This window comes from Argentina anserina, chromosome 7 (genome assembly GCF_933775445.1).
Source record: "Argentina anserina chromosome 7, drPotAnse1.1, whole genome shotgun sequence".
NCBI lineage: Eukaryota > Viridiplantae > Streptophyta > Magnoliopsida > Rosales > Rosaceae > Argentina > Argentina anserina.
The window spans coordinates 297,331-369,419 of NC_065878.1; the positions used below are offsets into that span (position 1 = coordinate 297,331).

At 38.0% G+C, this 72,089-nt stretch overlaps 5 protein-coding genes and 1 long non-coding RNA gene across 6 annotated transcripts; 3 read left to right on the plus strand and 3 right to left on the minus strand.

Annotated features, from left to right (window-relative positions):
• The first annotated feature begins 25,922 nt into the window (after window positions 1-25,922).
• On the plus strand, window positions 25,923-26,505 carry LOC126802556 (uncharacterized). The gene is made up of 2 exons (XM_050530199.1): window positions 25,923-26,169; window positions 26,360-26,505. Exons 1-2 carry the CDS (start codon window positions 25,923-25,925, stop codon window positions 26,503-26,505), a joined length of 393 nt encoding a protein of 130 aa, XP_050386156.1.
• A 2,719-nt stretch (window positions 26,506-29,224) lies between these two features.
• LOC126802861 (non-specific lipid transfer protein GPI-anchored 14-like) lies at window positions 29,225-30,166 on the minus strand. Its single transcript, XM_050530571.1, is given in 4 exon segments — window positions 29,225-29,293; window positions 29,296-29,421; window positions 29,576-29,680; window positions 29,771-30,166. Coding segments are annotated over 4 exon segments (651 nt in total). The 5' UTR covers window positions 30,144-30,166; the 3' UTR covers window positions 29,225-29,246.
• A 625-nt stretch (window positions 30,167-30,791) lies between these two features.
• On the minus strand, window positions 30,792-32,385 carry LOC126803191 (uncharacterized). The gene is made up of 3 exons (XR_007673069.1): window positions 32,234-32,385; window positions 31,075-31,184; window positions 30,792-30,984 (listed from the first exon to the last, which is right to left on the minus strand). It is a non-coding gene; the product is annotated as an uncharacterized LOC126803191 (long non-coding RNA).
• A 5,134-nt stretch (window positions 32,386-37,519) lies between these two features.
• On the plus strand, window positions 37,520-39,841 carry LOC126802482 (ATP-dependent Clp protease ATP-binding subunit CLPT1, chloroplastic). The gene is made up of 6 exons (XM_050530120.1): window positions 37,520-37,834; window positions 37,931-37,966; window positions 38,048-38,157; window positions 38,645-38,824; window positions 39,069-39,196; window positions 39,271-39,841. Exons 1-6 carry the CDS (start codon window positions 37,626-37,628, stop codon window positions 39,301-39,303), a joined length of 696 nt encoding a protein of 231 aa, XP_050386077.1. The 5' UTR covers window positions 37,520-37,625; the 3' UTR covers window positions 39,304-39,841.
• A 9,834-nt stretch (window positions 39,842-49,675) lies between these two features.
• On the plus strand, window positions 49,676-50,447 carry LOC126802789 (uncharacterized). Its single transcript, XM_050530493.1, has one exon. It carries the CDS (start codon window positions 49,781-49,783, stop codon window positions 50,195-50,197), a length of 417 nt encoding a protein of 138 aa, XP_050386450.1. The 5' UTR covers window positions 49,676-49,780; the 3' UTR covers window positions 50,198-50,447.
• Window positions 50,448-61,950: 11,503 nt separating this feature from the next.
• LOC126802790 (GTP 3',8-cyclase, mitochondrial) lies at window positions 61,951-63,250 on the minus strand. Its single transcript, XM_050530494.1, has 3 exons — window positions 62,938-63,250; window positions 62,275-62,850; window positions 61,951-62,162 (listed from the first exon to the last, which is right to left on the minus strand). Exons 1-3 carry the CDS (start codon window positions 62,995-62,997, stop codon window positions 61,986-61,988), a joined length of 813 nt encoding a protein of 270 aa, XP_050386451.1. The 5' UTR covers window positions 62,998-63,250; the 3' UTR covers window positions 61,951-61,985.
• Between the last annotated feature and the right edge of the window lie 8,839 nt (window positions 63,251-72,089).

The following is a 72,089-nucleotide window of genomic DNA, read 5'->3' on the forward strand; positions in this document are numbered from 1 at the left end:
TGTGTATTATTGAATGATATGGGGGCATATATATAGGCATTACAAAACCACAATCCCGTAGGATTCGGAGTCCTAATCTATTACGGAGATACTAATCTATCTCCTAACAGGAAACCTATTAGGCTAAGACACATACAAGGGTAGAATAGTAATTCTCCCGGAACAACTTCCTATTAATACAAATTATAAACATGTCAACTTATCTAATACAAAATTATAAAAGGTCTGTTTCAGGATGAAATAATTGTGTATTATTGAATGATATGGGGGCCTATATATAGGCATTACAAAACCACAATCCCGTAGGATTCGGAGTCCTAATCTATTACGGAGATGCTAATCTATCTCCTAACATGAAACCTATTAGGCTAAGACACACACAAGGGTATAATAGTAATTATCCCGGAACAAGGTCAAATTTGTTATAGAATAATATAATACGCATTAAAATATGAAGAACATCATCTTTATTCATCGATAAATGAGCCTTTATATAGGCATTACATTGAGTATCTCGTAAATTCAGGAACTATATATCATTATTTATCTAGACTAACATATATTAATCATGACAAGATACACCGAAATATTAGGAAAAATAATTCTCCTATAACACTCTCCCTTGTATCACGATCTTAATGTGTCATTATGCATAAATGTTGCCTTAGTAAAAACTTTGTCAAGCAAAATAAAAACCTCTTGGGTAAAATAAAAAGTTTGGTCGAAAGGAAAAAGAGCACAACACACCAACTACAGTTGAAGATAACATGTGGTATAGACTCCCCTTGAAGTCTGTAAAACAACTTCCCTTGATCGGTAACTCAATCTCGGAGTTTAGATAGATAGCGTATACGAACGCTCTTCAAATTCTTCAAAAGTAGCAATAGTCAATAACTTGAATATCAAATCTCGCTAAACATTCTTAAATCAAACATGTACACTTATCTGTACATGGATCAAAAGAAAATACGATCCAAATATCAATTCTGACGTTATCACACTAGTAGCCACACCAACAGTCATATTAGTGGTCACACCAATAGCCACACTAGGAGTCACACCGGTAGTCACACTAGTGGTCATATTAGTAATCACACCCATTAGACATGACATCGATAGTCACCGTACTTTTGTGACTAGAAAAATAGTCAACTACACTAACAGTCACACTACCAGTCATACTAACATTGTTTTATGATAGGTAGTGTGACTAGTAGTGTTATGGTACTGTGACGGGTAGTGTGACATGTATAAAAAATGTTGTATAAAAAAATATGGCTATTTTGTCGGAAACCTTCTATAGCAATATACAAAAGCTATTGTGTTAGTAAAAGAGTCTCCTACACCAATAATGAATCTACTACACCAATGACAAAAAACTACTACGTTGGTTAAAATTACTACGCTTATTTACATTAGGCTAAAATTACTACATTGGTCTTTCTCAATGAAGTATGGTTCGATATTAAGACTCAATATCCTATGTCCTCATGTAGTATGTATGAGAAAATATGAAATGCACATACTTTTACCTTGGGTCATGGGCCATGAGTTCATGCTGGGTCTTCAATCTTGATCGGGTGAATTAACTTAAATAAACACACGGTTTGGGCTGATAGCCTAGCCCAAGATACATAAAGGAAAGTTGTGTTTTGTTCATGATTAAGAAAGATTGCCAATAAACGTATACTTACAACTTGCTTGCTTTAAAGTTGAATGGCATGTGGTGAAACATGAAATTAATTGAAGGTGTTTGTTAGTAGTGGACTTGTCAAAGTTTATGCAAGTTGTGTGAGTATTAGTCATGCCCATAAGGTGTTTGATAAAATGTTTCAATGACATGTTGTATCTTTGGATGTACTAAAGTTCTAGCTAAAAGAAATCACCTATAATTGATGATAAGAGTCCGTCATAGATGTTGTGTAGTTAGTTTTAAATGTAATGAGTTCAATTCGGAAGCTTGACAATTGTGTGTTCATTAATTTTGTAACTGTTATTGTGACTAACATGATGTTAAGTAGATTGTGATTGTTGTTGTAATTGTAGTTGTAACTATGCATGTGATCCACGACCTTTCTTTTAAAGAATGTGATTGGTGTTGTGACGGATTTGTGACTACTACTGTGACTGTTGCTCTATGTACATGATCCAAAGGATAAGAATAAGTCGGTGGTATAGAGTGACCACATGTTTTTATGCCTACCCCTAGTCGCGGTGGATTAACCGGGAAAAGATCTAGATCGATGCGTGCAGTTGAATCCGGAAGGACAAGCGGCGGCTTCTTCACGTCATTTTTTTCTCGTGGGAAGACTGCTTTGCCCCAAAGCTAGCTAGGTTTCCTGGTTTCAAAGGAACCATCTCAACAATTTGGCGTCTTCAACATGGTCTGGCTGTCTACCATGCTGGTGAGCGTTTCTTATTCCAATTTGACAACGCGGCCGATCGAGATCGTATCTTCTTGGGTGGCTCATAGTACTACCACAATACTTTGTTGTATTGAATAAATACAGGGGGAACTCACCAGTGCAGGAGGTTCCTCTATTTGAATTGGTGACATGGGTGCCTATTCATGGTTTACCAGTGAACTTATGCTACAAGGAACAAGGAAGCTTTGCTCTACATCGGCGATTCATTGGGTTGTGTGGAAAACAGTGACTATTCGGCATTATATCGGAAGGAAAAGGAACATAGAATAAAATTTCGGTTTAATGTTAAGGACCGAGTGCATTCCTGGATGCTATTTGAGGCTTATGAATCTCTCAAGCCGAAGCTATCTCTAATTTTTTAGAAGATTAAGGGTTGTTGTAGGGCATGTGGTCTTTTCCCGCATGATGAACTTGGGTGTGATGAGTTATTGACCAATGAAATGGCTGAATTATTGTAGGGGCTTTCCCTCAACATTGTCGATCATTCTCTTAATTATGGAAACTTGTCGACCAAATTTTGGGTTAATGGAGAAGTCGGTAGTCGATGTCTCCACTTCTGTTGACGGCAGCAACAAATGCTATGGAGACTTGTTTTCCAGAGGTGCAACTAGATCCGAATCTAGTGCAGACCATCTCTAGTCTAACTTTGGAGGAGATGCTTGCTCCGGAATAGGCGTTGGGTATGGAGCTATAGCCAATCCACTCTCTGGGATTGCTAGAGGATAGGCGTATTGAATCATAAGTTGTTTTGGGAGCTATGTAGGCCTACATCATTCACGTCTATGGCGCTGCCTCCGTTGGTGAATCGCCTAAAGCGACTTGTGTTGTTCTTTCTTATTTTAATACTCGCAAGTGCACAAATCAATTATAGAATAGAAGTGCAAGCACGAGGCCATTCTCTCAGGGACTGATTTAACCAACTTTAATTAAGACAAATGTACTATACTTAAATGATTCAAACTGATTTTTTTGAGTTGTTGTTTATGATAGAAAACTACAAAAAAAGAAGAAAACAGAAATTAAAGATAAGAGATTATGAAATTTAAGAACTAAAAACAGATTATGCAGATGCTAAAGCATTGAATCCACCACCTAATACTTCTACCATTCTCTCTAGATGACAACCATTGAATTTCATAAATAAAATGCTAACGATTCCATTACATAATCCTTCTTGATCTCGGACAAATGCCTATGTTCTTCTAACATATGAATTTCAACTTATTGATCCAGTACAAAACTCAAGTAGTCAAACTATGATTACTTCACATAATGATCAGGCAAAAGCAACATGCTCAACTCCATTAAACTCACAAGAACAATGAAATCATGCAAACAAGAATATCAACTATGATCAAGCTACTGTATTTTTATTCCCAACTCTGTAATCATAAGATAAAATATCTTTTGGCACCCTAGAAAACATCTACTCATTGATCAAGCATCATGTTTTCAAACCAAATAACTCACAAACAAAACCTAGGTCTTATTGATCCCAAACAAAGATTCTGAATGAAAGCTTAATTGAAACAATGGTTAAGAGTTTAGCATAAAATCCTGGAAATCCAATGATAAATCAACTAGAAAACGAGGTAGTCATACTAGGGGCTTCATCTCAGCCCTAGCTTGAGAGTTTAGCAATCCATAACAATGGAAAACATAACTAGAATGAAAGAAATCATGAAACAGACAATGGAAGATGAGTAAAATTCTGGTTCACCGATGGTGGGAGCTCCTCTCTTGTTTCCTCTATGTCAAAAGGATGCCTCCTGGTGTCCCCTGCGATTTAGGTTTTTCTTGTTTTTATTCCTCATGCAATTCCTCCTTGTTTGGGCCTGTTTTAAGTCTCCTTGTCCAACTTCGAATTATCTTTCTTTTCTCTTAATAACTCAAGGTTATTGTAGTCAGCTAAAAGAGAAACTTACAATACGTTCAGTCCAATCCCAAATGTGCTGAGAATAATGGACTTGGGCTTCACAAGTTGGATTATTGAGAAGATATGCAAAATTCGTCAGAATCAGCGTTCCCGAACCAGTTCCACTCAAACCTTCATAATTTTCTCTAGGAGGATGCGAATCCACTTCCGTAAAATTCCTTAGAAAGCTAACATATGTAGCTTTCCAATGATATATAGCTTGCCTTCTAATTCCTTATAAGCAGGTACAGTTTAATCTGTGAAGTCAGTGCACATCAGAGACAATTTTCTGGAAATTCAGGATAGCAAGCACAATAGCAATCCTTTGTTGACTTTAAGCTCAAATTCCTTCTTTTCTCCCATTTAACCTATAAAATACAAAAACTAGGTAAATGACTCTTAATTTACAAGAACTTAGCATATAATCATGTGTTTAAGGGTACAAATATACATAATTATGAACCTATCAACTTGCCATTACTGAGCTTCGACATCCTAGGAAAAGATATTTGCAGTCGAATGTTGATTATGTTAAGGAAAATATGTTGATTGTGGTGCAACATAAAAATAGAAAGATTTGGGTCACTCCTAAAGCTAAGCGCAAGCCAAATCGTCCTAAAGGGAGCACGAACTATCCTAAAGTTGCTTGATAGTTAGTTTTGGATGATCCAGGGAACACTGCAACCAAGGGTTTGAGTAGGAAGTTGTGTTCTCTACTACACCAAAGAAACTTGATTCTGAGGCTGAGCCGATGGTTCATATGGATCGAGGTCTACTTCATGCATGCGGAGGCATAGAATCCACTTTTACCACCATAGATGAGTGTTTGGGGACGCTGCCCTCTAGACGGCGAGTGGCAGGTGTAGAGGGAGAAGGTTGCTACCCTAGTTTTGATAGATTGTTTTTACAACCATCAATAAAAAATCTTGATGTAGATAGTAAAGTGTAAGAAATTGTATCTATAAACTAGAGATTGTGGGTACTCTGCAAATTAAGCGTTAGTCAAAAATAAATATTCACAAGTATTTACATATTTACAAGAGGTATAAGTATAATATAATTAATGTTTGGTTTTCATGGATATATCATACCTCAAATATGAAATGAAGATACGAAACTATACACATACAAGTTATTAGCTTGCATTTATCAGCTGCCCTTCTCAAATAATTCATGCTCACATATTACTCAACTTAGCTCATTACCATGTCATGTATTTGATATAAAAGTGAATATAAATGAAACGTTGGATGTAGTCTAGTTTCACTTATCTATTCTCTCTATGATGTCTAGGGTTATGTTCCTACACCCTAAACAATTCCAATCTAGTTAAGTAAAATAACCACTATCATGAACTTCCGTGCAATTACTTAATAGTTTATCAAAACTATAACATATTAACAATGTTATATTCACAACTAACAATTCAAGGCTACTTATCGTGAACCTTTTCTACTGGGATAGAATTCTTCAGCAACTAGTGATGCTTAGAACTCGATTGAGGAATTTATTCATGTTTATATAAAAATTTAACATGACTCTCAATCAAGGAGAGTACTTCAGGATTCCATTAATGTTTATATAACATAATTGACAACCTTCGAATATAAAGAACATAATCATGGAACGAAAGCTAGAATCATAAATAATAGTAAACACTTAATTATTAGAAAAATATGAAAAGTAAAAATAATAAGCCGCTAAATTTAATCATCTGATACATGAATTCAAATGTCGAAAAACGATAACGAATAACATAAAACCAATCAATCAAAGTACAAGACATAGGATTACACTTTCAAAATCAAATGTAAAGTGGTTTGAACTATAAAACCATGGCTGGTTTTTAGCTTCTTGGCTTGGAGATATGAGAAAGGTTATAAGCAGAGCTTTGGCAAAACTAACACAGAGAAGTGATCCTTTTTTAATTGCCACTCATCTCTTATTTATAGTGTAACAACACAGAGAAAGGTTCTTAGTATAGGTGAGGATACTGTCCGTTTTGGGCCCACTAACCCACACGGTTTTGTTCTTGAGGTAACAACCCAAAACGCGTCCTCACTATGAGAAACTGACTCTACTCATACAAACACAGCTTCCACTCTCCCTCGAGTGGTGATGTGGGATTTTTGACTTACATATTTGCTAGCTTCCTAGCAGGCATCACAATCCACCCCCTTAAAGTGCCGACGTCCTCGTCACACACTTTCGGCCGGGACAAGCTCCGATACCATATGTAATAGTCCAATCCGCATAGCTAAGAATATTGTCTACATTGGGCCTACTGGCCCACATGGTTTTATTCTTGAGGTAACACCTCAAAATGAGTCCTCACTATGAGAAGCTAACTCAGCTCATATAAGCACAACTTCCACTCTCTCCCGGACGATGTGTGATAGATTCATAATTCCATATATATTTGTACGCTTAAACACATGATTATATGCTAAGTTCTTGGCAATTATGAGTCATCACTTAGTTTTTGTATTTTATAGATTAAATGGAAGAAAAGAAGGAATTTGAGCTTAAAGTCAACAAAGGATTGTTGATGTGCTTGATGTCCTGAATTTCCAGAAAATTATCTCTGCTGTGCACTGACTTCACGGATTAAAATGTACCTGCTCACAAGGAATTAGAAGGTAATCCTTACATCATTGGAAAGCTACAAATGTCAGTTGGCTAAGGAATTTTAGGGAAGTGGATTCGCATTCTCCTAGTGAAAGTTATGAAGGTTTGAGTGGAACTGGTTTAGGAATGCTGGTTCTAACGAATTTTGTATATCCTCTCAATAATCCAACTTGTGAAGCCCAAGTACATTATGCTTATCACATTTGGGATTAGACTGGACGTATTGTAAGTTTCTCCTTCAGCTGACTACAATAACCTTGAGTTATTAGGAGAAAATAAATATAATTCCAAATTGGACAAGGAGACTTTAAAAAAGGCCCGAACAAGGAGGAATAAGATGAAGAATAAAAAGGAGAAAAACTTAATTCGCAGGAGATGAGAAGACAACCTTTCCAAGTAGTGGAAAGAGCATAGGAGCTCTCACCATTGGTGAACCAGATTCTACTACTCTTCCATTGTCTGTTTCATGATTTCTTTCATTCTAGTTTGTTTTCCATTGATATGGATTGCTAAAGTCTTGGGCTAGGGCTGAGATGAAGCCCCTAGTATGACTACCTCATTTTCTAGTTGATTTATCATTGGATTTCTAGAATTTTATGTTAAACTCGTAATCGTTGTTTCAATTGAACTTTCATTTCGAATCTTTGTTTGGGATGAATAAGACCTAGGTTTTGTTTGTGAGTTATTTGGTTTGAGAACATGATGCTTGAATAATGAGTGGATGTTTTCTAGGTTGCCAAAAGATTCATCATCTCTTATCTTTAATTTATGTTTTCTTCTTTGTAGTTTTCTATCATAAACAACAACTAAAAAATCAGTTTGAATTTTATAAGTATAGCACATTTGTCTCAATTAAGTTGGTTAAATCAGTCCTTGAGGGAATGACATTGTGCTTGCACTTCTATTCTATAGTTGGTTAGTGCACTTGCGAGTATTAAAATAAAATCAACAATAATGTGGGATCTGTGACCTACCTACGAGGGCTACGACTATGCCAATACTGTCTAATATGACACATATCAGGTGACATATGTCGGGTTAAGTGTTGTTCGGAGGTTTGGAGTGACATATATATCTGTATATGTCGTCTGAATATAGTCATAAATTCAAAATTCTTTAGGTTGAAAAAAGGGTAATATTTAGGCGACTTATATATGTCGTGTGAGGTTTTGCCTTTCTAGAGAGGTTTTAAAATTGACCAAAAATTGAAGCAACAATAAGACAACATATTTATGTTGTCTGATTTTGGAGCATAATTTGAAGGGATATCAAAATTTTACTTCTTCAACTCCCTCTCAAACACTCAAAATTGACTAAATTAGTGGTGTTAATCAGACGACATATAAATGTCATATGAAACAACCCATAGTTAATTGAAATGATGATGACAATCAGATAACATATATGTGACGTCTAATGGTGTTAGACACACGACATATAAATGACGTTTGAAACACCCAATATATAGTGACATTAAGACTACATATATATATCGCCTGATATTTAAGCTTTATGGCCTAAGTTTTCAAGGAATACATCGTTGAAATTTACTTTATCTGCCTCCCAAATTTTGCCTCAGTTACCCATATACTTGACTAGATAAGACGACATTAATATGTCATCTAATATTTGACCTCATTGTTTTAAATCAATTTCCTGAACTCTTTATCAATTTCCTTATATAGTGAAATGAGACTTGATCTCCCTCCCAAAACACCCACCTTAGATAGTTTTATAGTTGACTAGATAGGACGACATTTATATGTCGTCTAAACGTTAATTAAAAATGTATGAAAATGCTTCCAACTTGTGCAACCTTGTATATTAAGTGCGTTATTAAAAATATTTGGTGTCGGAAGTGAGTTGGAGGTTAGTGAGACGTTAGAACCTTGCACGAGTCGAGGAATCAACTAAGTGCGCTGTCGAGGGCAAAATAAATTTGCGTTTACACCATAAATGGAAAAGGTTGTTTTTTATCGATGAGAATGTATAACAGAAAATTATAAAGTTATTATGAAATTTAGTCGAAGGGCAAGATCATATTTTACAATAACTATTTAAAAGGAAGAGAGAAAACCCTAGTCTTCATTTTCTTCTCTCTCTTTCTCTCAGCCGCTCTCCTCTTATCTATCCTCGAGCTCTCTTTCTCTCTCTTCACAGACACCCTAGACTTTAAATTTTTTCATCTCAGCCGCACCCCCGATTAATCTTTTCTTTCCTTTCTTTTTCTTCCTCCTTCTTTCTTCCCCGAGCTCTCTCTGTCTCCTTCCCTCTGCCGACGCCGGTAGGACCAACTCCGGCCACCGATTAGTCAGACCACCAGCACAAATCGATTTAGCACCTTGCTCCGATCAAACCCCCAAAACCTGAAATCTAGTGGCAGCCTCTTTCTACTCCGCCATCACCAGCTGCTGCCATTATGTTCCGGCTATTCCTCACTGTACTGTCATCGTCGCTAGTCTCTAGAGACATAAGATGATGTAACCCGGAAGTCTAGAGCTCGGAGGTAGTGTGTGTGACACCGGCTAGGGTTCCAAGAACAAATCCGAAAGGTAATTATCATATCTTCTCTCATTTGGAGCATTTATTTTGTGATGGATTAAATTCTAATACAATCCTTTGAATTTCTGGATAAATGGTGAGAATTAATTTGAGTTGGAAGAACGGAAGAGAGCTAGGAGAGTTCTTGAATCGGGATGTTGTGTTCTGATGAGGGAGGAGCTGCAGAGCTATGTTCCATTAAATTTGGATTGAGGTAAGAACAATCAGTGTTCTGTTTTGGAAATGCCGAATTGGTTAATGGATGGTTAACGACATTATAATGTTATTTAGGTGCCCTAGAGGCATCTACAGCCTTGGCAAGGACTCATGTGAAATAGCCCTTTCCAAATTCTCTCTAATTCTCTCTTGCTTTTATTCCATGGTATTTCGGCAATTTATAGTTGATACTTTGTAACTGATCAATATTTACTATGTTGATTGGATTGTTGTTTATGTGAATGCTTGGGAATTGGATTTCACTTCCTCACACGAAATCTCTTATTGGAATCACTAAATGTAATGTTGGTAATGTAATTGACTTCCAATTTGTGGAGATGTGGATATACTGGAACCTAATAAATGCAGGGAATTCAGGAGCAGGTGGGTGAAAAGTGGTGGGATTTTTGTTATGTTTTACATGAAGGAGATTGTGGAGGACAAAAACCAAGACTGGCCTGATAAGGTAATATAGTGTGGGCAGATATTACACTATGGAGGATAATTGGCCTAGTGGGGGTTGTGCCTTTTGCGAGCTATTTTAATTTGATGCATGTGCAAGTTTTTTAGTTGGTTACCTTTTATGTACAACTCCTACTTGTAGTACTTTATGACGTTTTTGTGTTGCAAGGATAATATATATCATGGAATATAAACTACTATTAGAAAGAATTTTATGATGATTGATTCTCAGGTTTTTATGAAACTGCATGCAAGCAATACTCTATTTGGAATGTGTTATCTTAAAGAGGCAGGAACAACATATATGTGTAATTTCAGCTGCATAAAAGCAATACAAACCTTTTGATATACATTGGCTTTTTGATACTAAGATAACACAAAAGAACAAAACATATGATGTCTCAAGGGTGCAACAACAACACATATGAAAACAAGTAAGACGTTAAATGATGCTATACTAACACTCAGACGACATATATATGGAAAACGTGTTACATGAGAGGTTATATGTCGCCTCATATCAAATCTCGCGACTAGTATTTGTTTTTTCAGACGAATTACAACCAATTTTTATATGTCATAAGAAAACTAAACAGCCAAAAGAGGGTTTCAAATATGTCGCCTCATAGAGAAAATTCAAATATGTCGCCTACTAGCATGTCGCCGTTAAAGCTATCAGGCTATATAGGCATTATTGTGGTACATGTATCTCTATATATAGGCATTACAAAACCATAATCTCGTAGGATTCAGAGTCCTAATCTATTATAGAGATGCTAATATATCTCTAATATGAAACCTAATAAGGATAAGACATACACGGGTATAATAGTAGTTCTCCCAGAACATTGTAGAAGAACTTGGGCGAAATATGCTTGGTGTTGTCTCCCTTGATGAAACCTAACTTAGTCTGCTCTATGCAAGCATCATTATCTTCATAAATACATAGAGGTTGATCAGTTATAAAGACTAATCCACAAGATTTAGGAATATGACGAATGAGTGACCGTAGCCAAATACATTCTTTAACTGCTTCATGGAGAGCTATGATCTCCGCGTGATTCGAAGAAGTAGAAATAAGAGATTTCTTCGTGGATCTCCAAGATATCGCCGTATTCCCAATGGTAAGCACATAACCGGTTTGAGAACGAGTTTTGTGAGGGTCAGAGAGGTACCCTGCATCGGCATAACCAACTAACAAGTTGTTTGGAGTCTTTGCATCGGGGGAAGGAGCAGAACGAGATCGGTTACTGCTCTCGGCACCATGCACTGTCTCCACGCCATGGCAGTAGACAATGGACTACATAGATCCATATTGAAACGTCGAAGCATTTTCTGCGTGTAATTCGACTGGTGGACTAAGATATCGTCGGCCCTATGCACAAGCTCAAAGCCGAGACATAATTTCATCTTCCCTAGGTCCTTCATCTCAAATTCTGACTTTAAATGAGACACGGTCTCTTCAATCTCATCAAGAGTACCAATTATGTTCATGTCATCAACGTAGACCGCAACGATGACGAATCCAGAATTTGTCTTTCGTATGAACACGCATGGGCATAGTTCATCATTCTTATAACCCATTCTCACCAAGTATTGATGCAACCGATTGTACCACATTCTTCCGGATTGCTTCAACCCGTACAACAATCGACATAATCTAACTGCATGAGCATTCCGTGGTCTGGAGGAACTTGATGGAAGTAAAGGTAGTCCCTCAGAAGGTTTCATGTATAAGCTGTGACCACATCCATAAGCTGCATGTTTAGTCTTTCGGACACTACCAGGCTAATGAGGGCGGAAGGTAATGATGTCCATAACATGAGAAAAAGTCTCTTCATAGTCAATAACAGGTCATTGTGAGAATCTTTTTTTATTGGTCTCCCTCTTTTTCTTTGAGGAGCCGAGGCCAAAGTAGCTCCATGCCGGTCTATCTCGGCGACGCCGTCCATAGCGACGCTGGCAACACCACGACGTACGTTGGTGCCGCTGCCAGCCTCTGTCCCACTGACAGGGGCGGTGCCAACGTTGCTAGGTCCAGAAGCTTGTCTTCCACGCCCGTATCTCTGGACATCCAACCGTGCCGGTACATTTGTAGTGGATATGTTTGATCTCATCATCACTTTAGCAATATCTACAAAGCCGTCACTCATTGAATCCGTGACTTTCTAGAGGTCGATAATGCGTTCCACTTATAACTCACTTTGAGTAGTGCGGGGATCATAATGAGACATAGTGAGGACACACCACGTCAAATCCTGACATTGATTTGGAATGATAACATTCCCATCTCCCCTAACGACTGGAAGCATGTCTCATCAAAGTGACAATCTTCAAATCTTACAGTAAAGAGATCTCTGGTGGTTAGTTCTAAGTAGGAGACAATCGTTGGGGAATTATAGGCAGTGGAGGCGTAATAGGCACATAGACGGCTCAACCAAAAATACGTAAGTGTGAAATATTGGGTTCATAACCAGTTACCATCTGGTACGCATTAAACGCTAGGTTAGCCACGGGTCTGAAATGAATAAGTGTCGCTGCATGCAACACTGCATATCCCCACACATAGACCGACATGTTAGTACTCATAACCATTGCCCGAGCAACAAGCTGAAGACGCTTGATGGTAGCTTCTGCTAGACCGTTCTGTGAATGAACATGAGGAACAAGATGTTCAACTGTGATCCAAATAGACATGCAGTAATCATCAAACGTTTTGGAGCTGAATTCTCCAATATTATCCAAACGAATGGATTTGATAGGATGGTCAGGGTGTTGAGCCTCAAATTTGATGATCTCAGCTAATAACTTAGCAAATGCAGCATTCCTTTTGGAGAGCAAAGCAACATGTGACCAACGCGTCGAAGCATAAACCAATACCATAAAATATCTAAAAGGTTTGCATTTTGGTTGAATAGGTCCACAAATGTCACCTTGGATACATTGTAAGAATGAAATGTTCTCGGTTGAAGCCTTAGCAAAAGAAGGACTTCCCTTAAATCTAGCAAGAGAACAAGCTTTGCAAAATGAGCGATGTGCATCAGAAATTGCCATGGAGGCATTATAAAGCACGAGAGGAATCACAAGCTTCTGTGAAGGAGGGGATGCCGCCACCGACGATATGAATGCTGTGGAGCTACCGAGAGGGGCAGGCTTGGCCTCACCGTGCAATGCAGGGGTAGGCACGACCTCACTGTGTGGAGCGCAGGTGAGGTGAACCTCCAATCACTTCCGGGACTTGAAAAATGGATGACCATGTGAATTCTTAAGAATTATAATCAGCATATCACTTCCAGGGTGCCCGAGACGGGCATGCCAAAGCATATAAGAGTCTGAATCACAAAAGTTGCGTTCAACCGCATATGATTTAAAGATTCGAATGGAAGTGAGATACAAACCATTCCCAAGACTCTTCATCTTCTCTAAGATGCGGCACTGGCCTGCTTTCTCAGAGGTAACACAAAGATATTCCGCTCTATTCTCAACATAAGTATTGAGGTGAAAACCATTGGCACGTATGTCGTTAAAACTTAGCAAGGTGCGGGGAGATTTTGGCGCATAAAGAGCGTAAACTATGTTGAGTCGTACCATTAGGCAACATAAAAGAAGTGGTGCCTCTTCCTTGAATGATAGATTTGGACTAGATCCGTGAACAACTGCATGTGTCATTGGACAGTGAGGGTGGTTCCGCAATTAGCTAGATATTCGATTTCACCGCGGCACATCTACAAAATGAAAACTAAGAGAGTCAGCGACGCGGGAACAATTTATACAATACGCCGTACGATATTGTAAGAAAGGGAATCGGAACAAAGTGCAATCCCATCGAATGTATCACATGGCAATATTACTACATTCTTCAACTAAAGAGTTGATAAAACATAGTATTGAAGAAGTGGAATACCAAACAGTAAACTAGGGTGGTATAGACCATCTAAAATCGGTGTAAAAAACACGTAAAGAGTGCCGGTGAGTGTAGATAACAGAGTTGGACAAAACCGGAAAATTAACCCGAAAACCATGTCAAAAGAACTCAAAAACGGGTGAAATTTGGACTGGGAAAACGTGGCAGCAAGAACTGTTGGAAATATGCCGAAAAAATGACGACAAATAACAAAAAAATCGTCGGAATGCTCGTCGAAAACCGACGGTGCCGATTGCCAGAAAAACCAGTCGGCGGCGGCCGAAGCTGGCCGGTAGGAACCTGGTGGTGGCGCCGAAAATGCCAGAAAGTGGCCGGAAGGCGGCCAAAACTCTGGAAAACGTTACGGAAACGCCAGAACAGTAACCGTGTACGGCCAAGAGGCTAAAATGAAGTCAATATTTGACGTTCCGAGGTTTGTTTTCTAAAATTTAGGTTCCAAATTCACAATGTAGTGCTATTGGGGTCTCATGTAACCCAAAAGCGTCCAATTTAAAAACCACGTGAGTTGCACACGTTGACCATCATGCTAAGTGTAAGGTAAATAAAAATTCTCAAAGAGATCGACTTTTAAATAAGAAAATGAGAAATTTTATTGAATGTCAATCTTTAATACATCACACACGAACGTCTAATTCCAAAATCAAAAGACTATTACAAAGTCAATAAAAATAACAATGGCGGTCGGCCATAACAATCCTTGAAATCATAAACCTAGAATAAGCTAAAAATGACTAATCAAAGTCGGGAGTATCCATTGTAGGGGCCGGAGGCTTAGCCTTAGAAGCAAGTGGTTCGAGCTTCATGGAGATGTGGTGAGTCTAAATCTCAGGGTCCTCATCCACATGATTCGATTCAGGTTGTAGAAACTTCTTGTAGGCGGAGTATGCCTTGATCATCTCTTTGCTAGCGCGGCAATCGCGATTAAAGTGCTTGAAGGAGCCACATTTGAAGCATGGAGACTTGCCATTACTAGAATTAGAGGCATGAGGAGGCACATGGCCTCCTTCAGGTTTGGGACGGGGATGGCCTCCCCCGGAGGGTGTGGCGCCACCACCATCACGGCTCCAAGTATTGGACTTGGGCCGAGAATGACCGGGTTGCCTCCCACCACGAGAGTTGTTGCTTTGTTGCTGGTATAGAGCGTTCCTTGATTGATTCTTTTGCTTAGGAACTTTCCGATAGTTAGACTGTGACGTAGAATTCTTTTTAGTGCCAACAGGTTTATTGTTATTATTAAGGAGGATCTCAGAATGTCTCTCCTTCTTTCCCAAGAGCGCCATTAAGTCGACGAAAATCCGGATGTTCCCTTCCTCTACATGAGTGCGGTACGTATGAGCTTGAACCTCATAATTGATTGAAAACGTGTCTAATATCTTATTGAGAAGATCTAAGCCGGTCTTGATGACACCAATGGTGCCAAGATCAGATTGCAAGCATAACATATCCTGATTGAAGTCATCCACTCTCTTATAGTCCAATAGACGGATGTTATCCATCTAACGGTCAATTCAGGGAGAAGTTTATCATGAACGTTGTTGTACCGCAAGCATAGTTTGTCCCATAATTCTTTAGGATCTTTCACATTCAAGTATTGCCTCTTGAGAGTTGCATGGATGTGACGTCTCATGAAGATGAGAGCTTGAGTCTTGGTCATAGGTGGGAAATTAGAAGGAGGGTCGGCAAACATGTCTTGGATCCATCGTCTCTCGAAAGTGAGCTCCATGTCGGAAACCCAGCGGTGGTATTCCTTGCCTTCTATATCAAGAAGGCCAAACTCTGGTCGCGATGGCGATGAGATCTACAAAAATGAATACGGAATCAATTAGATTCAAGTATAATAGGAATTAGAAGGGGTGACGTATATGGTCATAAGAAAAATCGATGCAAACGGCGATACTCACGATCACACCTAAAATAGCTGTGCACTCAGGCGACCACACGAAAATCGATTAACTTCCCTTTCAAAACAAATGTGACTCCCCCAGGACCGTCAGAGGAAAAACATCGACTAAAGCGAAGAGTGGTGAGTTCCATCATTTGGCCTTATCCGCGGTATAAGAATGGTGAGAGATTGAAGTAAGGCGAATATTGCCCGATATATACGTTCAAAAGTATGAACGTTAATGAAAAATTCCCTTTGAATGTGTGGAGAAAACAGGGGCAGCTTCTCTTCAGCGAAGACTTTGCTTTTGAAGTTCGCGTTGCTTGCGTGAATATGTTGGAGAAGCAATCTTGAATGCTTTGATGCAGGGTCTTGCAGGGCAAAAAGTTAATTTTGCGGGGCGAATGAGACCCTACGGAGTTGCGGGGTTACGGGCAGATGCGGCAGAGGGCTGCAGGGAGCAGCAGGCGGGGCTGTGGGCAGGGTCTGTCGCCGACGAGGAGCGTCGACGGGAAGGTTGCCGGAGACTGGAGACAAGGGCTGCCGGCAAGAGAAAAAAATAGGATTTCTAAAGCTCTAAAAGTTCAGGGTTTTTAGTGTGACGTGCGTGATAACGTGATGTAGGATGAAATAACTGTATCTTTATTGAATGATATGGGGGCTTATATATAGGCATTACAAAACCAAATCACATAGGATTCAGAGTCCTAATCTATTAGAGATGTTAATCTATTAGAGATGTTAATCTATCTCTAACATGAAACCTAATAAGGCTAAGACACACACAAGGGTAGAATAGTAATTCTTCCGGAACAGTAGCTAATTTTAGATACTTTAGTTTGTGCGAGACGAGTTTGTTTGCTCGCATTAGAGTTTGCTCGATCGAGAGCTTTTGTTTTTACTGTATTTTTTATATTCGATTGTAAGTGTGGTGGAGAATGGTTGTCAGCTATTTGGTGTATGGAATGCAATCTATGTACAATATAAATATATGTTTAGGCACCTTCAGTCATGATTATTAACTTTGATAATAATCATGACTGAAGGTCACTCTCGAGAAATCTCGAAGTCTCTCAAGTCTACAAAGAATCATCAAGTCACCAAATCGTTTGTTCTTCATCAAATCCAAATCGAAACTCAAGTCCACGAAGAACCGTTAAGCTACCAAATTGTTTGTTCTTCATCAAATCCAAATCTAAACTCAAGTCCACGAAGAACCGTCAAGGTACCAAATCACTAGTTCTTCATCAAATCCAAATCCAAACTCAAGTCCATGAAGAACCGTCAAGCTACCAAATCGCTTGTTCTTCATCAAATCCAAATCCAAACTCAAGTCCACGAAGAATCATCAAGCTGTCAAATCGATTGTTCTTCATCCAATCCAAATCCAAATCAAACTCAAATTCTCATAATCAAGTGCACGTCAGTCTTGAGCCAAGCTACATACGGAGATAGAATCAGAGGAGTTCACAAAAATTATAACCCCACGCTTGATTATTAATAAATCACATTTTATTTGTACATGTGTCTGCATTCTTGTTTGTTTTCAGATTCCCGTTCTACAAATTGGCACGCCTAGTGGGACATTTTTGGCCTCTCATCTCCTTCTCCGAAGAAACCTTCAAATTCGTTTGTGCAATGGCTTCCAAGAACAACCAAGCTGTTCCATCGACAAAATCCAAGTCCACAACCGCAAGGTTAAGCGGAGAGGTCGCGCCGGTCAAGAAATCCAAACAAGCATTCTCCAAATCAAAGAGTGAACTGATTTCCCTTGTCACCCGGAGCGTGGCTAGAGCTCAACCCAAGTCGTTTATGGCACTTTCTAGTAAGCCTCATCAACCAGTCATCACCTTGGAGAGCTTGGGAGCAATAGAGCATGCATCTGAGAGTGGGAAGAAGAAAGCGTCAAAAGAGAACAAGCAAAAAGAGCAATCTCTTTTATCCATTCATGGTGATGGCCCTATCTTGGAAGATGTTTTTCTCTGATGACGAATCAAGCACATCATCATACCATGGAAGTCCCAAAGAAGATGGCGATAACTTTCAATCTATGGCACATGAATCCTCTTCTGAAAATGCGTAGGTCTTGGTGACGAGGACATCCACGATCGAGGAGCAACTCTCCAATCTGTTGGAGATGGTTGAAAAGCTCACCCAAATGGTTGAAGAAAAGGATGTGCAAATCGCTGAACTTTATAGCAAGTTGGAAGATCACGATGCTGAGAACTTCACCAAAGGGTCGCCTGAAAGGAGCAAAGTAAATGAAAAGGGAGAAACGTCCAAGAACGATGGCGACTCGCTTGGTTCCTTGTCACTCCAGCAATTACAAGACATCATCACCAACTCAATTCGGGCTCAATATGGATGTCCTTCTCGTGACTCGCTCACTTACTCCAAACCTTACACTAAGAGGATCAACAACTTAAGGATGCCGCTGGGATATCAGCCACCAAAGTTCGAACAATTTGAAGGTAAAGGGAACACTTTGTGGAGACTTGCAATAACGCCGGGATAGAAGGCGGTCACCTTGTTAAGCAGTTTGTTTGCTCGTTGAAGGGAAATGTCTTTGAGTGGTATACAGACTTAGAGCCGGAGTATGTTGATAGTTGGGACCAAATGGAGCGCGAGTTCCTCAATCGATTCTATAGTACAAGGCGGACGGTGAGCATGATGGAGCTAACTAACACGAAGCAACGGAAGGATGAACCCACGGTCGACTATATCAATGCTCATCAATACTGCACCGGTTAGGATCTTCACGCGGGATAAGAAGGAGTTCAATAAGGTGGAACCTCCTCGGACCAACAATAGGAGTAAACGCACATTGAAGGAGATGGAGCGAAAAATGTACCCATTCCCAGACTCTGATGTGGCAGGCATGTTAGAGGATCCGCTCGAAAATAAGATAATAGATCTTCCAGAGTGCAAGCGTCCAGAAGAAATGCATCGAGTCAACGATCCGAAGTATTGCAAATATCATCGCCTCGTTAGTCACCCTATAGAAAAGTGCTTTGTTCTCAAGGATTTGATAATGAATCTCGCCAGCAAGGGAGGATTGAGTTGGACGTTGATGACGTCACTGAAGTCAATTGGACTACCGTAACATTCGGGTCATTCGAGCTAGTTCCACTCCATTTTCACCCAATAAAAGCACCGTCCCATTTCACAAAGGTGGAGCGCGAACATAAGAAGACCAAAAAAGTTAAAGAATATAATGCTTCCACGCCTATCCTCTAAGTTGCCCCTAATGCCGATGATGAAGGATGGATATTGGTCACCCAGAGAAGAACTCGCAAAGGTATGATATCAAACTCACCAGTTGTCTGACCAAGTCATAAGAAATCACCTCCACGACAAGAGGAGAACATACGAGGACGTTTTGAAACGAAAGTCGCACCATATTTGTGGAAGCCACTTCGCCGGAACTTGTAAATAGAGCAATGGGTACAAAAAAACCGAAGGTCACTTCAATGGACACAAGTTGTGAAGTCAGCTCCAAAGAAGATGAAAAGCCTGAAGCAAGAGAAATAGGTGCAAGTCAAGTGTTAAAGAAAAATGAGGTGTTGAAACAATTGGAGAGTCTACCTTTCCAACTTAGCCTCTCTGACTTGATGCAATTGCCAAAATCAACGAGATGCGCACTTGTGGAGTTGCTTATCGACGTAGGAAAACACTCCACAAGCATGAAGGAATGTGTCACGTGTGATGCATATTGTGATACCATTCACTTCACAGATGATGACCTCCAATTGGGCTCTACGCCACATAATCAGCCTCTTTTTGTAACAGGGGATATACAAGAGCGGAAGTTGAATCGCATGCTCATAGACGGAGGGTCAGCAGTAAATATCATGCCCAAGTCAACCATGTTTCAACTCGGCATCAACGTTGATGAGTTATCAAGGAGTCGTCTTGTGATCCAAGGTTTCAACCAAGGAGGACAAAGAGCGATATGAATGATCAAACTAGACATGGACATCGGAGAGCTAAAATCAAACACCTTGTTTCATGTCATCGATGTGAAGACCTCATACCACTTGTTGTTGGGACGACCATGGGTACATGAAACTGGCATCATGCCATCCACTTTACATCAATACTTCAAGTTCTATTACGGAGGTGTGAAAACCGTGGTAGGAGATACCAAACCATTCATAGAAGCTGGATCATATTTTGCAGATTCTAAATTCTACACAGATGAGGAGTCAATGAAAGAAGTCCTTCCGATCAGATTACCCGCCACGGGGAAAGCCGCTAAAGTTAGGGAGAATGATGCCAAATCAAAAGACGTTAAGCTTCATGGTGAAGTGTCACAAAATATCTCATCTGAAGCAGCAACATCGTCTGCGGAAAGAAAAGCCAGCCATGCCTTTCCGGTCCTTCGCTATGTCCCGAAGTCTAGACGAAGGGAGGGGGAGTCTCCATTTGTGGGGACAAAGTCACAAGAGTGTCCATATCAGTGTCGAGGTAGTTGAAGATAAGAGTCAAAAGGTTCAGTCAACCCCTCGCATTTCGTCGTTCAATCGCATTAGTCCAGGTTCCCGAAGAGCAACATCTGAACGTATTAAAGGATCAACCATGAGGGTGTCGGTTTTTTCCCATGTGAACATGACAGCAAGTAGAGGTTCAGTCTTCAATCGCATCGGTAGAATAACCACTCGGCCTTCCATATTCAAAAGGATGTCAAGTTCAGACAAAGATAAGAAAAAGTCAAACCTCATTCCGCGAAAGCCTGCGTTGGAAAGGATCCGAGCACCTAAGGAACGACATATATGCAAGAGGAAAACGACTTGTAGTCGAGCGGAGAGCAGAGAAATCCGAAGTCTTATCCCGTCACGCATGAAGGGGCATTGTGTGTTGGAAGTGGATTCCACGGATCAACTCAAAGTGAAGCAACATACCATCATATTCACTGGCCAAAAAAGAGATAGAAACCTCGATAATGGCGGTGAGGATGACATTGTCCAAACCTCTTATCATGTCACGGTGGCAGAAGCAGATGTCGTAGAAGAAGACGATCATGAAGATTTTGAAATTGAAGTAGACGAAGCTCCTCCAGAACTTGAAGACGGGGGGCAAGCCACTATGGACGAACTTAAGGAGATTAACTTGGGAACAAAGGAAGACCCAAGACCTATTTTTGTGAGTGCGTCTTTATGTTCCGAAGAAGAAGAAAAAATGTCTTGATCTGTTGCTCGAGTACAAATATGTCTTTGCTTGGATGTACAAAGAAATGCCTGGCCTGGATCCAAAGGTAGCAGTTCATCGACTTACTGTCAAACCGGAGGCTCTGCCGACCAAGCAAACACAAAGACGCTTTCGAACAGAACTTATTCCTCAAATTGAAGCAGAAGATGATAAGTTGATTGCCGTATGCTTCATTAGAGAGGTTCAGTATTCCAAGTGGATCGCAAACATTGTTCATGTCAAGAAGAAGAACGGACAAATCCGCGTTTGTGTAGATTTTCGTGACTTAAATGAGGCATGTCCAAAAGATGATTTCCCTCTGCCAATCATATAACTCATGGTGGATGCGACAACCGGGCATGAGATTTTGTCATTCATGGACAGATCATCAGGTTATAACCATATAAGGATGGCCTTAGACGATGAGGAACTCACTGCATTTCAAACTCCCAAAGGAATTTATTGCTATAAGGTCATGCCATTCATTGTAAAAATGCCGGTGCAACGTACCAACACGCTATGTAGAAAATTTTCGGTGACATGCTCTACAAGTATGTAGAATGCTATGTTGATGATTTGGTTGTCAAAACAAAGAAAATAAGTGATCACCTGCAAGATCTACGAAGAGAGTTCGACCGGTTACGCAAATCCAGTTAAAAATGAACCCTTTGAAATGTGCCTTTGGCGTCAGTTCTGGAAAATTTCTTGGATTCATCGTGAAGCACCGAGGCATCGAGGCATCGAGGTAGATCAATCCAAAATTAAAGCCATCCAAGAAATGCCAGAGCCAAGAAAATGAAAGACCTCTAGGGACGACTTGCCTTCATCAGACGGTTCATATCGAACCTAGTGGGCCGTTGCCAACCATTCAGTCGACTCATGAAGAAAGATGTTCCATTTGTATGGGATGAAGCTTGTCGCATTGCCTTTGAGAGCATAAAGAATTACCTGGCGAATCCTCCGGTATTGGGTGCACCTATCGCCGGGAAACATCTTATCCTTTACATTGTGGCTCAAGAAAGATCACTTGGGGCCATTCTTGCCCAAGAAAATGAAGCCAAAAAGGAGAGAGCCTTGTACTACTTAAGTCAGACCCTCACCGGACCTGAGCTGAATTATCCGCTGATAGAGAAGATGTGTCTTGCACTCGTCTTCGCCATTCAAAAGTTGAGGTATTACATGCAACCTTACACAATGCACTTGGTGGCGCGAGCCGATCCAATTAAGTTCATATTATCTAAACCGATTCTAACCGGGCACATGGCTAAGTGGCCGTTACTATTGAATCAATACGACATCGTATATGTGCCCGCTAAAGCAGTGAAAGGACATACGTTGGCCGACTTCCTGGCAGACCACCCTATTCCAGCGGATTGGGAAATCTCATATGACTTCCCGGACAAAGAAGTCTTCCTTGCAGAGGTCCTCCCTACTTGGAAAATATTTTTCGATGGCTCATCTAGGGCAGACGGAGAAGGGGCTGGTGTTATCTTTGTCTCTCCACAAAAACAGATATTGCCATATTCTTTCACTCTTGGGGAACTATGCTCCAACAATGTTGCAGAGTACCAAGCGTTGATCATGGGATTGCAAACAACGTTAGAAATTGAAATCTAAAGTCTCGATGTGTATGGAGACTCGAAGTTGGTGATTGATCAACTGCTCACTAATAACGAGGTCAAGAAGGAAGATTTGGTACCTTATTTTCAACTCGTCACACTACTCTTGAAGGGCTTTAAAAATGTTATACTCATACATGTGTCACGGAAAGACAATCAAATGGCAGACTGCATTGGCAAACTTGGCGGCAACTTTGGTATTGTCTGGAGACGAAATTTTAGACATCCCAATTTGCCAAAGGTGGGTCATGACAACAAAGCCTTCACTCCAGTGTGCCAGTTCTCATGTAGTGTCAGTTTACACCATTGATGTTAAAGATTGGAGACATCATTTTATCGACTATCTTGAGCACAACAAGTTTCCCGAAGATTCGAAGTAAAGGTTAAGCATCAAACGGAGAGCACCGCGCTTCCTCTACTACAAAGAAACTTTATATCGGAGGTCTTTTGACAAAGTACTTCTTCGATGCTTGGGAAAAGATGAAGCGGTCAAAACCATGGAAGAGGTTCATTATGGAGTATGTGGAGCACATTAGTCAAGACCAAAGTTACATTTTCAAGTAAGACGACTAGGGTATTATTGGCCCACCATGGTCAAGGATTGTATACAATATGCACATAAATGCCAAGCTTGTCAGTTTACTACCAACTTCATTCATCAGCCACCTGAGCCGTTGCATCCGACAATTGCTTTGCACCCATTCGACGTCTGGGGAATGGATGCAATCGGACCCATCACTCCGAAATCATCGGCCGGTCATATGTACATTCTGGCATCCATGGATTCCTTCTCAAAGTGGGCAGAGGCGATACCGCTGAAAGAAATAAAGAAAGAAAATGTTGTGGACTTCATTACAGGAAGCATTACACAACGCTATGGTATACCACGATGCATCATCACAGACAACGCTAAATATTTCTCGAATACCGTAACAGAAAAGTTGAGCAAGAAATTCCACTTCAAGCTTCACTTTTCTTCGATGTACAACCCCCCGGCAAATGGTTTGGCAGAAGCATTCAATAAAACACTTTGTAACATTCTGAAGAAAACTGTCAGCAAGAAGCATAGGGATTGTCATGAGAAATAGGGCGAAACTCTCTGGGCTTATAGAATGATGTATCGAACAGCCACAAATGATACACCTTATTCTCTCGTATATGGTGTCGAAGCTGTGTTACTGTTACCATTAGAGAAAAAAATCCCGTCATTGAGAATCTCTTTGCAAGAAGGTCTAACAAATGTTGAAAATGTCAAGTTGCGCCTTCAAGAGTTAGAAGCTTTGGACGAGAAGAGGCTTGATGCACAAGAATACCTGGAATGCTACCAAGCTCGGATGTCACACGCCTTCAACAAAGGTGTTCGACCACGGTCATTTCAAGTGGATGATTTAGTTCTTGTTTTTCGAAGACCCATCATTATGACGCACAAGACTGGTTCCAAATTCAAGTCAAAGTGGGATGGTCCTTACGTCGTCAGAGAAGTATACACCAATGAAGCTTACAAAATTGTGGCGGAAGACGGTCTGAGGATCGGTCCCATTAACGGCAAGTTCTTGAAGAAGTATCATGCTTGAAAAACATCAAAATGCTCTAAGTCTGCACGAGCCTAAATTGCATAAGACAAAAAAAAACGCTTCAAGTCTGCACGAGCTTAAACTGCACAAGTTGCCAAAAAAAGAAAACAACAAAAAACCCTTGAACTACGTGATGACTTGATTCCTTCTTTAGAAGGATACATAGGCAGCTTGAGAATAACAATCTTAAGCTCAGTCACATCAAAAAAAATATAAGGGTTTGATTGAAAGAAAAAAAAAAGAGCAAATCCTGATCATTCAAGTCAGCTGTCACATCCAAGTCAAACCCTTGAAGATGCTCTGACGTTCTTCAAAACTGGCTCGTAACTTCTTTGCCTCTTCAATCTCTGTTGCAGTTTGTTCTGGAATCTCTTGGATTTGGCACTTCTTCTATTCTAGATCAACAAGTCTTGCATCGTGAAGAAAAAGGTCTCTATCTAGCGAGTCCAACGTATGCTCTAGGTTCTGTTGTTCTTCCTTCAAGTTCTCAAGGGACTCAAGCATAGACTGGTGCTTATCAAAAGTATTTTGTCGAATTTCTTGGGCTGTCGTGATCAAGCGAAGTTCTACAAACGTCTGAACTTAGCACCTTGTCGCTTTACCTGGGCATTTGGAAGCTGGCTACTTGACAATTCACTGCGTAATTCCACTGCAAGACGGGAGTTCAACTGCCATAGAATGGAGTTTTAAAAGCGAATGGCCTGGTAAGAGAGGAATATAGGGTTAAGGTGGCGCCATCATGTTGCTCATCTTCAACATCGTCGAGAATAGTGATTGTCTCGTCCTTCAAACTCTTGAAAGCCGCCATGGTGAATGTGATGCGTAAAGCCTAACACGCTTTTATTGACTGCTGTCAAGTCTATGAAATGAAAGCAGTCAAGCGATTAGGTCGTTTACGTTCTTCAAACTCTTGAAAGCAGTCATCCTGAATGTGATGAGTAAAGCCGAACACGCTTTTATTGAGTGATGTCAAGTCTATGAAATGAAAGCACTCAAGTGATTAGGTCGTTTACGTTCTTTAAACTCTTGAAAGCCGCCATGGTGAATGTGATGTGTAAAGCCTAATATGCTTTTGTTGACTGTTGTCAAGTCTATGAAATGAAAGGAGTTAAGCGATTAGGTCGTTTACGTTCTTCAAACACTTGAAAGCCGCCATGCTAAATGTGATGCGTAAAGCCTAAAACGCTTTTATTGAGTGCTGTCAAGTCTATGAAATGAAATCAGTCAAGCGATTAGGTCGTTTACGTTCTTCAAATCCGCCAGAAATCAACGCGTTTTAGAAGCAGTCAAATAGCTAGATCGACCGCGACTCTCAAATTGTTGTCAAAATCCTACAAAAAAAAAACCAAAATCAGACAATGACATTTACAAAAAAAAAACAAAATCAGACCATGACAATTAAAAAAAAAGGGTATCGTGTTAAAGCACGACCACACCCGCAAAAGGAAAACTCAATCATTCACTCCATCACTCAAACACTCCATCACCAAAACTCCTTCACTCTCTTCAAAAAACCTCTCCAGATTTTCATCGTTCCCAAAATCTCAATGACTGAAAGAGGCATATCTCTCGGCTCCGCCTCCCACAACAACAAGGCCGGCCTTCAATTCCCCATTAGCTGTATTGCTCGCTTCCTCAAATCCGACAAGTACGCCAAGCGTGTCGGCGCAGGAGTTCCCGTCTACCTCGCCGCTGGGGTTTTGGAATTGGCCGGTAACGCAGCCAGGGACAACAAGGAGACTCGGATTGTAAAACGTCACATCCAGTTGGCCGTCAGGAACGACGAGGAGCTCGGTAGGCTTCTTGGATCCGTCACCATTGCAATCGACGACGTTTTGTTCGCACCACCACCGGAAACTGCGTCTTCGGCGCTCCCAAGGGCATCGTTTGACACATAGCAAGAGAGGCTCCGGAGAGACTTGGACGAACAAGTTGAATAAATGCTAATTTCGAGTTAGCTGATGTAACAAATGGGTTTTCTCAGACTTATTTGCTGTCAAAGACTCTGTGGAGCTTACTAATGAGAAGAAAGCTGCATTCTTGACTTCGTCGGTGATGAGGTGTTTTGTGGAACCTAAGCTTGAAAAAGTCATTGATGAGGAAAATTTCTCATTCGTCATTGATGGATGAAACAGAAAAGACCATACTGGAACCTGCAAGAAACAAAGTGAAGCTGAAGGCAGATGATGTTGATATTTGTTATCCTCCAATTTTTTTTAGAGTGGCGGAGGATTTGATCTAAGTGCTTCGAGCAATGAGTAAAGCTTATGCGATTCTGCATCCATTAGCCAAGGAGATTGGTGGTGATGGAGAAGAAAGGCGCAAGTCTCCAGAAGGGTTTTTATCCGTCCTTAGACGAACTCATCACTAATTAACACCTTTATAACAAAAGCAAAGGACTACAGCATGGGGGATTCCCCATCTATTTTCTCTGCCTTCAAATGCGTTGTCATTTGCTTTCGGTTTGGTCTTACAGACAAGTTGAGTTACTGGTACAATTTTGATTCTAACTACTGGAGTGCGGTTTACAAGTGCGCATATAGCAAGAGAGGCTGACAACATGTAGTGGATTGTTAATATAATGGTCGACAACAAAATCAATGCCTTGACGCAGAGACATGTGATAGCATGTGATGTCAAGCATCTATATCATGATAGCATGTGGTCCTTTAATTCGTCATGTTCTTTCTCATCATTTGGAACATTACGGCTGGACACATTTCTCATGGATGAAAAGGCAAAAAAGCAAAGGTGACAGAAGAAAGGATGGAGATGTTAGAAAGGGCAACTACTATATATATATAGAAAAATGTGGAGGAGCTGCTACACTCAAGATAGGGAGGCAATATCATTGCCCCGGAAAAAAAAACGTGAAGAAAAAGATGCTAATCATGTAATTTAGTTGACCTTCATCATTGCTCACTACTGAGAAAGAATATAAAAAAATGCTAATCAAGCTCACAATGAAGGAATGCTTGTTGTCATACTTACATCCTATGGTAAAAGTCGAGATAAAAATTACTGTAAAATTTGCGGAGCCTCGGAAGCTAGCTCCACAAATTCTTCAAATCAAAGTGCATACTTCAAGCTGCGCTTTTTGCACGTGACGACAACATGTCTGCAACACGACTTGAAGTGGGGGCATTTGTAGACACATGAAATTTAATGAAGTAAATCATCTTCATTAAATGATTAAATCGACCAAGAGCCCGATAAAATTGCACAAGTGGCCCAAAAGTCAATAAGGTTAGTGCGAATCCGAATAAAACTCGTGTCAGCACATAAATGGATGATCGTAATCAAAGCTACGTGATTCCGACTTAAATTGAAAATTTAATGTCATTGGCGATTTGAAATGGTAATCGGACATTTGATTAAATTAATAAATTTATTAACGGTTATAATTAAGTCAATTATTTTCTGTTTAATTTAGTTATTAGAATAACTAATTTTAAATTAATCAGAAAATACATATTGATTTAATTATACAATTAAAGAACTTTATTATTTTAGTGTCATTAAAATATTCTACAAAATAGAAATCTTGACACTATAAATACCCCTTTCAACAAGAAGAGAAGAGACTTGAGAAGAAAAGAGAAAATCACTTGAGCAAGGTCACTCTCGAGAAATCCCGAAGTCTCTCAAGTCCACGAAGAATCATCAAGTCACCAAATCGTTTGTTCTTCATCAAATCCAAATCGAAACTCAAGTCCACAAAGAACTGGCAAGCTACCAAATCGCTCGTTCTTCATCAAATCCAAATCCAAACTCAAGTCCACGAAGAACCGTTAAGCTACCAAATCACTTGTTCTTCATCAAATCCAAATCCAAACTCAAGTCCACGAAGAATCATCAAGCTACCAAATCGATCGTTCTTCATCCAATCCAAATCTAAATCAAACTCAAATTCTCAAGATCAAGTGCACGTTACCCTTGAGCCAAGCTACATATGGAGATAGAATCAGAGGAGTTCACAAAAATTGTAACCCCGCGCTTGATTATTAATAAATCACATTTTATTTGTACACGTGTCTGCATTCTTGTTTGTTTTCAGATTCCCGTTCTACAGGTGCCAGTCCAGATTAATTCTCAGATTTCTTGTTTTAAGAATAAGTTAATTCTCAGATTTCTTATTTTAAGAATAAGTTAGCGGATGCTGACAATGGCTTTTTTGGTTTCTTTTTTGCATGTTACTATTTGAGCAAGACCGCAACGGATTTCGTCATAGATCTAGTTCTGTGATTTGTTTGTCTAGGTTTCTAGAATCTCTGATTGCTTAGTTAGGTCTCTCAATTACGTTGCCCTATGAAATGAGCATGGGTGTGTTCATGGTGTACCGTACATTTGATTATATATATTTGAGACTATGCGTCATTGATTCAAAAAAAAAACTTTGATGTAAAGCAGCTTTTTATCTAGGTCAGCTAAAATGGATCCACATTCAACAGAAAAGGGTAAAACTCTCATGTCCGAATTTCTGGATTTTAATTTGATTTGGATTGTAATTTGAAGAGGAACACGCCCTCTTGCATGAACCTCATATTTTCTTCCTTTCATTGAAGAACATTGATGATGTTTGATCTTCTGGAGTTCGATAAAAAAAACAGTTGTTATTTTATCACTACAAGAAAAAAAATTAGTTAACTAAATTTAACTATCTTTGTGGTTGGAAAATTATTTTATTTACATGTCACTTACCAACTCATACTTACAATTAATAACAACTGTTTAATCAAGTTGAATCTGAAATATGGAGAAAGATAAAAACAAGTGTATATAATTGTGTTAAATTAATGTGTCCCCTTAAACCGGACTAAAATAATAAACTTAGTATTGGTCATGAAGCTCATGATATAATTTCGTTTTCTTTATTTTTCTATTACTCTTTGAACATCTAGATGAACATGAGCAAAACCGTGCATAACATTAAGGTGAAGCACCAAGAAATGGAACTCTCTCCAACCATAACCATGCCGCCACTCTCTCGAGCTGCCCCGCTGCTCGAACTTATACCACTCAATCCACTCATTGGACCTTCAGCCGCTGTACCAAGCCAGACAAAAATAAATAATTACGGATTATGATTAAAATAAACTAATAAAGTGTTGGTTGTAAAATAATGAGTGAGAATTTCAGTTCCTAAAGAAAAACACATGCAAATTTAATTAGCAGTGACATGTACGCATACTGTACGTACGACTTGGGGTTGGAGCAGGACTATTGGCAGCAGCTTGAGTAGAGTTGTTCTGTAACTGATAGAACACTTGAGCTTCGGGTGATTTGGGATCCAAGTGCAGAAGTTCTGCATATATTCATATCATCTCAGTCTCTCAGAAATCAATCTCAATATCTCATCTACACACAAAGCTTATGACAAAATCAATTACTGTACCCGGACACTTGGAGATGTTAGCGGCAGCATGGCAGACGGAAGGCAGGCCCAGAGCAAGAGTGACATTTATCTGCAGGCCCAAGTCAGGGTCGTTGCGATCTTGAATGATAACACAGAGGCACTTCTTATTTTTGTTGAGGACTTGTTTCAGACCACTGCAACAGTCGGGTGTCGGAGCCATGGCTTCACCCCCGACGTAAGGGAGACACGTCGCCATCCCTGCTAGCTGCTGCGCACATTCGTCGACTGCTCCTCCGTTCACGACTTTAACTGTTGTTGTTGTTAACATTAACACCAGTACGAGTACTAATGCTGCACTCTGAGGTCGCATGATCGAGTTGTAGTTGTAGTTCTCGAATCCCAAAGCGGCCATTTCAAGTAAGAGGAGTTGGATCAATTCAAACCCACTATATAGTATTTACTTGTGCATATTATCATGACGAGGTGGTACTGGCCGGTTGCTCGGACAAAATAAGTGGAAGGTGATCATGATCGATGATGATTATATGTACGTGGGGCCAACGACAAATATGAATTAAACAATACGGGATGGCATGGCTTAACTTCACCAAACCAATTCCACTCTCACCTCCAACTAGGGCAACACCATAACAATAATGATGACACGATCGGCTGGATTCTTCAATGGAATTGACGACATCATATCATCACTCGGCGTATTCATGACATCATAGATCCACCTTACCTTAGCACCTCAAGTCTTCAACAGATCGTCGAGCAAGAGGGATTGCATCGTTTCCCTCCATTTAGATGCAAACTGAAAATGTCAAGGTGAAGCAATAGTCTACTGCTGATAAAACAATCCGACTTCAGATTATATACATGCACATACTAGGGGCGAAATTCAACCCAAACGGTTCGGTTCGGTTTGATTTTTTTCAGTTTTTTTTTCTGTAAAAAAAACTGACTGAATCACTGAATGAGACAAATTGTTCCCTTTGAGGTTCTAAACCTCTTTTTTTCCCTAAAACAATTATTTCTAACAATCAAAACATCATAATTTCAAAGTTCTAAAGTAAAATCTCAATTAAATTACACAATTTATAGTTTTACACCATAAAACACAAATTCAAAGTCTAAACTTCAAAGTAAATTGAATTCACCAAAGTCCAAATAAATTGAGTAGGAGAAAGAGCGGGATCATGAGTGGGAGTGGGAGTTGCTGCTATTGATTCACTCATATTTGGCACATTCTAAGTTAGATAAACAAGAAAAATAGTGTTAAAAATGTTACAACATACCATATAAACAAGTAATAAAAAAAATAACTACGATCGATATACCTATGGTATGAATGCACTTGCACTTGTGTTTCCCCCCTTTTTTGTAATAGTATTCTTGGTGTTAGGGGCTGTTGTTGCTTTTCTCTTCATTATAAGAAATTAAGCTTATCCTACAACAATGACCATACTTAATAAATTGAAAAAAAAATAACAAACATAAACTTAGAATTAACAAACAACTATACCACAGTAATTAACACATATATATAAAGATTAGACCTTGCACATATACTCAGTAATCAGCACATAAACACAGTAATCAGCACTTATAAGCAATATCTGAATCCATAGGAATAGAAATCCACAAAGTTTGAACACACTTCATGCAGATACTATTGTTATAAGAATAGCGTATCTTAATGATGGTTAAAATGGTTGTTCAAATGTAACTATCCATCCATATCTACTGAATTTGATAAATGTATGAGGAGCTGATTAACATCTTCAACAGAAAGAACAAACACAAATACAATGAAAAGGAAAATATTATATCACAAGTTCACAACAGCATGGGGTGTCATTTGGAAAAAGTATGCCTTCTAGATCTCACAGATTTCATGATCAATAATGTTATATTATAGATGCGATTATTACAAGACCAAGTACTAAGTACTAACTCTCTTCAGTCTCAAAGAAAAAGTATGCATCCTTCAAAAAATTTAATCAGAAATAAATCTTGATTTTGAGGTCACTTAATTTTAAGCAATATTAAACCATCCCCTGAATGGTACAATTCATTAAATTAAGAAACAAGCAACTGCAAAGTGCCAACAAAAAAAACTGCTAGTATGCATTCTACTGCCTCGCTCTTCTTGTATCCTGCTTACCAATACCAAAAACCAAATAGCATTTATGCTTTTGCAACTATTTTTTTGCTACCCTGCCAGTACCTCATAACGAATTCTAGACTACCACGTTGGAGAACAAAATGGCATATGAGAAACTAACATTCATACAACAACAATTCCCAAATCTTAAAAGCCCTAAATCTTAAGCAATCACTACTTCTCAAAACCCAAAACTTACAGCCCCAAATTACCCAAATCAATGACAACTAGAACAATCACAGACGCCAAAATCTCACGCCAACAAGTAGATTCAAACAGAAACCAACATCAAAATTAGATCGCTGGAGAAAGAGAGACACTGGCAAGCGTACCTGATATTGACTCGAGCTGGAACCAAGACTGAAGTCGAGGACGTCCGCAGAGAGTGAAGCCGAGCTTGATGCGCAGTGAGAAGTAGGGATTAGAGAGGTCGATTTGTGTGAAGCCCCAACTTTTTATGTAAAACCTCTATTGAAATCACAAGATTGAAGGATTTGACTGACTTATTCGCGGAGAATGTAGTCATATTGTCATGTGATACACGTGATGGGATTGTCCTTTTGTTTTGATCCCCGTTCTTGCAATATCCTTCAACGTATTGTCTAGAAACGTTCTGACGTTTACTCTCTAAATTTTATTATGGTGAAGTCTCTTGGCAATATCAAGTGTCTTGTTAATTGCGTAACCACCCACATTGTCCTACTGCGCAGATAGTTGTTTTACGGATCTCGTGCGAAGATTGTGTTTTATACCTTTGTGCCAATAATTTTCATCTGAATACTTATGTTGAGAATGTAGAGGAATATCTTTGTCATAAATTCAAAAATTGGTTGTACGCAACCCTGATGCCTACCCCGCAGCAGCCCCGTTGCCCCGCAACCCCTGTAGCTGCCCCTCAGGCTCCCGTGCATGGCCTCCTGACAAAACGTGCTTAATTGATAACTCTTATTGTCAATCTTCTCATGTGAAGACTCCAATTGAGCATATTTCATTCTTACAACGTATTTAAGATGCCATTTGTGGACTTATTCAACTAAGAATGCGGACCTTTAAGTATTTTATGTTATTGGTTGATGCAACAACGCATTGGTCACACGTCGCTTCGTTCACCTCCAAGATCTTTGATGATTTCATTTTGCATGTCTATTGGGATCGTCGTTGAACATCTAATTCCTCATGTTCATTCACAATACGATCCAACAGAGCTCGAATTTGGTTATGGGTACTAACCTACCGGTCTTTGCATGAGGATATGTAATGATGTTGCATGCAGCAAAACTTATTCGTTTTAGACCCATAACTCACCAAGTGTTTAGTGCGTACCAGATGGTTACTAGATACGATCCCAACATTCTTTTCACTAACATCTATTTGATTAAGTTGTTTATGTGCCTCTATTGTAGTAATCTGAATGGGTCCACTTAAAATGCTTAAGTATTTTGGTTGCTTATGATTTATGAATTACCAACACTTGTCCGCTATTTCCAATCTACAACTGTGGATCTCTATCCTACGATATCCACAGACTGTCACTTTGATAAGACATACTTCCCGTCGTTAGGGGGAGATATTGAATGTTGTCATTCCGGTTTTAACGCCAGGAACTGACGTGGTGTGACACTATGTCTCATTAAGATCTTGCACTACTCTAAGTTGGTAATAAGTGCAACGCATTATCGTCCTCCACAAAGTTAACGATTCGATGCTCAATGACTTTACAAATATTGCGAAAGTGACGAGATCGCACATAAATACTTTGATGTGCCGGTAAGGTTGGGAGAATTTCATATGACATGATCCTAGCACCGTTGGCACTATACCTGACAATGGGAAGGAAGCCGACGATGGCACCATCGTACGTTGTAGTGTTGTCGGCACTCGTGGTATTGCACCACAAAACAAGGGCGGAAAACGCAAAGATTGACTAGTAAGGGTCATAGCTTCGGTCTTGGCTCCTACCTAGATGAGGGAGAGACCATGTCACGCCCCCGACCCGATGTCGGTGGAATACAAATATTTAACGCCGGATCAGAGGTGCGAGCGTGAAAAGTAAAATGGAAAGAAATAGACTGAAATACAGTTACAAAAAATCCTTTAAAATAAAACAATTGTAATAACAAAATCTATTACAAAGAAAATAACTCATTGTTTCTAGCTCGACCCTTTTACAACTGTCGTAGTTAATATTCTCGTTCTATCGTACCTCGTAAGTACCTGAACAAGAAATCTATAGCGGTGAGCTTACGCTCAGTAGGGCCAAACCTTTTAGGTTAATCTTATCAATATTATCAACTCAAGTTATCAAATAATAACAAATGAAGAACAATGATGCAATGCATGACTGCAAATAACCTTCTCCCACTTCATTACCGGATGTTAGACCACATATCAAAAACATGAGAGCCTACACGTCCCATACCGTGTATTATACCCACCTTGGGTGACTCTAATGTTTCTGATACATAAACTAACCGCCGGTAAAATCTCATTGCATGTGCCTCTTTTGCTAGTCATCTTGTTAATCTCATAGTCTTCCAAATCTGAAACTCGGTAAGATCGTTTTATCGACTCATGCGTCGAAGGGGCATACTTTCCCCACATTTGTACATGTTGGGCTGACTATAGATCTTGGCATGCTCTATGAGAAAATTCAACTACGCAAAAAGCATTTTTTTTCACTTAATCTCATTCTCAGCTTTCCACATTCTTCTCTCAAATGCATAGTCACCGTATCTCACAATGCACTATGCATGCAATTAAATATCAATGCTCATATTAAAATACGCAACACGTTATTTTATGGAAAACAGTAACATTGATCATATCAATCATATCAATCACACATACTTGTATATATAAAGTAATAACAACCAAGAGTTATATCAACCAATGACACATAATTGCTGATTTCAAATATAATTCTAATTATCAATTTAAATATAAGAGGTTCCCAAGAGACCCTAATGGAATCTGAGTTAGGTCCGATGCTACATTTTATTGTAACTCAGCCACATGCACCCTGACGTCTTTGATCTCCTGTTTCTAAAAGCGTCGGATGTCACTGGATGAACATATCGAGTCCTTGTTCGATATAAGTCCTCGAGCTACTTGAAGTCTACTTAAATCACATTCTCTGAAAATGCTATGGACACCCCGAATGTCTAATCCACCACTTCCTTTGCTTTCATGGTATGGCCAATTAAACATCTCTCCTTCTCTATTAAACGAACTTGCGAGCTCGAGGGGATCTATGAAGTAAGGCCATCAATTGAACCAACTTTTCTCCACCAAAACATAATTGCTCCCAGGTCACCCGAACCTCAACTTAATCGAAGCAGAGACCATAATCCTTTCAATCAACAATCATCAACTACCACCACCACCGTAGTACTGCTACACACGGTGGTTCTGTAATTCAACTTCCCCAATGTTTCAAATCTTAAACAAAACTTGAAACCAGTGATACACAGAGAAGAGCTCGAATGATTGAACAAGATACCTGAACCGAAAGAAGAATCTATCAAAAGCACAGAACCATGGCTAAAACTGTAGAGCCTTCTTCTCCTTGATTCTCTCTCACCGTAGCTCCTCTTCAAAAACGAAAACCATATGGATAACGGCGACACCAAGACGAAGCTGTGGCTCCAAGGACAGCACCAGGGAATGATCGGATGACAAGAACTCCTCCCCACTCCATCATTGCAGAACAGCTCGAGACCAAGGTCGGTCTGGCCGTCTGGGCTCCCTTCTGTTGTGTCTTGCTGATCCAATTCTCTTTTATATAAACTCCATGAACGGTCTAGATCTTCTATTGTCTTGAAATCAACGGTGCAAATACCACTGACTTTTATATCTATTTTTAAATAATCTTTGAATAATACCAACTTCAAAACATTATTAAAAATAGCACTGACGTCCCAACAATATCCGTAAAATCTCATGAACTGATAACAACTTCTAGTTTAATTCTACGCACTCGAAAGTTAAAATTCGACAAACTAAAACTTTGAAAAACTACAAAGAATTTTAAAAAATAAGAGAAATTAAAATAAAAATAGCTCGAAATTAATTTTTTTTAATAGAAAACTGAATTTCTAGGATGTTACATACCATTATTCTCTATAATCAAATAACCAGAAATAAGCGAGGTGCGTACACACAAGTATTTTTCCCATCATCAAGAGATACTCTTTGAACATGTCTTTCAACTAAGTTTTTGTGGGACACTACAGACTCTTTTTGTTGATATTAGATAACAAAAGAAATCTCTCAAATTGATTGTATTAGCACGCGCATGTGTTAATGGATTGATCTCCCATGATTGATGATGTATTCGCTTATACTCTTATTCCGTTGTAAAGTATCAACGATGAGCAACTTGACCGAAGTGGAAAGAATCAATACATGCTGAACTAGACTTGTTATATTAGTCATTGTTCGTAAGTGTAATGAGAATGATGAAGTCATGCGATATTTGCAAAACTTATGGCGCAAAAATTGTCTCATTATCCTAGTATTGAATACGATGAGTTATATTCTCTCGTTATGAACATAATTGCTTTCCGCCCCTTGATCAGTAGTAGTGTCCATGAAAACTGATTTACAACATATGATAGTGGTCATTGAATATCTGTGAAGGGATCTTAACGCAGATATGAGAGTGCCTGAGGGACCTTAAATGCCTCCAGACCACGGAGAGCTTATGCAGTCAGATTGCGACGTTCGAGATAACGTAGTACAATCGATTGCAAGAACTCATACCCATATGTGTTAATATGAAAGCCAATTCTAGACTCTATATTTCGTCTAAGTTAAGATGATGAAGAGTTTCAATGAGCTATAGATACATATATGTAAGTGTTGTTGGAATATCATTCTACCCGAGAATCTGATTTTCATTGCAAACTCTTGTTTTGAGTTGTTATGCAATCTTGTTTTCTAAGATCTAAGTTTGGTTAAGTGTAGCATGTATGATCTAAGGATGTGTGCCTAGATTAATGATTTATCATTAGCCCAAGATTACTTTTGAGAAACATGTAATGAACGTTGTATACGTTGGTCTTCGTACTTCATGATTATGACACTAATCAAGAGGGGTTGTTTCGTAGACTTTAGGAGGAGTCTACCTAGCTCACATGATGCTATCAAATGTAAACGGTGCGTTGTGCTCTTTTTCTCTTTCAATCAAATTTTTGTTTTTCACCCAAGAGGTTTTTATTTTGCTTGATAAGGTTTTTACCGAGGCAACGTTATGTACACCATGCAACCTTGGCATGCAACACAAGAGGGAGCGTTCCGAGAGAATTATTATTTTACCATTGTGTGTATATTAGCCTATTTAGGTTTCCTTATTTAAGTAGATTATGTTTTATGTAATAGATATGAATCTCTGATTAATTGAGATACTTCGTATGTAATGCCTATATATAGCCTTCATTATTAATTAATAAAGAGTTACGTTCTGTTCTATTACGTTATTATTATTCTAATTTTATTATTATGTAATAATATCTAAATTTTATGTGGGTATTTTATGTAGATTTAGTACATTTTTAATTAAATCAAATATATGTAGAGGATACGTACGACACGGCGCTGTCTAAAGGAGCCGTGTTGAGCTCATCGAAGTATAAGCAAAATCTGTTGGTTATCTGGGTGTTTCGCAGAGACGGAGGAAGACCAAAATCCGAAACCCAACTCAATCGGATTTTGTGTTAATTAAGCATGACCTCTGTTTCCATTACTCTCTCAGCTCTCCCAGTCTCACTCTCTACCATCACTGAACCACCTTCCCGTAGAGACCCTGGCCCCGGCAACCTATCGACCTCATTCCTTGGCAGAAAGCTCTCCATTGCAATTCCGCATTCAAACAAGTTAGCTTTTTCAAAGCATCCCACGGTGGTCGCCACCGTTCTCTTCAGCCTCCCAACTGGGTATGGTTTTCCTCTATGCCATCCTATTTCGACTTCTTTTCTTTGTTTTCATTTTATGACTAGATGAATGAATTTCTTTGTGTCTTTTTTTTCCAGGAAACCAGAGAGGATTTCTACTGGGCAAACCTCACAGTGAGTTTTCTGAACATTTTCTTGTCTTTTGTTTTTCCTGTTGTTTAGAGCTACACTGTGGATTGAATTTGGTTTCTTTAGATGGTCGGCCAGAGCGATAAAGTCGTTTGCTATGGGTGAACTGGAAGCAAGGAAGCTCAAGTATCCCAATACTGGCACGGAAGCCCTTCTAATGGGAATTTTAGTCGAGGGTAATTATGCCTATTTCTATTGGATTACATTTCTATTTCGTATGTGGCATCAGAAATTATGCTTCGTAATATTTCCATGTCAGCTTTTCCATCCTAAACGACTCCTTGGCGATTTGTTTCTATTGCTGATTGTAACTGCATATTTAATTGACTGCAGAAATGCTGTTTCTTGTACATACAAGTGTTTGGTTTTGAACTTCTAACTAATGTTACTGAGTTTAGATATGATAGCGCAATGCTCTATGTACAAATTTTTATTCCGATTTTGTTATATTCTTAGATCCTAAAACGGGAATACTTGCTTATCCATTTCAAGAATCACAGACTGAGAAGTCTCTCTCTCTCTCTCTCTCTCTCTCTCTCTCTCTGCCAATGGCTTCCATTTGCTTTTGCAGTCTTCATGTTACTTGATTATGCAATGGATTTTAGTAATTTGTTCCAACTCAAGAAATGAACAAAAACAAGGATATTTCTTTTTTCCGATCAGGAACGAGTATAGCTGCAAAGTTTCTCAGAGCTAATGGAATCACACTTTTCAAAGTTCGAGAGGAAATTGTAAAGCTACTTGGAAAGTCAGACATGTACTTCTTCAGCCCCGAGCATCCTCCATTGACTGAGCCAGCTCAGAGGGCCCTTGACTGGGCCATTGATCAAAAACTGAAGTCAGGTAGTGGAAATATTTATCAGAAAATCTACTGATGGTGGTTTATAATTATCATTACCGTCCTAATTTTGTGTTGCGAGTTAAGTTTGAATTAGATAGACATCTTATCTTGTTATTATCTTCATTAGTTCACTCCATATGATTATTAAGGTCCCAACACTTTCCTACAGACATTTATGCTCTGCATGTATGATTACATGTGTGATTTTTATGTGACTTGTTATCAAGATTCTCTTATCTAATACAGGAGCCAGTGGGGAAATAACAGTAACTCATCTGCTTCTTGGGATTTGGTCTGAAAAAGAGTCAGCAAGTCACAAGATCTTGGTGTCCCTGGGTTTTGATGATGAGAAAGCAAAAGAGCTTTCTCTATCTGTAAGTATTGGACTAAATTTTGCTCTTCAAATGATACTTTTTAGGAACTCTAATAGAATTCTTGTATTGTGCAGATGGACAAAGATTATGTTCTTAGGTTTAAATAAGAATGCTATAATTCTACTTGTCAAACAATCTTCTAATCGCACCGTCTGGAACATTTGCCGATACAATATTGAATATCCAAATAACATTGCTTCTTGGTGCAACCTGTTGAGCTGCAAGTGGGTGGAGTTCTGGATTGAATAACAACGCTTTTATGTTGGCAATTTGCAATTCTTTGTAAGGAAATTCGTTGAATTCAATAACTCCATGAAGCATTCACAGGGGCCTCTCAATGATACCTCATTACCTCTCAGGTCACTGAAATCAAATATCACTTTCTTTTTCTTACCTATTCACTGGTTTCCCTCCTGTTATCCATGTTTTCTTATGCTTCTAAAATTCTCACGCAAAAGAAAGAGAAAGAAAGGATTCATTACTATTTAGATTGTGAACTTTTTCTTGTTTTATTTTTTTGTTTCTTTTCTTGTCCTTTTTATTTTCCTAAGCTCAAGGCAGAATAGTCCAACATAGGTGATTGTTCTTGTCAACTTATGTATAATATTAAATACTCTATGTAAAAGTTTCCCTTACTTAGCCTTATTATTGGGTCTTTATATTTGATTGAATTATGTGTTGAAGTAAAGTTGTCAATTTAAAGAAATCTGTTTTGGATTCTTTACTTCTAAATGCTTTGGTAAGTTATTTTAGTGCATCTAGGAATCTTAAAGATTTTTCCTTAAAGTTGAAGGTTTAGGAATCATTCTAAGATCATGAATCATGTTCCAAGTCTGACTAGTGAGGTCAAGTCTGACTAGTGAGGTCATACATAGAACCTTAGAGGCATAATTTTAGCAGTGGTCAATTAAACATGGTCAAGACGATCATCCCAAGAGTGTATATATTTTGGTTAAGGGAGCCAAGAAGTGAAGGTTGAGTATAACTCTTAGGTGAGACTGTTATGGAGAATTCTGTGAGTATAATTTGGTGTGGATCACTTGAGAGTTATAAGAGAGTTGCAAACTTTGAATGATTGGGTGATTTAGAAATTAATGCATGACAGAGTGAGAAAGAGAGATTTTAGAAGCGAGAAATAGAATGAGGGAGGTCAGGGGAGAGAAACCAAGGCACAGCCTATTTTCAATTCATTTCAATCTGAATTAAAGTTATGTTTGAAGAGTAACGAAACGAGAATAATAACGACGTAATTAAACATAATGTGATCCTTTATTGATTGATAATGAGGCTTATATATATGCATTACATCACTTGAATCTCGTAGAATTCTGAGTCCTAATGTATTACAGGGATGCGAATCTATCTCTAACAGGAAATCTAATAAGGCTAATATACATATAAGGGTATAATAGTAATTCCCCAGAACACTCCCTCTTGTGTCGCATGCCTAGGTTGCATGTTGCACACATCATTGCCTCAGTAAAAATCTTGTAAAGCAAAATAAAAACCTCTTAGGTAAAAACAAAAGTTTGATTGAAGGGAAAAAGAGCACAACACACCGTTTACATTTGATAGCATCATATGAGGTAGACTCCTCCTGAAGTCTACAAAACAACTCCCCCTGATTAGTGTCATAATCGTGGAATACAAAGAACAATGTATCCAACGTTCATTACATGTTTCTCAAAAGTAGTATTGGGCTAATGATTAATCATTAATCTCGCCACACATTCTTAGATCATACAAGCTATACTTAGCCAAACTTAGATCTTAGGAAACACGATTGTATAACAACTCAAAACAAGAGTTTGCAATGAAAATCAGATTCTCGGGTAGAATGACCTTCACTCACTTAAACAGTCATAACTTCTTCGTCACAATAGGTATCAACGAACCGTAAAATGTTATGGAAAGTAGACACCCGTGGCTTTCCAGTGACATAAAGTTCACAACCTAATTCGATTGGAGCAGATCACAGTGCTCTATCGAAGTTGATTGACTTGCAAATTTCATGACATAACTGTCCTACTTTGCTAATACGGTCATAACTCACTCAATATGAAAGCTATGAGTAAATGGTTGGTCTCCCTGGAAATTAGACACATAGACCTTTCCAACGCCAGATGAAGAAGACTGGCGCCTACTAAAATAAAGGGGAGTAAATGATGAAGAGGATAGGACACATTCTATCTATCCTCTGTGAAATGAAAAGCCATGAGATGCATATGCATGTCTTACCTGAGACCATGAGATCAAGTTGGTTCTTCACACTTGTTCTTCAACTTGATCAGCAAGACATAAAGCACTACACTATCCTATGATAGGTAGTCTTATTCTTCATCTTGTTCTTTATCTTGATCAACACACTTGAAACACTATACTAAGATAGGTGGTCTTTTGTTTGATCGTTAGGATTGCCCATTCTGTCTCGCCCTAAATGGAATGGGTCTCTTAGTTACGCTGCGCCCCGACCCGAGTCCCCACGTCTGCTCTTCTCCGCCCGTTTTGCCAACACAACATTCGCCCCCAATTTCACCATATTTCATTGAGCGAGCTGTCTTGTAGGTCTCGTTGAAGTTGACCTTCGAAACTGGACAGATTCTGATTTGTCACATTCAATGTGTCTTTCACAAAGGAATTGGGGAATGGACCAATGAATGACTGATTTTGGTCCGAGATGGAATCAGACGTATCATTCAACCTACCAGTGTCAACATCAATACTAACGAGTACGCTAGTGTGTATGAGCTGCTGGCGGCATTGGTGTGGGAGGAATGTTTTGATTCGCTAAATGTAGAACTAGACACATGTCAATGGAACAATGCAAGTCCAATGCTGATGCATAAGTGCATAGTTAATCACATCATAATGAAAACAATAGTGTCCCAACAACACTAACATGTATGAATATATAGCTCATTGAATCTCTTCATCATCTATACTTAGACGGAATCGAGAATCAAGAATTAGCTTTCATATGAACACATATGGGTATGAGTTCTTGCAACCGATTGTATTACGTTCTTTCGAACGTCGCAATCTGACTGCATAAGCTCTCCGTGGTCTGGAGGCATTTAAGGTCCATCGGGCACTCTCATATCTGCGTCAAGATCCCTTTACAGATATTCAATGACCACTATCATATGCTGCAAATCAGTTTTCATGGACACTACTACTGATCAAGTGGCGGAAAACAATTATGTTCATAACGAGAGAATATAACTCATCGTATTCAATACTAGGATAATGAGACAATTTTTGCGTCATAAGTCTTGCAAATATCGCATGACTTCATCATTCTCATTACACTTACGAACAATGACTAATATAACAAGTCTAGTTCAGCCTGTATTGATTCTTTCCACTTCGGTCAAGTTGCTCATCGTTGATACTTTACAACAGAATAAGAGCATAAGCGAATACATCATCAATCATGGGAGATCAATCCATTAACATACGTGCGCGCTTTATATGATCAATTTCATAGATTTCTATTCTTCTCTAACATCAACAAAAGGAGTTTGTAGCGTCCCACAAACTTAGTTGATACACATGTTTAGAGAATATCTCTTGATGATGGGCGAAATACTTGTGCCTACGCACCTCGCTTGTTTTTGGTTTTGATTCTAGAGAATAATGGTCTCCCCCTCATCTAGGTAGGAGCCAAGACCAAAGCTTTGACCCTTACTAGTCCATCTTTCCGTTTACCACCCTTGTTTTGTGGTGCAATACCACGGGCGCAGACAACACCACAACGTACGATGGTGCCATCGCCGGCTTCATTTCCACTGTCAGGGATGGTGCCAATGGTGCTAGAACCATGTCATATGAAATTATCCCATATTCTGAGAGTTCCAACCTTACCGGCACATCACAGCATTTATGTGCGATCTCGTCACTTTCACAATATCGGTAAAGTCATTGAGCATCGAATCTTTGACTTTCTGGAGGTCGATAATGCGTTGCACTCATTGCTTACTTAGAGCAGTGCGGGATCTTAATGAGACATAGTGCCACACCACGTCAATTCCTAGCATTAAAACCGGAATGGGAGCATTCCATATCTCCCCCTAACGACGGGAAATATGTCTAATCAAAGTGACCGTATGTGGATATCGTAGGATAGAGATCCACGGTTGTACATTGGAAATAGCGGACAAGTGTTGGTAATTCATAAATCATAACCAACCAAAATACTTAATCGTTTCAAGTAGACCCATTGAGATTACTAGAATAGAGGCACATAAACAACTTAACCAAATAGGCAGTAAAAAGAACGTTAGGATCGTATCCAGTGACCATCTGGTACACACTAAACGCTTGGTGAGTTGTGGGTTTGAAACGAATATGTGTCGCTACATGTAACATTATTACATATTTCCATGCAAAAATCGGCAGGTTAGTACCCATAACTAAGAACGAGCTCTGCTAGATTGTGCAGTGAATGAACATGAGGAATAATATGTTCAACGACGATCCTAGTAGACATACACAACAAAATCATCAAAGTCGTGGATGTGAACTCTCCAACGGTATCCAATCAAATAGATTTGAGAGGATGGGAAGGGTGGTGAGCCCTTAGAATGATGATCATAGCTAAAAACTTTAGCAAATGCAGCGTTTAATATGGAAAGCAAAGCAACGTGTGACCAACGGGTCGATGCTATTAACCTATACCATAAAAATACCGAAAAATGTCTGCATTCGGTTGGATAGGGTCCACTAATGTCGCCTTAAAAACTTTGTAAGAATGAAATATGCTCAACGTAAGAGTCATCAGTTAAGCACGTTTTGTCAGGAGGCCGTGCATGAGGGCCTGTGGGGCAGCTGCAGGGGCAGCAGGGGGTGCAAGGCTGCGAGGCAAATGAGGGGTTGTGTACAACCAATTTGTAGAATTTCTGACAAATATATTCCTCTCCATTCTCAACATAAGTATCAAGATGAAAATGTATCATTGGCATATATGGCCTTTTAAACTTCGTAGGGCACGAAGATATAAAACACAATCTCCGCACAAAATCCGTAAAACAACTCATGTCCCGTAGAACAGTGTGGGTGGTTACGCAATCAACAAGATACTCGACTTCACCGCGGGACATCAACAAAATAAATTAAGAGAGTCGACGACACGGGGAACAATTTCAAGCAATACCCTATAGGACATTGTCAGAAAGAGGATTGAAAATAGTACAATCTTATCAAATGTATCACATGGCAATAGAACTACATTCTTCAACTTAAAAGTTAGAAAAACATGGTATTGGAGCAGTTGAATACCAAACAATTTGGGTGGTAAAACCATCCAATTGGTGCGGGTGGTCACCAATAATATAAAATCGTTTGAGCTATGAAATGACTTCGAAAATAATTAACCGGAAAACCATGTCAAAAGAACTCAAAACCTGGTGAAATTTGGATTAGAAAAACGTGGCAGTAAAAAACTGCTTGAAATATGCCAGAAAAAACCAAAAAATCGCCAATTGCAGAAAACCGACCAACAGCGGCCGAAGCTTCATGTCCGCCAGGGGACGTCGGCATGAACCAGATGGTGGCGCCGGAGACGCCGGCAAGTGGCCGGAAGGCAGCTCAAAACGCCGGAACAGTAACCGGGAAAAACGACGTTAATTTTGACGTTCCGAGGTCCGTGTTCCAAAGTTTGAAATTCCAAATTCACAATGTAGTGCTATTGGGGTCCCATGTAACCTAAAAGCGGTCAATTTTAAAACCATGTGAGTTGCAAACGTTGACCATTCATGCTAGGTTTAAAGCAAATAAAATTCTCACGAGTTTATCTTGTAAACAAGAAATACGAGAAATTTTATTGAATATGCGAATATTTAATACAACACAAATAAGCTTCCAATTCTAATAGACGACTTAAGCTAAAGTCGAGCAAGAAACATGGCAATGCCAACGTCATACTTGAAAAAATAGTAAGCAGAAAACATAGTTAAAATAGATTGACTAATCAAAAATTCGTAGGAACAAAAATCTTGCATATCAGATCTGGTGGAGTCTTAGCCTGAGGCTCAAAATTTGCTTACTTGAGAATGAAAGAATGTTATGTTTTCATCTCCAAAATTCCCTCAAGAAATAGATACAGGTGCCAAAAATGACATGTATTTCTCGGATGTGGAGCATGCTTCAAGGTCAACTCTGGTAATACAACGCCATAGACGTTTATTGAATCACTTTAAGTGTGTCCTATAGAATTTGTTATTTTTGGAATATTTTACGAACAAATAGTTCTGCTTCAGAGTAATGGATTTCAACTCAAATAAATAAGTACGGAGACCTTAGGATTATCGTTTATATATAGGAGTTAAAAAAACTCAAACATTCAAATAACAGTCGCGATGACGACGCATCCATAAGAAACGAAAGTTGTATAGGTTTCGAGTAATCGAAACTATTCAAGTATGTAACCGAATTAGAAGGGTTGTGATGTATATGGTCACAAAATAATCGATGCATATCGACGATTCTCATGATCGTACCCAAAATAACGGTGTACTCAGACAACCACACGAAATCGATTTCTTCCCTTTAGATAATAACGTGACTCCCCAAAGACCGTCACACGAAAAACGTCGATCAAGAGGGGAATCATATCTTTCTTTGGTCTCATCGGCATTATAAGAAAGGCCGGAAAATAGACATGAAAAAGGTTAATAGTGCCCGATAATTTATATATATATGTTCAAAAGTAGCAACTTTAAGAAAAACATACTTGTTGGTGTGCCAAATAGACCGCATATAATTAAATTGCTCTGCAAATCGATCGTCATTCAAGAAGCTGCTTAATGAATTCATTTTCGATCTTCGTCTGATGACATAAAAATCTGGTAAGGATACAATCGAAATTGTATGTAGATGATAAAAGTATCGTGTATCTCGGCACGAATGTCATCACCATAGTACGATGAGCAATGATTTTTCCTATAAGAGCACGTGAAATATCGTTAGAAATAAAAACGTGCTAATGAACATTTAAATAATGAAATAGGAAAAAAATAAAAGGAAAAGAAAGTGTAAAGCCAAATAGGCTCAGTTGGGCTCGGTGGAGCCATAGGCCTTGAATTATGAGCCGGGTCGATCTGGAAAACGGATCGGGAATGAGGCCATGCCGATCTCTGTAAATCCGGGTCGAGCAGAGCTGGACAGCATGTGGGTGACATCGATTTGTCGTCGGAGCAGACAAAAGAGACTAGAGGCTCAAGGCGTCAACGATGATGGCTGCTAGTTGGGGCTTCGACGACATCAAGGGACACCATCGGAGTTGCACGGGTCAGAAACCAAAAATCTGGGGCGAGCTCGTCGGAGTTCGAGGAGGCCGGACTAGGGTTGAAAGACGGCCAAAGACTGCAGGTGACGCCGGGACGGGCTGGGTTCATTGACGGTGAGCGAGCTTGGTCTAGGAGGGAAGACGCGCAGCACAGATCTGCATGATGGCGGCGACGGAGTCGGACTAATGAAGAACCGCTGGGGTCGCCGGACAGAGAAGCTCTACGTCGTCGGGGGCTCGGGCCAAGGCAAAGCACGTGCGGTCTGAGATCGACAACCAATCCGAGTTCGTGGAGACTGGTCTCCTGCCGTGGCGGGGGGGGGGGGGGTCAACGCCGGTGGATGGGCGGAGAGGGTGGGTGCCCAGAAAAGAGATCTGTGTGCCCATAGCATATTCATTCCCCTTTTTGTTTTTTTTTACTTCTTTTGCTGACAGCAAATTGTCGGAAATTGTTTCGAATTTTCCGGCTATGCCAAAAATAAAAGGTTACCGGAGACTGGGATTTCAGGGTTAGGATTTATTTTTCTGGTGGCCTCGTCATGATAACGTGTTTGAGGAGGAACGAAACAAAAATAATAACAACGTAATAGAACATAACGTAACCTTTTATTGATTGATAATATGGCCTATATATAGACATTACATCACCTGAATCCCGTAGGATTCGGAGTCCTAATCTATTACAGCAATGCGAATCTATCTCTAACAGGAAACCTAATAAGGTCAATACACACACAAGGGTATAATAGTAATTCTCCCAGAATAAGTTACAATATATAGCCATATTTATAGGATTCAAACACAATGAAATTGCTAAAACTTAATAATAATTAGATTAATAGACTTGAAATACTGAAATAGACATAAAGACACAATTCAAGACTTTTTGACACTTAGACTTCAATAGACTCTTAAAACACCAAAACCCATAATCATTATTCATAAAACTGAAAATTAACTTGAAAGACCCCTAATCTACCTTGGAGACTTTTCTTGTGTCAATCTTATCTGTTTTATTTTTGTGTTTTGTGAAGTGTTTAGTTGGAAGGTTCAGTAGTCTAGGAGCTTTTATTGCGAGCAGTTGATTGTGGAAGGTTTAGTAGTCCATAACCAATATTTTATAAATAAATATTATCTTTACTCTTCATCATTGTTTTTCAATATTTTATGATAATCGATATTTACTTGATATTTCAAAATATTCTGTTATTTTAGATGGTTGATATTTTCATTCTCACCGAAATGTTAGTCATTGATGTTGTGAATAAGGGCTGAGCCAACCTAAGGCTCCACTAAGTAGGGGTGTAAATGGGTCAAGCCGAGTACTAGGTTGTTCATGTTTGGCTCGTTTTCATTCGATCGAGTTCGAGCCGGGCTAAAAATTTGATTTTTTTTCCTTCATGTTCAAGCTCGGCTCGGCTTGAAAAAGCTTGAGCTGGGCTCGAGCCGGCTTGAATCATTTGGAATTAATATTTTAAAATCAAGAAATTCAAAATAAAATTCAAAATTTTATGTCATAGCATCATATAAAATCTCTTTTAATTAAGAAAGAATGGAATAATAGAGTACCTGCTTGTGGTTTCATGACAAATTGACGATGGAAGTTGTTTGTTTCTTTAGAGTTTGGCCATTTGGGGTGGTGAAAATTTTATAGAACTGATTGAATTATGCCTCCTACTAAACACTATTTATATAGTGTACAATAAGATTAGGGTTTCATTTAATTATTATTTATAATATATTTTTAATGTTATTTCTCATACAAAAATTATACTATATATATATTATAAAAGTTATTAAGTCAAACTTAATAAACGAGCAGAGGTTTTAACGAGCTCGAGCTAGCTCGCAAGTTAAACGAGTCGAACGAGCCGAATACTTATTGTTCAAGTTCGGGCTTAATATTGAGCTTAAGCTTGGCTCATTTAGCTTTACGAGTTCGAGCCGAATACGGGCATGAGCGGCTCGAGCCTACTTACAGCCCTACCACTAAGCTTAAGACCAAATAAGCTTGTTGAGGTAAAATGAAAGCTACTTACGTAAAAAAAAAAAAAAGTTCTCCTTACTACGAGCTTTTATCTTCAAAATTTCATGCAATGTATGAACATCTTACTCTAGATTTTCATGCAATGTATGAACATCTTACTCTAGATTTTCATGCATATATTACGGAAAATGATACAACTTGGGATCCAACATTTCACAACTTAATGTCCATGTCTTCTATATGTCAGCTTCAGAGTTTTTCCTATGATCTATAGACTGATTTGTTTGGTATTAACTCACAAGAACCACTTAGAGAGATTTAAAATCAGTGAACATCAAAAAAAAATAGAGGATGATTGTACCGTGTGTCAAATTGAAAAAGAATATGCTAAAGAGGATAAGAATAAAGTGGTGATATAGTTTAAAACCTTGAGATCTCCAAGAGTAAGATCTACTTAGTTTTTTTTTTTAATTGTGTGCTTCTTGTATTGTATTTTATCTCATTTTGCATTTATGGTTCATGCAAATGCTTTACCACCAAAAAGAAAAGGTTTATGCAAATCCTTTTGAAGGTAAGGCTTGTTATGCAAGGCTCTTGTTATTATGCAACTGATTGACCAGTCGAATGCAACATTGGCACTTGTGGGCGGACTTTCCAGGAGTTGGCCTAGACACTCCTGCGAATTGGGACGCGACACTTTTGACACCAACCTTTTGAATTTGACATTAGTTAAAAGTAATTAAAATTACAAATTAAGACGTCTCTTTTACTTTTTCTTAACATATAAAATTGATCCACGTGAAAATGATGTAGTTAAGGAAATAATGATCAAATATTCGACTCATATTGTATGGTTAAAAACCGAATAATAATCAATCATATTCAACGCGTATGTATTTGTATTCTTTTTATGTAAGTTATTCAAATGCATGCGTGATTTACAAGCTATTCCGATAGAGGAATCTGAGCCCATCAATATAGCATCTAGTACTTTGTGGGCGGGAGAAAATGAAATTACATACTGTGTGAGCACCCGATAATGAAACTTCATGACCGAAGTATTGGATACAATTCGTGATATTTCAGGGGGCGCATATTGTTTTCTTTTCTTTCTTTATTTAATTCCAAAGAAACGTCATAACCAGGCATCTATCTAGACGCCTAGTCAAGGATATTCTTTTCATTGTTTAAACGGATGGATAGATGTTAGCTAAAAGACCCACATGGATGGATCCTTAAATATCATCACCATACACAAGAGATCACACCGACTGTGCGAAGAAGAAAAGAAAAGCTTCAAATAAGGTATAGGATGGGAGTGGTGATAATCGACGGAACAACGGTGAAGGACTTCGTGAGCGACGAGGTGCTGTTCAAGAAGAGCGTGGACGAGCGTTTTGCTGCTCTAGATCTCAACAACGATGGCGTTCTGTCCCGGTCGGAGCTGCGGAAAGCGTTCGAGTCGATGAGATTGATCGAGACCCACTTCGGCATGGACGTGGCCACCTCGCCGGATGAGCTGACGCAGCTCTACGATTCCATATTCGATAAGTTCGACTGCGACCAGAGCGGGACGGTGGATCTGGACGAGTTCAGGGAGGAGATGAAGAAGATTATGCTGGCCATAGCCGACGGGCTTGGTTCTTGCCCTATTCAGATGGCTCTCGAGGACGGCGATCAGAGCTTTCTCAAACAGGCTGCAGATCTTGAGGCTTCCAAGACCTCCTAGCTGCCTGCTGCCTGCTCCCTGCTCATGCCTTCCTTCACTTCACTTTTTTTTGTTTTTTGTTTGTTTTGAAAACTAAACTTCACTTCACTTCACTTCTTGCGACTTCTTTTCTTGTGTTTTTGTTTTTCTCTTTATGGAAGGAATGGAGGTATATAAGCTTATGTTTTGTACCAAATGCAATATGTTATTATCTTTTAATTTGATAAATAAGATGTATGTTAAAGGAAAAAAGAGCCGATGGGAGTAGGAATTAGCAGCACGTAGTTTTGTTTTGATTTATTGTTTCATTACATATGCACTTTAGGGGGTTATAGCACTTACGAGTAGTTTGTAACTTATGCCTTCCATCCATTGATCTGTTTCGACCGGTTCGAATTGGATCAATGTGTGAAAGACGCATTATTTTACAATGTTTTCTACAACCGAGTCCACTTCAACATTTTGTTCAACGTGATATGTGAATACCTTCCACTAATTCATCGCTCGCCATCACCCGTACTTTTGGGTTCGTTCAAGAATCAAGAGGTTAGACAAAGGATATTATGAAATTAGTCTCTGAATTTCTCTACCTTCCTATCCATGTAGAAGGAAATATACCTCTTCATTCTAATGTAAATATACCAACAGGTGGTTTTCCAACTGACGTACTGCTTAATTTTGCCTTTACCGACCTTGATGTCTTGTTTCAACGTGTATTCCCTTCTGATGTGTATGAAGACCCCCAACTATTAAGTCCTTATGGAAGAGACATCTGAACATGAAGGTCGAGAGAGTTCCTTCTACGGCCACTCTAGAAGTTGGAACAAGAGCTATTCCATATCAAAATCTCACTTGGTCAGTTGGTCATCCCATCGTGAGTTAGTTTGCCTGCAATCCATAGCGACATTTGATTCCCAGAACCATCAGGCTCTGATTTCGGTTGAAATGATTTGATATGAACAATAACGCAACGGTGGAAGTAGGTGGCGAAAGCAGCTTGGATGGATGCGATGTTGATCAAGGTAGGACACAATGGTGCTAATTGTCGTACTTATCAGAATTAGCACCGTTGTGTAAGCCATCCTGTTTGGGTTTTGAATTGGGACGTGTTTTGGACACTTTTGGGCCTTATCTGTTGGGCTACCAAAACCCTCCTTGGCCCCAACCCTACGTTTTTAACTTTTGGCTACAATATTTTCTTTGCTCTCAGGAACTCAATAGACTTCTGGATAGGGGTGGGCATAAAAAACGGAAATCTCGATCCCGTCCCGAAATTCGTAGGGACGGGACGGGACGGAGGTCTAAAAACGTTCGTCTCGTCCCGATCTCGTCTCGTTTCATAATAGTGGGATGGAACGTGGGATGAATAATTTATATCCCGCTTCGTCCTGTCCCGTCTCACCTTTAATGAAAACTTAAAAGTTCTTATATATTTGTATCAAAATGAAACTAATTTATGTTCTTAATAATTCTAAAATTATATCAATTCAAAAAATAATGGTAAATTATAATATTTTGAACATAATATGTATTTTTTTTGTTAAAATTTCATTATTAAATGTTATTTTGTTAATGAAAAAGTAAAAATATAGGTTTTTATTTAACTTTATAAGAAGGTTGGATTTGTCCCGTCTCGTCCCAACCGGGATTAATCCCGAGTGGGGTGCATTCTTAAAAACCATCGTCCCGTCCCGATCCCGTCCTGATTCAAAAGAGTGGGACCGGACGTGGGATGAGCTCTGTCCCGTCCCATCCCATCCCGTGCCCACCCCTACTTCTGGAGGTGTGAAAGTGCCACTAAATCTGAATTTCCGCTACATTTACGTATTCGATTGAATAATAAGTATGTTTCTTTCTGAGTTTCTATGAAAACTTGTAGGTATTGACATTAACTTTTAGCGCCTATTTCGACTCGTGATTTATACATGCATAGCATGGAAAATAGGAAAATAGGTGTTAGGTAAAGTAGGGGTGTGCATTTCTTAGAAAGGTGGTACCGCACCAATTCAAACCGAATATTGGACCATAGAGTTTCATACAAATTGGATTAGGCTCGTAAAAATACCAACACGCTTGTAAACAAACTGGGTTAGGATTGGAAATTTCAAATCGGATAAAAATCAAAGCGCACCGGTTTTAAATAAAATGAATAATATCAAATAATTACTTTTATTATTTATTTAACCCTAACAGAATACTATGGTAAGACACCAATACCTTAATAGCACCAAAATTTTATGTGTAAGGCTCTAAGCCGCAGGACGACCAAACATATTCTAACTTTTATTTCATCTATGCAAGAAACCAGTTTATCTTTCTTTGTTTCTCTCTTTGTCTTTTTTATATTATTTAATTTCTAATATATTTCAAGACTTAAGAGACATTATTATGTAGAATAATTCAAAGACTTCTGCCTTCAAAAGTTTATTTGTAATATTATTCGAGGACTATTTTTTCTTAAATTTAATATATAGAATCAAGTGGTTTATTCGGAGCCTCACCAAAACCACATCAAAATGCGGTTTACCCAAATTAATTGTTTAGTCAGGAAAATAGATATGACTTCAAAATCTTCAAATCATCTTATGTGCAAGGATTAGGTTTTGCCTCAAACCCACATCGCACCACCCTGTGCACACCTGTAAGTTAAAGAAGCTTTAGACCTCATGGCTTTGCGACATGAGTAACATCTAGTAGTGGTGTGTTTGTATTATACTATTGTAGTGTCCATATATTTGATCCAAAGGAAACATGAGAGACACAAGTAGAAGACAATTGAAGCCGAACAATATGTTTAGTTTGATAAGAAATTGTTCATTTACTGGTCATTCTGGTGAATACTGCAATCTTGTCATATTGTTTGTTGAATCGAATCATCTTCCTTTTCAGAGTCTTTTCTTCCACTCGAATTTTTTTTTCCAGATATAAATGATTATCCGTACTCTAAAATTTCCATAATTTCCTCGATATTTCTGCGAAAGTTTTTATTTTTCGGCATATGGATATATATGTTACATACCAAGCATTTTTTATGGAAACTTTCGAAATTTCCCGATATTTTCATAATAGCACCACGTGTCAGACCAACTTCAAATAATATAAAAATCATTGGTTAGGAGAATCAAACATTTAATCCATCCTTTTGCAAGCACAAAGTTATAGTCAATTCTACTATACCAACTTATTGTTATATATGACTCTTTTTATTATATATTACATTCCATGTCTCAACATTCACCTAAAATTGAAATAAAACCGAACTAGTTGTTGAGGAGAATCGAACCCCTTTGGTCTAGGAGGAAGCAATGATGGATCTTACTCTTATGGGGAAAATTCAACATGCCTTATCCACCATATTTATTCTTTAATGAGATGCAATAAAATGAACATATGGACACAATCTTCACAAAAGCTATGGTTATGGTCAAAGTCAAGAAATGCTTGATCTAAACGGTAACTACCAGTATCACAACCCACACTCAATCACCCACGACCCATATGGTTGACATATAAGTCAGTATATGCAAAATTAGAAAAGGAGATGTATGATTTAATGACTATTCTTCACAATATACTCATGATTTTACTCAAAGACATGATGAAGATAGTGAAAATTTTGTACCTCATTGCTCATTTATGTGATTCTAAATCACTCATGTAATTTCATGTTCAATGTATCATATGTAAATAAGGCGTGATGAGGTAGCCTCCCTTCGGGTATATATATATATATATATATATATATATATATATATATATTAGTAGATTTTTAATAATGTTCAACGATTATTTCACCTCAAATTACTATAACTCACTATACACTTATAGTTATATAATAATTTTTTATGACATATAGTAGATAATAGATCAAATAAACATTTTCCAAAATTTCATTTAAAAATTTCATGTTTTTTGTATAAATTTCCATCAATTAACTTAATTATTTATTAAAATAAAAAATTTTAATTTTCAAATCTTTTATATTTCCGTTTTCGCCAAAATTTTAGTGTTTAATATCAACTACCTAACATAAAATTTTAAAAAAGAAAGTAAAATAGTGAGAAACATAAATAATTACGACGTCGCCTTCAATCTCAAATGGGCGAAATGCACCAGTTCATAACTCCCATTTCCGATTCAATCTCTGTTCGACGGAAATAGAGATTGTTCACGATTAGCTGACCTTCTGGTGCCACGAGTGCGACATGAGCGTGAGTCTGCCGACATCCTTTGCAACTAATACCGGGCTTTCTTCAGCAATTTCCCAACAATTGCTTTTGAGGAACTGGGTATTTAAATATTACATCGTCATTAAGATGCTTCTTTGACATTTTCCTTCTAGCTGATCTGCATGTGGGCAATGAACTATTTCATATCTTTTATTGATGGTCTGTATATTTTTATATTCTAGTGATACCAGGATGGATTTGATGGTTACCACCATGTTTGTCTTATTTTATGTAGAATTTGATTTGAAGATTCCAGTGCAATCTTATTCATGCATATTTAGGACTGCTTCAGTCCATTAAAGAAAAACAGACTTATGTGTTGCTCTTGTTCTGTTGAAACATGCCTTGTCGGGTACCTTAAGCAAATAACCTATGATGCACCAGTACGGATACGGGACACGGATATTGGTACGGCATGATACGAGGATACATTTTTTCTAGTATGCAGTGTTTTAGATACATTTTGTAAAATAATATTTAATATATATATAATAAATTCAAGAATTTGATCAACTATATTGTGCAGACCTTGATAAGCTATGATAACCCACATTTCATAATAATGTCAATCCCAGTAGCAGTGACTAACTATTATATCAGATTAGTTACCTTGCTGCTGAAACTTGCAAAGATGCAGCATACCCTGTTGCTGATTGTATAATCAATACATGTCTGTGAACTATGACCCTCCAAGTTGTTATGTAATTCTATTCAGAATTCTCGAATCGTATAGTATACCAGAAACATAACTAGAAATCAACCATAATTTCAGCAAAGTAGGACTTCATTTTAAACTGAAACTGATGTTTGTTCAATCTGCAAAGAAAGCTAAACAGAACCAGATGCTTGAATTCTTGAAATGCTAACAGCTGCCAACATAGCCTAACATGGCCTCCACATAAGCAAAAAATGGCTAGAATAAGAAAGCTTTGAAGACAAATAATACTATATAAACCTTGAAATGGAGAAAAAGCATTAAGCAATTATTTTGCAGATGAAGTTCATAGTTGAACAAGAAAATTTCAAAAAGGAAAATAAACATCTCAGTGAAGAGTGAATTCAGCAATGTCAAAATCTTTGCCTTTTCATTCACGTCCTCCTTCGATTCCAATGACAATTAATTCAATTCAAACTTGGAAAGTAAAATCGACTTAGAGTAGTAGATGATTACAGATGGAGTGAAGCCGGATTGGTATAAACGCACTAGACCGTAAAGCCCAATATCCTGAACAAGTTCCGATCTATCCTACATGAACATAACAAACAATTGAAATCATTTTTCCGTAACAAATGATAGGAGCACTTTGTGCGACGTTTTTAACATGTTTTTACTTCAATTTGTACTTTGTTTAGCCCTTATTGTTGTACTATTGAGTCATTGAGTCGTAGTAAGAGTCTTGGGCGGTATTAGATGCATTTTTTTGTGCTTACATGAGTTAAAAACGCATAATTGGTCTAGAGTCCTACTTGAACTCAAACTCTTTTTGCGAAACTTTCCTAAATGAACTTTTATGTTCTAATAACTTACTTGTTCTAGCAAGTTTCATTTTTACAAATTAGAAACTTTCCTAATCTAGTTGAACTCATATATTACATGTGTCTTTTTAAGACAACAATTGTCTAGATTATGACATAATTTTCGAAACTAATTATCTCTAACTTATGATTTTATTTTCTTATTTCAGATTGAATTTAAGATATAATACTAGAGAAAATAAAGGAGAATCCATGCACATGGAGTCCTATCATCAACAAGTCATGCAACAATTAAATAGAAGATGATCATTAAGGGAATAAAGCATGACATGAATTAAGAAATGAAGTCCTTTCTGTGGGAAGAAGAAGAGAAGAATGAAGAAATAAATGTGAAGATTAATTAAGTAAAAAGAAGAGAGATGAAGTCATGCATATGCAACCTAAAAGCTAGAAGATGATCACTAAATGAATAAAACATGGCATGATTTAGGGAATAAAACATGGCATGATTTATGGAATAAAACATGGCATGATTTAGGGAATAAAGCATGACATCATTTAGGGAATAAAGCATGACATTGATTATAAAAACTTGCTCTCTCTTTCCTCTATATATATAAGGTTTCACCTCTTAAATCAAATCATTTCTCCTTTGCATTCACGAGCCAAACCTTTGCCAAAATACTATCTCAAACATCATTCACCAAAACAGCAAGTCATTCTCCCACATATACAAATTCAATCTCCACCGAAATCACCATTGAAGACACACCTCCAAGGTTCTTACAACGTGTGATTCTCGCAACTCTTCTTCAGGTGTTTGTTCGTTTTTGATTTTCTACGATACTTTGTATATGAATATTGTAGTATGCTGTTTGTGTGGGATTATTGTTTTGTATTAAGAATTGAAAATTTCAAGATTGTTATATTGGATTTTTGGATCTTTACCGAAATTGATGGTTTCCTATAATTATTGAGTTTGTATTTCTATTATTGTGTTCTAATCATCTTTCTCATACTTTTAGATAATTTTCAGATATGTGCATATGAATTTAGTGTTTGGATGCAGTCCCTAAGATTGTGTTTGAGTGCTAGATTCACCAACCATATTGACACAAATCGAATCATGTCCTAAGTAGTTTCGGTTTGTGTTGATTAAAAGTGGTAAAAATTTTGGAAATTTGCATGTGAAACCATGGTGGGTGACGCCACACATGAATCATGTCTCCAACAAAGATTTGGTGCTTAAATGTAATCTTGTTTGATTTCAACTCGAAGTGTTATTGAATTCGATTGCATACAAATTTAGATTAGGCCCTAAGTCAATCTAAATGTAAATTGAAATCTTGCATGATTAGATGATTTCCTAAGGCTCTAATTGTATTGGTGTCTAAAAAGTATGTAATTGGTCGAATTAGAATGCATGATAGGTTCGAACTTGTAATTATATTGTGTAATGGTAAATTTGGTTTAAGTTTGTTAAAGAGAAGTCGATCATGTAAATAGTAATTTATGATTTATTTTCATTAGTAGTTAATAATCAATCTCAAACCCCCCATTATTTGTTAGCACTAAAAGTTTAGAGTTCCCTTCAATTCCCCGGACTGAACGATCTTTGTTTATTCTATACTAACGACGACATTTTTCAGGGTTTATTATAGACGTTTTAATTAACGCTCTATCATTTTAGCGCCGTTGCTGGGAAATTGAGAAAATATTAATTCTTTGAAGTGTTAATTTTATACTATATTGTATATTTGTAAAAATAAATTCATGTGAACAATACGGTGAATAGTAATATTCTGTAGCAAAAAAATTGACAAGTATTTTTTTTACATCTTTACGAAAAGAAAAAAAAGGTAAATTTCTATAATTTTTTTTGTATTTTTGTAAAGTGTAAAAATGTAAAAATACTTATAAATTGTAATAAAAAACTATTTTTTTGTAAAGTGTACCATAAACAAAAACAAACAAAAAAATAAAAAAATAAAAATTTAACTTTGTAAAACTAAATTTTGTGTACAGTAAAACAATAAATCGAAAAAAAAATTAATAATATATATATATGTGAACAGTAATCAGTAACAGTAAAGTGAGCACAGTAAATTAAAAAAAAAAACGTCAACAGTACCTTTGTAAACAAAATTTAAACATTTTTTTGTTTTATTCTATATTTTTGTGATAAATGTTTTAATTTTGTTGTAGTATGCATATAGAATACTTGTTACACTTGGATAAAAATTTAAGGAATCTAAAATGTTTATTTATACTTAGTTTATTGTAAGTTATAAAGTGAACGGAATAGGTAGTGTCAATTTTGTTAATATTAGTCTTAACTCTCCATTTGTACCTTGCTAATCACTTGGAGTTGAGGGCGACTTTTATTAACACTTTTTTGTCAGTCTAATACATAAAGTTATTCCGAGCTGAGTAAGGGGTATGATATTTTCATTACCCTGGTTCAAGGTTTACAAATTTGGATCTCAGAGACCCATAGACTGACATACATCTCAGTGATGGAGTCGATTCGGAAAGCATCCTTTAGAGGATGTGGCCCCGTGGTGTCCAACAAATAAGTCATGCCTTGTGACTATCTCTGATTCTAGCTATCCAGCCTTCTGAAACAAAGGAATGAGTTTGTGTTTAAACGACGTACTTAGGCCGCACATTCACCTCACTTAGAAAATAACTTTGTATAAATAGATGTATATAGTTTCAAAAGAAAATGATATTCTAAGTTTTAAGGTATATCGAATAAAGCAAGACCCTTACCTGGGGCTGTTTCAATCTATTGCACAGTTAGCTCCTCTGTTCCACATACCTTAAATGTTATGATTGTGTGTGAATAAAATCAATTAGACTTAGTAATACTTTACACTTGTAGATTTCGTAAAAAAAATAATAAAAAAATAAAAAAATAAAAAAGAATAAAAGAAAATATAAAAAATAATAAATAAAATGATTAGAGGAAAGAAGTTTCAAGTGGGCCAGAAAGTTCTGTTATTCCATTCGAAGCTTATGTTGTTTTCAGGAAAACTTCGTTCTCGTTGAGTTGGCCCATTTGTTGTTACTAACGTGTTTGCTCATAGTGCAGTTGAGATTCAAAGTGATACAACAAGGAAGACATTCAAGGTGAATGAGCATCGACATAAGCCCTACTATAAGCCATTTGAGGAGCAAACGTATGAGGAGACAATTGTGAGAGATGCGTCTAAAGGAGAATGAACATGAGAGAGTCTAGGCTGAGAGACTATAAAACTCAAGCGCTGCATGGGAGGCAACTCATTTCAACCGTATCTGTGGAGGAGTCGTCTACGAGAGTTCGAATTTTCTAAGTCCTTCACTCTAATGGTTGAATTGTATATGTGTTTCTATGTGATCTTATTCTAAGCTTGTGAATTACATTCTTACTATTGAGCTTACATTGAGTACAATGTAATTTTCTAAGTGTGGGGTAGGTTTACAAGTCTGCTTTGTGTTTGTTTGTTTTTGTTTAACAAAAAAGTAAAAAAAAATGTGTTTGCTTTATTTGAGTCAATTGACTCTTAGGATGCCCCTAAAGTCTATGATGATTATGTCTCTAAATACATAGATGATGGTTTTGCATTCCATAAGAATTGAATTGTAAGTTTTGTTGATAATGTAGATTCGGTATGAACATGTGAGATTTAGATTGATTGATTATGACATACATTTTTGGTCAGTTTAAAGTCCATAACAACTTGTGAGTTTTTGAGCCTATATGTACTTTCTTCATGAGATGTAATATGAAATTTCGTGGTTGTTCATGAACCTCATTATTCTTTGCATATTCAAGAGCTATGTGTCATAGCTTTTAATGAACTCTAGAATTGACTATAACTCACTTTTGTGATTGTTGAAACTTTTAAGTCATAAAATGCTCAGATTTTGAAAATGATTCATGGATCATTTATAGGAATACCACCACTTTAACCAAACAGCCATGTATCCTTTTATGTGCCATGTTTGAGACCTCTTAGTTGAACCCCATTTGAGCCAACATTAAACATTTTCTTCATCACCTATGTTATCTTCATGCTTAGTATAGTTACCTCTACATTGTCCTATAGACTTGGCAAAATTCTTGTTGAGATGATGTTATGATAATGCATGAAATAAGTGTGGGGTGGAAGACATTTGAAAAAAAGAATCAACAAGTGTCTAAGTAAGCATTGTCGAAAAGAAAAATAAGAAAAAGAAAAAAAATTAATGATGAACTCGGCAGAAAAAGAAAAAAGAAAATAAAAAATGCTATGTTGTATTCCATTTGTGATTTGGAGTTGAGTTGTAATTAAAGGTCTAAAATTATTTACTTGACATTTGTCCATGTTTACTTTGTGGTTAGAATGATAATTGTGCCCAACTTGTTATATTCGGCCCCTGATGGTGTGTGGTATTATAATGATGATGTTTACTCTGCTAAGTCTATAAGATTATCTTTGTTATCCCTTAATATTTCATGCCTTTAGCTAAGCCTAAATATTTACCTTATCTAATGATCATAATGATTCTTAAAATGAGCAAATCTTGGTTTATGGAGATGATCACAAGAGTTGAGCATATGGTTTTGGTCAATTTGTGCACTTAGCTGTTAAATGAGGTTTTTCTCTGTTATTCACAAAGTCCTTTCATTTGTTGAAATATGCAAGTTATTTGATACCTTAATATCTTTTCTCTTGCATATACTTGTGTGTGAATGATAACTATGAATCTGAGTGAAAAGAAGAGAGTATACATTGTGAGGAGGATTAGATTGATTAAACATGTTAAATGCTTATTGTCTCGTATCTGACTTATTCATACTATGAAGCATGTCTATGAAACTTGGAATTTATGTGTTTACATTCAAATACTTATAAACTTGAAATCTATGTGTTTTGAGATTCTGAGGCAATCATTTAGGAGCAATAGTGTCTTGTTTAGTTTTATTTTGCTAAGGGACTAGCAAAAACCAAGTGTGGGGTAGTTGATAGGAGCATTTTGTGCGACGTTCTTAACATGTTTTTACCTCAATATGTACTTTTCTTAGTTCTTATTGTTGTACTATTGAGTCATTGAGTCGTAGTAAGAGTCTTGGGCGGTATTGCATGCATTTTTGTGCTTACATGAGTTAAAAATGCAGAATTAGTCTAGAGTCCTAATTTGAGTAAGAATCCATGTAGGACTAAGAAACCTAGTTGGATTAGCAGTCTTTATCTTTCTACGTTTTGGTCGCATTGGTGATATTTTGAAAGTCTTTGCACTAGGAATCCTTGCTAGACTAAGAAACGTATCATTTGGGAAAGTCCTACTTGAATTGAAACTCTATTTGCGTAACTTTCCTAAATGAACTTTTATGTTCTACTAACTTACTTGTTCTAGCAAGTTTTATTTTTGCAAATTAGAAACTTTCCTAATTTAGTTGAACTCATATATTACATGTGTCTTTTTAAGACAACAATTGTCTAGATTATGACATAATTTTCGAAACTAATTATCTCTTACTTATGATTTTATTTTCTTATTTTTCGATTGGATTTAAGATATAATACTAAAGAAAATAAAGGAGAATCCATGCACATGGAGTCATATTATCAACAAGTCATGCAATAATGAAATAGAAGATGATCATTAATGGAATAAAGCATGACATGAATTAAGAAATGGAGTCCTTTCTGTGGAAAGAAGAAGAGAAAAAGGAAGAAATAAATGTTAAGATTAATTAAGTGAAAAAAAGAGAGATGGATCCATACATATGCAACCTAAAAGCTAGAAGATGATCACTAAATGAATAAAACATGGCATGATTTAGGGAATAAAACATGGCATGATTTAGGGAATAAAACATGACATGATTTAGGAAATAAAACATGACATGATTTAGAGAATAAAGCATGACATTGATTATAGGAACTTGCTATCTCTTTCCTCTATATATATAAGGTGTCACCTCTCAAATAAAATCACTTCTCCTTTGCATTCAAGAGCCAAACCTTTGCCAAAATACTATCTCAAACATCATTCACCAAAACAGAAAGACATTCTCCCACATTAACAGTCTAAGGAACAGTTGGATTCACTTGGTACGATTATCCATCAGAGTTCTACCTTACCACAGTATCCAGCATTTCAGCGTAGGGTACAAGTTTCTTAACATTCCATACATTTCCATCAAAAGGCATGAACTCGATGAATCGAATGTTGATTGGCTTTTCACGTGTCAGTTCTACAAAATTACAAATCTCATCATCATTGAACCCACGCATCAGAACGCAATTTACCTGAATAATAAATAATCAGAAACAATGAGTAATAATAATCATTCTAAAAGCAAAGAATACATAAGCAAGAAAAACAACATACCACAACAAGTTTGAGAAACAGGAAAAATACCTTAACAGGATTATAACCGAGGTCTATGGCAGCATTAATTGAGTCCATAACCCTTTCATGGCCTTTACGCCTGGTCAGGAACTCAAACTTGGCCGGGACCAGGGTGTCTAAACTAATGTTGACGGCGTTAAGGCCGCATTCTTTCAACTTGGGCAGTTTCCGTGCAAGAGTGATTCCATTAGTAGTGATAGCCAGTGTTTTTAATCCCTTCAAGTTAGACAAGTGCAAGCAGATGTCTTCTATATCTTTCCTTACAGTTGGCTCTCCTCCAGTCAGACGAATCTTATTGACCCCGGAGCTTACAAAGAGATTAGCCAAACGAACAAGTTCATTCTGTGAGAGAATGTTGGAGGCAGGAGTGAGGTCGACACCCTCAGCCGGCATGCAGTATTGACATCGCAGATTGCAGCGCTCTGTTAAGGAGATCCTCAAGTAAGTGTGATGCCTTCCGAATGAATCAACCAACATATTGTTGGAGACTTGATTGAGCTCTTCCGGCAACGTAGCACTAGTGCAAGTTGCATAAGGGGAAGCAGCAACCCTGGAGGAGCTGGGCCCGGTTTCAAAGCACGAGCACTGATAAGATTCAAATCATCAACTTGAAAATGTGGGATGTAACATAACTGAACAAAAGATAGAAATGGAGGAGGAAGAGAGAGTTACCAGGAAGGAATTGAAAATCCGAAAGCCTGTACGAAAGTTGGGAAGATGAGGCTTCATCATCTTCGCAGGAGAATGGATCAAATGAAGAGCGGGGTATAATGATCTGAAGGAAATTGGGTTTGGGTGGTGAGACCAAAGCAGACAGCAGAAATTGGAGGGCTAAACCTTACCCGGCTCCTTTGGTAGTCATCTTGTCTTTCCTTTTGGAAGAGACGAAAGGCCGCTCAAATTTGGTGAGATGAACTGACTGATCACGACTCCTCTAAACTACGATTTGGCTCTTCTCTCCGGATCTCAGCCGTTTGTCCATTCAGCAGAAAGAGGAAACAAACGCAGTCGTGGCTCACGCAGCCGAGATTTTTAGAGATTATAGACTTAAATAATGAAATCAGTTAGATGTCTGGTGAATAAAAATTTTGCTCATTCTAATTGAATCTCATACTTTTTAATGCATAATCTAGAAATTATTGTAGAAGAATTACTCTAATTAGTATATGTTAGTCTAGTTAAGGAATGATATATAATCACTGAATCTACAAGATACTCAATGTAATGTCTATATATAAAGCTTCCTTATCAATGAATAAATATATACTTCTCCATATTCGATGCGTTTTACATTCTTCTGTAACACGTTATCGCCACATAGTTCTAACCCTAAGTTCCTAGGTCTAGAACCCTAATTTCTGAGAAAAATTCCTTATGTCATGAAAATAATTCGACAGAAGAAGACATAAATTCCTTCCGTCATGAAAAATTCGACAGAAGATGATGAAAAGTCATGAGAAAAAATTCTACTAAAACAAATCGTAAAAAAAACAAAAACAAAAACCAAAATCGGTTTTGACTTAGGGCACCCAGAAAATTGCTCTGGGCACCCCTGTCCTCCTCCAACGTTGACCTCGTGCCGACGAGCCTCCCAGACTCCGGTGTTCAGATCACAACCTGCTCCTCCTCGAAAATTCGACGACGACGAAGATCGACCCAATCACATCTTCTTGCGCCGCCGCTGCACGCACATCCCAGAACGCCGAACCGAGCCAGATTTGTTAACCCGGCCTTGTTCGATGACTCCTCAGCGTCACTAACGCAGCAGTGACGAGCCCCAGTCGGCGTCGTCCAACCCAGTCCAACGGCGATCCTCCTCGACCCCTCCCCCCGGTGCGGCTACACGCTGCAAGCCCAGCGCTTGCTCGACCCGTCAACCCGAATTTTTGAGTCTAACCCGGTTCGGTGAGAGAGGTTTTTACCTATTCTGGTAAATTGATAAATTGGTAAATGGGGAATGGTAATTTTCCCGGTAAAAAATTATTTTTACCCTACTGTTACTTTAGTAATTTCATTTTTTTATTGATTTCATGTGTGATGAATTTAAACTAACCATATGTTTTCATTTTGGTGAAATTTATCACATGACGATATGGAATCGAATGGCGAGAGTTACTTCATGATGTATATTCGTGGATTCAAGCATGATCGTGGAATCAAGCAATAGCAACACTTATATGCTGTTTATTTGGCAAACAACCAAGTATGTTTTATTTAACGTTGCTGCTTTCATGCAAATTTAAATTCCTTTGAATTTTGTCTTTCCTCGGGGACTTTCAACCTCCTTTTCCTTTTCAATCCGATTCTTTCGCTTCGCGGGTGGTATACAGGGATATGATTCACCTGGTACTGAGTTTTAGGAGCGGCTGGGAGTACCGCTGTTACCATTCGTAGTCATTGGGTGTAGCTACAAGTTTGAAAAAAATGGGACAAACATCGGTTTGCACGGAAATTGTCACTTATACCATTGGTTTGTGACAAAAATTGTCACTTATACCATTATGACGGAATTTATCACGATTTATTGAATTGAGTTACCATAATTTGGGACTTGACCTACAATTCAGTACTTGGAAGTTGTGTCGTATATTGATACATAATGAATCTTCCCTCTTGTTGACTGCATGTTGGATGTGTTTATGCACCTAGTTCAGATTAATTTCTTTTGGTGCAACATCGTTTCATTGAAAGACAGAAACATTATGATCAAAATATACAAGAGCGAGATATGAGAAGTTCTTGAAACAAGACGCTCATATATATGGAAGACCATGAGAATATCTTCTCACTATTACGGATTTTTAATGAAATTATACATTGCGGTTATTAAATGAAAATAATGAAGCATAAATGCTTCGGTTAATAGTCTAAATGACTAGAAATCCGTTTATTCCCAAGTTTAATGTGACTAATGTTACTTAGTCTTTACAATTTTAAATTGGTTCATGGTCAAGATCTCAATCAAATTGTTGGTTATAAAATTCTCACGTAGTTCAAGTAAACGAATATACGAGAATGTCTCGATGCATTTATGGTTTCATGACATTACCTACTACATTTAGTGTCATAACAAAAGCAATATGTTAATGCAATGTAATGCACTACATACTACATGACACTACCTACATAAGTCCACGTTTTTAATTGTGGCATAAGATTGATGTTTTGTTATGACATGTTTCCACCTTGTTTTGGTGATGATTTGTAGTGTTACATGTCATGTAATGCACTCTATTTTTCCACCATTCTAAAATATGGTGATGTTTTCACAAGGTTCGAATTGAACTAACACATGAAACTTAGGAGGAGTGGCAAACTATAACAGGTTCGACCGTTCGAGAGCCAAGATGGTCTGTCCGCCGCCCGGTTTACCCCCGTAAGACGTTTAAAACTTTTTGGCCAGAAAATTAGCCCGAAAAAGTCACCAGAGATGTCACCGGAAAGTCGCCGGACCGTCGTTGCAGCCCTGTCGGACCGTCGCAGCCTTGCTGCCGCTCCCCCCCCCCCCCCCGCACGACCCCTGCATGGCACCCCTGCGCAACCACCCTGCAGTCCCCTGTAACAGCCCCGCACAGCCCCTGCAACCGCCCCGTACGACCTCTGCAGCTGCTCTGCATCACCCCCGCATCGCCACCCCGCAGCCCAGCACGGCCCCCTGCAGTTCCCCTGCAGCTTCCTTGCACGATGACACTGCAGCCCTGCCTAGGCAGCCTCGCCATGGCCATACGACCCTGCAGTGCTACTTTTTGTCTTTTGCTGATCATAGTTACTTGATCTAATGGCAACGTCCTTACTCTTTGGCACACATAAGTTTTTCATATGTTAAAGAGACATTGAGTGCATAGCTAAATGAAAGCTATTAATGGATTTAGTTTTAATCCATTGTGACTATGATGACGAGATCATCACACATAGAATCAAGAGCTATTTAGGTGCTCAAGTTTAAATGCCTTATGGAATCATGATTCTAGTCACATGCTTTTATGCATCAAGAGAGCAATTGAACCTATGAAATGGTTTTTGTCATACTAGTTGTCTACATTGATGAATTCACAATGATACCATATATAAAAATTGGTGAGGCGATAAGCTACTTGAAGACAATCCTTGTGCCAACATTATTTATCACTTACAAACTCATTGTGAAAGAGTTCTTATATATCGCTTCTAATGATGTAGCGCATCTCATGAGTTGAAATAGTGTGAATTGTATTTTTTCACAATACTATGATTCGGAATAATGAATTGATGACTTGTTTAGGGTATTCTTTTGAGCAAAGATGTTTTACGGATAATAATATTCCTCCAAAGTAATGGAGATGTAATCTATCCATTATCATGTGCATAAGCCCCCTCTATGATCCTTCATTGACTATGTTCAATCTCCAAGCCTATTTTTTAGCAAAACTTAGGAGTGACATACACCCTCCTACGCTAAAGAGAATGAGGCATAAGATGGAAGCCGAAATTGACTTATCATGATTCACTTTTAGGATACAATATATTATGGTGATACATATATCATGGTTAAACTCAAACCATAATAATTCGATGTTATGGGGCACCCAACACAATGACAAAAGTTGAAAAAGCCTTAAATTTTTCATGATTTACAGATTGCGGACTTGTCATTGTGAGGACCGGTTCACCTACTTTTAGGTGGATTATTGAGGTTCTAGTTGCGGCCACTGATTCCTAACATCCAAGGCTACCTACTCACAAAATTTGAGCCAATTTGGAAACTTGGAACATGGTGAACCGCTCGACACAATTGGGGTCACTGACCTCCAACAAGTTTTCCGGCCGGTTCGGTACCTTTCGGACTGGTTCAGGTAGTGAGGCTGATGGCATTGGATTCCTAACACCCGTGTTTACTTGCTTGTAGAATTTCGTAGCATTCAAGGTTTGGAAAGTCAGTGAACCATTCACGGAAGTGTAAAACAGAGGTCCGGTATTGGTCGTTGATGTGCCTAGGCTTCCAACGAACCAAAATTTGAACCATAAGCTACAGCTTGTAGCGTGTCTTGTTTTACGGTATCCATCTATACCACCATCATTGACGTTACGGTTGTAATGATTCACATGTTAGTGTTTCAAGTCTAACAATATGCATGTTTGTTAACAGATTATGTTAACAGTTTATCGTCTACATATTTTATGTGCCAAATTGCGCCTCCACAAGCGCGCAATGATGGGTTATTTGATGTTGAATTTTATCTCTGAATAAGACATGAACTTCCACCTATGTCCGCTTATATAAAGACCTTAACAGGTGATCTCGTTTAGTCACTTTTGATGAGCTAGTCTCCCCATTGTTAGGGGGAGCGCATAACAAGTTTGTTCAAGTTAAACGACTTGGTTTTGTCGTGGTTTGCCCCACTGTACCTCATCATGTTCCTAATAGTCATACAAATGGAAGTGATGAGATTAGAGATATATGCTGCAACTATGCCTGTAAGGATTGATGTCCGACAAATGGACATGTAGTCAATCTTTGTTGGTGACGTGGTGACTCCACAGATGTGGTAGATGGTGTCACTAGGCCATGGCTCTTACGAAAGTGGAGAGAGACCACTTGGTTCGATAATACTTGTTGAATGCGATTTATGGCACAACTTGATCTATGATCAATGATACTCACTCGTCTGTTTTCTTGGATAATGGTTATTATTGGGGGACGTCTCAATGTCAATACTAATCCAAATGTGAGATCTCGAAGAATGACGATGTTGAATGAGTTTGACGTCGAACTATACATACTCCGTTGAAGCAAAATTCCAACATTGTAGAGTGGCCTACATGGAAAGTGCTATCCGGTAGGAATTGATGGTGATGATCGACCCATATCGCCGCCACAGCCTCCTAGAAAGCCGTAGGATCCAGTTTTAACAAGGAGATAGGTCATTGGTCGGGTAATGCCAACACCGTAAATGTAAATCCTATCGGTTGTACCTTTGTTAGGCGTAGTGAGAAAGAGAAGAGCTTAGACTCACCTTATGGCGCAAACTCTCTAGTAAAACGCCCCATAATCAAATATAAGACGGCTTGTTCTCATAATACCTTGTCAGTTAGGTGGTTTCCAAAATAACTGAATTTGCAGCTTGTGGTTACATATCGTCTCTGTTAGGACTAAGTTAAGAGATGTAGATAAAGATCCTGAATGGATTGGTTTTAACCTAATTCAAGTGCCTTCAGACCACAGAGTGCGATAACTTGATTAAGGTATGGATTGTAAAATGAAGTGTGATTGACACTTGATGAACTAAGAGTCAAATGCTGCTTTTTGAAGCTCTTTGCTCAAAACTCAAGGCTCACCACCATGACAATGTAGGAGAATTCACTTCGAAAACTTTTTATTGCGTAGCCGGGATTGGACATCCCCATAACCCTATATTCACTCTGCATGAATGGATGAGCAGGAGCGACAATTAAGCAGTTAAAGCTTATAGCTAGGGCCCTCGTTACGCGTAAGTAATTTACCCATAACTGTCTGGGGATATGCAATATTGCATGCAACTGTACTTAAAATGAAAGGATCTTGAGAATACTAAGTCTCAAAAGTGATGACCGTTATTGATGATGTTATTCATCGGTTGGCTAAAGACAACAAGGACATTAAACCAATGCCTACAAGTATTCCATGAATCAGTCGAAGTCCTAAAATACGTGTTTCCGCCGTATGAGCGATGATAAGTCTTAAGAGATGAAACTCTCTACATTTAAGTATGATATGTGTATGCATGTACTTATTGTAATATGCATGACTCGAAATCTCATTCGGTATAAACTCATAATGCCAAGATGATGGCTGAGTGCGCCCACACATATGTCAATGCTTGATCACAGTACGTTATGACATCAACTCCTATATCCCAACACAAAAGACACTTTAATGAAGCGATGTCAGAATCTGCCAAGATTCATAGGTCAACTTCCACGGTACCTATAGGGCAGCTCACTTGTTGGAAAATGCTGCATTTGATACCATTGGAAAGCTCTATGTATCTACTTTCCAGGGACACCAACCATTCTACCATATCTCTTATATTGAGTGAGTTATAACTGTTTTAGTAAAATAGGATGAATCTGTCCGGAAACTGCAGCTAAGTCAACTTCGACGGAGCTTTATGATCAGCTCAGAATGAACTAGGTTGTGAGCCATATATCACTGGAAAGCCACGGGTGTCTATTTTCCAGAGCTTTTTACGGTTCATCCATATATATTGTATTAAAGAAGTTATGACTGTTTAAATGTGTGAAGGTCATACCACACGCGAATCTGTTTTTTATTGCAAACTCTTGTTTTGAGTTGTTATGCAATTCTCTTTCTTTGATCCATGTACGGATAAGTGTAAATTTTTTATTTAAGAATGTTTGGCGTTCATTGACCCTTTGTTACTTTTGAAGAATGTGAAGAGCGTTCGTATACGCTATCTATCTAAACTCCGAAATTGAGTTACCGATCAGGGGGAGTTGTTTTGCAGACTTCAGGGGGAGTCTATACCACATGTTATCAATTTGTAGTTTGTGTGTTGTGCTCTTTTTTCCTTCTACTAAGCTTTTAATTTTACCCAAGAGGTTTTTGTTTTGCTTGGCAAGGTTTTTACCGAGGCAATAGTTATGCACCATGACACATTAGGATGTGGAGTGTTGTAGGAGAATTACTCTCCGTAATCTTCCGGTGTATCTTGTGTTAATTAGTATAGGTTAGTCTAGTTAATGAATGATATATAATCCCTGAATCTACAGGATACTCAATGTAATGCCAATATATAAGGCCTCTTTATCAATGAATAAAAATATACTTCTCTATATTCGTATTACATTCTTCTGTAACATAAATTAGGTTTTTGGTGTTTCTGATTATGATTATGAGATTATTTTCACCTTTTACCTTATAACCCTCATCTTATCTCCCTTAAGTTCCATAATTAATTTCATATCATTTTAATCTATTTTTACCAAACACTTCAACACTCACAGCTGATTATTCTCACAACAAAACTATAGCTGATTATTTTCAAAACACAGCTGAAACTGATTATAAAAAACTCACATCTAGGCCAAATCCGCCCTTAGCTTTTACGAATTAATGAAACTTTTAAAATGACACTAGATACTCTCCAAAACATCTACAAATTACGTTCAAACCCAAAATGAGACTTTATGGAAACACTGACGAGACGTCGGTCTCATCTCCCTCTCTCAAAGCTGGTAGTCTTATGTCCCAAAAAACAAAACTGGTAGTCTGGTACCTCCATCCAATGTTCTAAATATCCCGATATATCCCTGATATTAAGAAAATGATACGATAAGTTTTTTATCGGTATATTATATCGGTAAACCTGAAAAATCAAGTCAAAGAGCAATTTGACCCGATATATCAGTTTTTTTTTGTTTTTTTTAAACCACATCGTTTTGAAAAAAAATTAAAGAAAATGAAAGTTTCATCGATAGTATTCGATGACAAGAGAGTCTATAATGAATGATCACCTTTATCTTTATTAATGAATACTATTTCTGTATTTTAATTGTCAAAACAATCAAATTTTTTTATGAAGTTTACTTAGTACATTTACTTCTATAAGTTTTAATTTCTCAAGTTTATTTGGTATATTTTGATATATATGTTTATAAATAATTAAATTTAATTAAAAATTAGCAAAAACGATAAATCCGATATATCTCGATATATCCCCGTTATATCCTTATTTTACGAAACCGATACGATGCCGATAACCGCTATTTAGACCATTGCTTCCATCTTTGCTCGCTCACTTTGTTCGGCCTAGATATAGCTTGTTCCATATGCTAGTTTTCTACTCACTACCCAGAAGATAGAAAATTCTAGAGATAATGATCTCCAGAGGGTACGTTTCCATGACTATGATGACAACAAATTAATTCTACGCCTGATTGCATTTATACGTTTCTTCATAGTTTGGCTTCTGGGTTTTTTCATAAATCGATGGTGAGATTCTGATTTGGTTTTGAATTTCTTATATATTGGGTGTATATTGGCTTTTTGTTAATTAATTGTGAGATATTGAAATAGAAGAGTATTGTCGTCTAGTTAGATATAAGATTGAAAACATTAAATAGCCTATCCCAGCTTGCTAATTATGTTAGATTTGATATGAGCTAAACCAATTATAGAATGAACTTATGACCCAAATCAAGGTGTTCATTTCATTCTTGCTGTAATTTAAATTTACTTGGATTAGTTCTTAATATAAACTTGACACTGTAAAGAAACAAATTTTACATGACAAAATTTGGGTTCAGAGTATAGAAATAAAGGATTAGTTTTCTGTGTAGTTTGAATTAAAGAAGGAATCATCATTTTTCATGTAAGTTGTTTAGTCCTTGAATTGAGGAACTGAAAATTATGTATCAACAGTAAGTTACTCGTGGGTTTCAAAAGAACATCGTTCAGAGTATAAAAGAGTTATTATATCACTCGTAAAAATTTGTGGAAGTCTTGTTGACCAAAAGGAAAAGAAGAACCACATAAACAAAATAGTGAGGGTATTTTCAGAAGTTTGTATGTGTGGTTACTTTTAGAAGATGAAGATGAAGATGAAGATGATACTGTCTTCCTATAGAGTTTTGCAGATGGAACGTAAGGTTCTTTTGAGATTGAACTTTCTCATTACTTTCGAGATATATGAGAAGTTGAGAACTGATATGTGGACATGCATACATTTGCAGAAGAAAGACATAATGATATTGTTGAAAGTGCATGTTTGACTCTCTAACTTCTAGGTTTAGGTTGTTCATGTTTGACTACGGTGTTGCTTGCTACGGCATAATGCCTATTATAA

Coding starts and splice junctions, on each gene's coding strand:
- LOC126802790 (XM_050530494.1), bottom strand. CDS start 62,997: ATGATGAAGCCTCATCTTCCCAACTTTCGTACAGGCTTTCGGATTTTC. Junction 62,851..62,937: donor GGATTTTCAATTCCTTCCTG/GTAACTCTCTCT, acceptor GAATCTTATCAG/TGCTCGTGCTTTGAAACCGG. Junction 62,163..62,274: donor TCGGTTATAATCCTGTTAAG/GTATTTTTCCTG, acceptor TTTATTATTCAG/GTAAATTGCGTTCTGATGCG.
- LOC126802556 (XM_050530199.1), top strand. CDS start 25,923: ATGACTGAAAGAGGCATATCTCTCGGCTCCGCCTCCCACAACAACAAG. Junction 26,170..26,359: donor CAGGAACGACGAGGAGCTCG/GTAGGCTTCTTG, acceptor GGGTTTTCTCAG/ACTTATTTGCTGTCAAAGAC.
- LOC126802789 (XM_050530493.1), top strand. CDS start 49,781: ATGGGAGTGGTGATAATCGACGGAACAACGGTGAAGGACTTCGTGAGC.
- LOC126802482 (XM_050530120.1), top strand. CDS start 37,626: ATGACCTCTGTTTCCATTACTCTCTCAGCTCTCCCAGTCTCACTCTCT. Junction 38,158..38,644: donor AATGGGAATTTTAGTCGAGG/GTAATTATGCCT, acceptor TTTTCCGATCAG/GAACGAGTATAGCTGCAAAG. Junction 39,197..39,270: donor CAAAAGAGCTTTCTCTATCT/GTAAGTATTGGA, acceptor TGTATTGTGCAG/ATGGACAAAGATTATGTTCT.